The 72,089-nt window shown below is 39.8% G+C and overlaps 2 long non-coding RNA genes across 3 annotated transcripts; one reads left to right on the top strand and one right to left on the bottom strand.

The window, feature by feature from the left end:
- Positions 1-37,885: 37,885 nt before the first annotated feature.
- Positions 37,886-43,641, bottom strand: LOC145659025 (uncharacterized). 2 transcript variants are annotated; one of them, XR_014124996.1, is made up of 4 exons: positions 43,414-43,641; positions 40,918-41,043; positions 40,032-40,264; positions 37,886-38,704 (listed from the first exon to the last, which is right to left on the bottom strand). It is a non-coding gene; the product is annotated as an uncharacterized LOC145659025 (long non-coding RNA). The 2 variants fall into 2 exon arrangements; XR_014124995.1 differs by having other exon boundaries at positions 37,886-40,264.
- LOC118241597 (uncharacterized) lies at positions 41,293-49,098 on the top strand. Its single transcript, XR_004776226.2, has 3 exons — positions 41,293-41,538; positions 42,125-42,190; positions 49,010-49,098. It is a non-coding gene; the product is annotated as an uncharacterized LOC118241597 (long non-coding RNA).
- The last annotated feature ends 22,991 nt before the right edge of the window (positions 49,099-72,089 follow it).

Raw genomic sequence — 72,089 nt, 5'->3', positions numbered from 1 at the left:
AAAATCATGTACAGATTTGGAATGTCAGGCACTCTTTGAACTGCAGCTGCACTGACTGCTTGCAAGTCCCGTACAAACCCCCATTCATTTGGTTGTGGTGGTTTTCTAGCCTTCTTTACAGGGAAGATAGGTATATGCACCGGCGAGTCTGGGCAAGGGACAATTACTCCAGCTTTCACTAGTGAGTTAAACACGGATCTAATGCCTTTAATGGCCTCTGTCTTCAGTGGATACTGGCTTTGTATTGGCCTAAAATCAGATTTTGAGGTCATTACCACCGGGTCTGACCTTGTGTAAAGACCACCGGAGATGCATTATACAAGATAGAGAGGTCTTTTGGTGGGACCCAACCACTTCTTGTGTTTGAGCAATTCAGCACTCAATGGCCCACATCCTTCCAGTCCCTATCGGATGGCTTAGACAGAGAAATGTGGGGTTTGGAGCCCATTATAAAAAAATCAGCTTGACAACAGCCATGAGGAGGGATGTTTTTGATAGCTAAAAGAAGCCTTAATGGTACTACATCCCCAGGGCAGCAGTCAGTGCATCTACTAAGATGAACCTGTACAGCACAGTAATGGGCAGACCAGAATGTGGTTGTCAGACTCAATCGTTCTCTAATGTGGGAGTCTTTAAACCAACCTCTTTTATACTTCTCATCCCACCCCTCATGGATGTGTGCGGTGCAGTGCAGGTGGTCTGCAAGCATGTAATCGGTGTTGTTCGGTGATGTACGTTTGCGGGCGGTGGTAAGCATTATACATGACTCCATGAGGCTCCCCCCGTGGTGACTGTAATACCTCCTGGGGAAGAAGAAAGAGTAAGGTGCAATTTGCACATCAGGTCATGCCCCAATAAATTGACTGGACAATGTTGAGATGTTATAAAGGAGTGGGTAATGCACATCCCACTCTCAGTTTGACACTACAAACTTTCAGAAAATTGTTCTGTGGTCAAATGACCCGCAGCACCCACTGTCTGAATGTTTTATTAGTGAGACCTGGTGCTTTCTTCAACTCCCCCTGTTGTATGACTGAATGTCCTGCCCCTGAGCCTACTAAAATGTCAACACCTCCCCATCAATAGTTAATGGTATGCATGTTAATCGGTTCTAGGGTGTACAGGCATATTTTAACAAACCATAGGACTTTTCTGATGGTTTAACTACTTCATTATTATCAGCCTATACTTCTTTGGGTGTTTGGGGCTTGTCTTTCTGTTCTATATGTGTGCTTTGTGGTATGTTGTGTATCCTTACTAATGTGAGCTAACTGAGTTTGCTGGTGTTATGTGTTATATATTCTGTTATATATTCTGTGGTGGCTCTTGTCTCGGCTGTACAGGTGTGGCAGTGTCCAGGTCAGGCCCCTCTATAGCTTTAAACACTGAGAAGAGGGTGAGGTGCCTGCCTGTCACCTCTGTCTTTTTTGTGCCTCCATCTGCCAGGCCCCAAACGCCTTCCAGTCTGCTAAAAACACTGTTGTCTAACCCTTCTTTTTTCCCTTTGTTCTAATTTCACTTTGAGTTGTTCTATCTATCTAGTGCTCAGAATTCCCTTATTTGGGAACCCACAGTTCTCAACCCACACATCAAACTGTGCTTAAAGTTCTTCTCCATAATTGACCTTTATGAACTGAATATTTGGACTGGCAATCCAAATATATATGATATCATATATGATGGGGTGGGGTTGGATCCTGACTCTTAGCTGGTGGATCTGGACCCTTAACTGGTAGAGTTGGTTCATTGGCCTTTTTCTTTCATTTTTACTATGATTTTGTCCCATCTTCTATATATACGTATATGTATATACAGCAGCGAATATTTATTGTCAAAGTACAAAGGAATTTTTTTATATATATATATATATATATATATATATATATATATATATATATATAGCCTCACACAATACACTTTACTAAACAGCCAGTTGTAGTAAGGACGACCACCAGAAACAGAATATGTCTGTTATTATGCTCGTCACACTGTTCCATGTGCACTGGTGCGTCTTCACTAAACACAAACACTCGTCAGTATTTTTATGGCATTTACATTTATGGCATTTAGCTGATGCTTTTATCCAAAGCAACTTTAAATGATGACTGATTACAACTTGAGCAATTGAGGGTTAAGGGCCTTGCTCAGGGGCTCAACAGTGGCAACTTGAACCAGCAACCTTCCAAAGTTCAGAACCAGCATAAGGCTCCTAGTTTGCCGCCTCAACTAGGTGAACAACTGTGACCGTCATCACAGTACAATAAACACTCACTAACTATCTCCAATAGCCTTTTGAGATTATCTCATATAATCTCTCTGAATTATCTCTTCTAATTCCTTATTCATTGTCTCAGCTCTGACGAACATCTGCAACCACACACACCACTATACTCAATACTCAACATGCCAACTTGCGTTTTGTACTATTCAAAATGGAAGATAAATTATAATCATCACTTTGTTATTCTTTGTTGTGATTCGGAGGGCAACGACGGTCCACTCCTGAAGTAGAACCGCCTCCCTCAATGTAGAGGTCAGGGTTGAATCTCCTGTAATTCACGAGTGTCCTCTGGTTCTCGACGTCCACGAGAGGAAGCAGGACTTGTGTTGCCCAGCCAGAGACGCCAATTTGTCGTGGTAATGTCTAATAAAGAGTCAGAGTCGTCCTTATTTACATAGCAGAAGAGAAGAGGTGAAAACGTAGTAAAAGAGGTGAAAGCATCAGGAAAGCGATGAGAGCGCGCTCTGCCCGATGTGAGTGAGGCGTTCATTAAAAGATACAGAGAAGCCTGGATCTAACTGGTTTAGTCTTATCTACTGGCATGTAGCTTCACTAACAGTAACATTTTTGTTCTGTGTCAAGGAGAAACACCAGCAGACAGCTACAGGGTGCAATTTCAAGTTCTGAAAAGAAGTCTCTACTTACTGGCACATCTGAACACAATTCACAAACTAAGACAGTGCATGTTAAAATCAATCTCTACATATTTGACTCATTATATATGAATTTCTTCCACAAGTGGAAAACCTTCTTAATAAAGGCATTCCTAACAAGTTCCTACTCAAATATCCAGTTCCAACAAAGACTTACTCCATCAGGTATGAGGACCTGTTTTGAAGGGTAGAGTCCTTCCCATATAAAGTATCTTAGCATTTGACATCAGAGGGTTTTATATCATATCATGTGGTAATTTAACATCAAAAGGATTTGAATTTCATTCTGTAATTTAACAACAAAGTTTTAAAATTGTTTTATTTCAGTCATCCTGTAACTTAAGATCAGAGGGGTTGGACCCAAAGCTTTTGGTAATTTTACATTAAAGGGGTTATTCTTTGTTAAGGGGTTGTGATATCAAAGAGGTGATCTTTGACATAAATCTAAAATCAAACACAAGTTTCGTGGAAGACAACAGCTCAGTTAACACATTATAATTAATACATAATTAAATTACATAATTAAATATCCATATACAACTCTTTGCTTCTTCATGGAAAACCATGACCTCTTGCTCTGACGCTTAACGGGTTAACGAGGATGCGGGGACGAGGCACGTTAAACAGAACATACGTTTTAATCATAAGCACAACTCAACACACACAAACACACTACATGGGTCAAACACCGACAACCTTGACGATACGACATGAGACTTATATACACTCATGACAATTACACACAACAAGGATCAGGTGCACAACACAAGAGGGTGTAGCAATACGGACACACAGACACGCACGCACACACACACATTTGAGGGGGGAGGGGCCGTACCGTGACAGAGCCCCCCCTCGAAGGCGTGACTCCCGGCGCGTCAGCCTACCAGGCTGCGGCCCCGAGACCAACGCCAAAAGGCAACGTCGGAGGACCGGACAACCTGCCACGGGCCAGCGCAAGCAGGGTAGCGGGGGGAAGGACCGGGACCAAGACGATGACAGACACAGGGACGCACACACTAACGGGCACAGACACAACGGGGAACAAGGTGACCGGTACATTTAGCGTAATCGAGACAGACACGGGGGACAGGCACATGAACACCACACACATTCAATAGTCCGGGAAAGGGGGAAGGAACTCCAGCCAGTCCCCCAGTCATCCGCTGGGTCAAAGACTGAAAGTGTCCCTCGCCAGCCTAGGTAGCGGTGACTGTCCCGGTTCTGGTACTGGTGCCGCTGCCTTTTTGCCTGTACGAGGCTTCGGCGTAGGCGCATACGCTCTAGAGCTCCTTGCCTCAGGTGGGGGAGTGTCCATATTTGACAACAGTGCCTCTCTGCTAGCCACCCGTGTTAGCCAGCTCACACCTGGGCGGCATGCCCTGGGCGGTGCCTTGGGTGCTGGAGGCTCCTTGCTCTCTGAGCTTTTGGCGTCGCCGTGCGAAGGAAGATCCCTATGAGGGTACTCTTCTACCTCCATAGGAGCTTCCTCCTCACAAACGGAACCCCTTTCCGACTGCAGACAGAGGTTGTTGCACTCCTCTGTCTCTCCATACTCTGTGTCTGCCATATGATTGTCCAGGTAGGGATCGTAGGACCCAGCAGAGTCCATCTCCGAGTACTGGTCCTCCTGATCTGGCTGTTCTCCGCAGGACTCTGCACCGTCGGATCCCGGACCATACACAGGGCCTCCCCCAAATCGATCAGCGGGTTCCTCCCCTCCTGTAGCTCCATGAAGCGAGGCCAGGATGAGGGAAGGTCTGACTGCTGGAATGTAGGGGTCCACAGTGTCCGACTGCGAGGACTGGAAATCGTTATACCAGTCCCACTCGTCCACCAGGTTTCTGTATGACTCCCCTGCTTCCGCAACTGGAGTCAGGAGGGTGCCCAAGAACACGGGAGACTTTGCTGTACGTGCTGTGGGAGGGCGTTGACTTCCTTTCCTCCCCTTCTTCTTTCTTTAATAACCCTCATTATACATGCCCATTTACCATTTTTCCACATTCTTCAAAATAAAAACAATATAAAGCATTATTGGAAGTTTTATTTATTAAATCCCCATTTGTTTTTTGTTCCAAGGGCTCAAATGACCCTTGGACTGCCCTGATTAAATATGCCACTGGCATTAGTTTCAGGAGTCACCTGATCCTGGATCAGTCTTTGAGTGCATGCATGACCGAGGGCACCAATGAGGAAACCAACTTCCACTGACCATACTGATCACATTTTTACCATCCTTTTCCCACTTCTATTCCGCTTCCAATTCTTCTTCTGGTTCATCCTGCTTTTCCTATGCACCTTCATCTTCCTCCCTTGATTCTTCCTCATCATCATCTTCCTGCCTTGCATCCTCTTCCTCCTCAGACTCTTCCTCTTCCTCCTCCTCAGAGTCTTCCTCTTGCTATTCCTCCTCAGACTCTCCCATTGGCCATTCATCCTCAGACTCTTCCTCTGGCCATTCCTCCTCTTCCTCCGGCCATTCGTCCCCTTCCTCCTCTGACTCAGACAACAGGACCTTCCTCTTTCCTCTTATTGTTGACATTCTTATCCAGAGCAACTTACAAAAGTTCTTTGTACAGTATGTTAGAGTCCAAGATACTAATGAACCAGAATACTGCTGAAATGCACAGATCAATGCTGATGCATAGGAGTGCAAAATACATGAGCTCTATCTCAGACAAAGATAAGTGCAATAAACAAGTACAACAATGTTGTTAGTCAACAACAGTGTAATAAACAATACAATAAGTACTAGTTTCAGTTAGTCAACATAGGGTCAGTGGTCATTTAAATATTCTACAAATGGATGGGTCTTCAGTCTGCATCAAGTCTGCTGTCCAGACAGCAAGAGGAAGTTCGTTCCACCATTTGATGTGATGTCTTATCATTATGTTCACTCTTTATTATTTTTAATAAATCACCAATTGAATGCTTTTAGTGCATTAAAACTGTAACTGCGATTTCAACTGCTCTATCTGCTGAAGTTTCTGATATTAGTGGGTCACTGAATGCAATCACACTCGCTGACGCAATAACTGCTGCCTGGCGTTTGTTTGTGACGTCATAACACAGTCTATACATTTATACCGAGGATAATCATTTTAGCAAAGAGCATAAAAGGTACACTGAAACAAAACCAATAAATGGTAAGTTAAATGGTTTTGTATCTACAAAGGATTTACTTTAGGAAATGGCAAATAATTCAGTGTGTAGTAGTAGTAGTAGAATGAATCTACTGCGCTGTTTAATATAACGGATTACAGAAATAGTTTAAAATGCGTGAAAACAAGTGAACGTAGAATGACGTCGCTGAAAAGAAAGCGTGGGGTGGCTGAAAATACGCGAGTAACAGACTACATGAAAATGTTATGGGGGGGTTGTGAAAATGAGCGAACTTCACGGAGCTGTGTAAAAAATAATATCTAGTTATAATTTAAGGTTGACGAGGTTAAAGTAAGATAGTTAAGTACAGAGAGGCCCTCTACTGTCATAAGGTTTGAGTGGTTTAGTTTTGATGGCGCATTTCCTCCGGGTTCTCCAGTTTCCTCCACACAGTCCAAAGACGTGCGTATTAAGTTCGACTGGTGTGAGTGGGATAGAGTGGTACCCTGTTCAGTGTCAGTTCCTATCTGGCGCCCTGTGCTGCCTTTAAAGAATCCAGCTCCCCGCGACCCTGAATTGGATAAAGCGCCATAAAAGATGATTAAATGCATGAGTGGTTAACCGGAGCCTTTTCGTGTAACGGAGTAGAGACTGGCAAAAATAGAAATGCGGGATATCGTAGATGAACAGAGCCCGCCCTCCGTGTAGGCACATGCTAGGTGCGCCGTCCATTCTATTTTCCCAATTGAGGGAAAAATATTCAAAGTTTTGCTATTTTCACTAATACTATCACTTCTAAATATTACCAAAAACACTCACATTATAACTTCACAATCTAATAATAGGAGCCTTAATATTTTCTCACACTCGTTAGATTTGCTTGCCTGTGGGGGAGGGGTACCGCCCTCTGGTGTTCAGGGCAGAAAAGAGAACAGAATAAGGCGAAATACGGCAAAAGACAAAGGTAATTTAGTGTGATGAAGAAACACTTTATGAGCCCAGTAATACTTAACGTTAGATGCGCGGAACAAAGTTGCTAATTAGGGTACCTAGCTAGCTAGGCCAGGTGATTTTCGCTAATTTAATAAACAAATAGCTAGCTAGTTAGATAATATTCTCTAATTTGATAAATAACTAATTAGCTACCTAGCAAGCAAGCAAGAGTTGTCATTTACTCCCACCCTAAATCCATCAGGGAATGTTGGAAAGACTATTCAGGTTTTTGGGAAATTAACTACATAAAAGAAAAAGTGTATTTCTGAAAAATTAAGTGTGCTGCCTGCGCGAACCGTCCACTGTCTGCCTTACAAAACATTTTTATTGACATCTTAGTCTATATAGTTAGCTAGCAAATGCTAGCCCTTCTTATATTAGTAAGTTAAAAAGCCTTCCATTTCATCATTAATATAAGCCTCTGTCATTTTCATTTTCATTTCATTCATTGCATTTGATATGAACAACAAACAGCATTGCATCATGTAAGAGAAGTTCTTACCGAATACATGAATGAATGACACACCAGCTAAAATCTTGCCTAGGGCACCACATCAGTCAGGGCCCGCTCCTGATGAACAGATTTTGAAGTCACTGCAAGCAGTGACACCCCCAGAAATTGTTTATATGCATGACCAGATGGGGCCACTGAAAATCTTGAGGTGACACACCAAAACCAAAAGGCAGACCGACCTTGTACAGTGCCCTGCAGCATCAGGCAGGGGGAGAGGTCAGAGTACGATTCAGGGACGTCGGCTGACTTCCTGCATTTATTTACTTTCATTTATTTACTGAACTATTGTAAAAAATAGGGCTGTAATGCAATGTCTATAATGGTGGGAAGTTTAATGTTCTTGTATTTAAAAATTTAGAGCCATCTTAGAATCATCTTGAACTTCTTGTGGCTTTTGTCAGCCAACTGGTTAAATTTACCAATAAAACATTACTTTGAAATCTATAAAATGATCAATATGGAGGAGACATAGGTCATTCTAGCCAAGACTGTTTTTGCAAGTATACTGCTCTTTGCCAGGTTACTGGCTGCAGTGTTGGCCACAAAAACTGAAAATAGTGAAGATGGTACCAACTACACAAGACAGACCTGTAAATGTTATTATATATTAATACAAGAAAGGGTTAATAGAATTGTTTTAAATTATTCATATTCTTTTGTATGTGGAATGAGAGAAAAAGATGTCCAAAATAAGAGATAACACTTATTGCAGCATCACCGTACTGTACAAATACACAAGAGAAGATGTACATTAATATACATAGACATTCATATAGACATACATAAATAAGTGCAAATCAAGCCCCTGAGTAAATCACTGTATACTTGGATATATTTTTGAGACAAAGAAATAAGGGCAAACACTGGGCAATGGTCAGTAAAGTTAATAGAATGGTGAAATAGGTGGAGGGTTTAGTTGAAGGACAGAAAAGGAGAAGGTTATGTTTTAAGAGGAACACACTGGTGTAAATCCTTCTGTTTAAAAACAGTAGTAGTATTCTCAGTATCCTCAGTAGTATTCTTAATAAAAAACTGATTGATTTCAGGAGGGTTTAAAAACTTGACTTTTTAAGAGCAAGAAAGCAGCTTTTTTTTTTTACTGTTCTATACAATAGTGTTTTCTTCCGCCCTTTCTAGATGCCAAAGCACAAGGCAAACTGGTGGCACAGTCAGTAGACACCAGAGCCCCAGAGTCCCTGCTCCAACTGCTCCCTCTCAGCAGTACTACAGGGGCAAACTGGGAGAAAGTGTAAGTGTCCAAACCCTTTTATACTGTAACTCATTATTTGATGTATACTGTATCCACATTGGCTACTTTGTTATTGAAAAATATTGTGCATCACACATCTCAGTACAACCCAAATGTTTATTGCTTTTTGAGCTTTTGAGAATTGTTTCATCTGTTCAGTACTTGATTTAAAATATACCTTTTTTATTTCTTCTAACAGCTTTTTCAGAAATGTCCAGTATTTGACCTTTGGGACCCCAACATGCACTTGACAAACTGGAGCTATAACATTCTGCATGATTCATACCTGAAGGATTTCTTCAGCAGGCCAGACAGGAAAAGGCTACTCATTAAACAGGGCCTTATAACTCATGATGAGAACATACAGAAATTCAGACATTCTCTCAGTCCACACAAACACACACACACATACATAAAAGCAGTTTTAAAAGTAAAGCCTCTAAATCAGCTTTTTATTTCAGGTGCTGTGCTCTCGGAAGGAGTTCACCCAGCACATTAAATATGTCAAGAATATTCAGCAGAGAAGGGAAAAGCTCTTCGTTCAAAACCAGAATGTTTGGAAAAGCTGGAAAAATCTCCAAAAACAGGCAAGTGAGCTGTCACTTCTCAGTTTATATTCAGTTAAATTGCTTCATAATTTTAAAACAATATTCTAACATGAAAAATTAATGGTGAAATGTCTTATAGAAACTAAAGTTAAGAGAATGGTGAAATAGGTGCAGGACATAGTTGAAAGAAAGAAAAGGAGCAGGTTATGTTTTAAGAGGAACACATTGGTGCAAATCCTTCTATTTAAAAACAATCAAATAATTAAGGGTTAAATACTGACTTCCTCAGTAGCACGACAAAAACAAATTAATATTGATTTCAAGAGGGTTTAAAAACTTGACTTTTTAAGAGCAAGAACGCAGCCTTTTTTAACTGTTCTATACAGTAATGTTTTCTTCTGCCCTTTCTAGATGCCAAAGGACAAGGCAAACAGTGGTGGCAGAATGAGTAGACACCAGAGCCCCAGAGTCCCTGTTCCCACTGCTCCCTCTCAGCAATACTACAGGGGCAAACTGGGAGAAAGTGTAAGTGTCCAAACCCTTTTATACTGTAACTCATTATTTGATTTATACTGTATCTACATCGGCTCCTTTGTTATTGGCAAATATTTTGCATCACAGAAACGTCAGTACAGCCCAAATGTTTCTTGAGAACTGTTTCATCTGTGCAGTAGTTGATTTAAAATATACCTTTTTTATTTCTTCTAACAGCTTATTCAGAAATGTCCAGTATTTCAACTTTGGGACCTCAACATGCACATGACAGACTGGAGCTATAACATTCTGCATGCTTCACACCTGAAGAATTTCTTCAGCAGGTCAGACACAAAAAGGCTACTCATCAAACAGGGCTTTATAACTCATGATGAGAACGTACAGAAATTAAGACATTCTCTCAATACACACACACACACACACACACACACACACACACACACACACACACACACATAAAAGGAGTTCTAAAAGCAAAGCCTCTAAATCAACTTTTTATTTCAGGTAATGTACTTTCGGAAGGAGTTCACCCAGCACATGAATTATGTCAAGAATGTTCAGCAGATCTGGAAAGGTTCCTCTTGCAGGAGCAGAATGTTCAGGAGAGCTGGAAAAAACACCAAAAACAGGCAAGTGAGCTATCACTACTCAGTACATATTCAGTTAAATTGCTTCATAATTTAAAAACATATTCTAACTCGAAAAGTTAATGGTAAGATCTCTTTTAGAAACTGATTGAGAGAACATTAAATTCAGTGTGGCAGTGGTGACGTTTAAGCAGACCCAGATCATTTATTAACCCATACCAAAATGGATTTGCTCAGACACAGCAGGTGGGACAATAGCACCAATAAGAGGAGTCTGAGAAGGAGGAGGTGGCCAGAGAGCTGCTTCTAGAATGCCGAGACGAGCATTCTCTCTCTCTCTCTCTCTCTCTCTCTCTCTCTCTCTCCCTCTCTCTCCCTTTCTCTCTCTCTCTCTCTCTCTCTCTCTCTCTCTCTCTCTCTCTCTCTCTCTCTCTCTCTCTCTCTCTCTCTATATATATATATATATATATATATATATATATATATATATATATATATATATAAAAGGAATTAAAAAATTAAAGCCTCTCTTTATTTCAGGTGCTGTGCTGTCAGAAAGAGTTCACCCAATGCATCAATTATGTCAAGAATGTCACCACTGCCGAGACTCTTCTTCACAAGTCTAAATCACTGGGTCCCAAGTGTAAGTTTCTTGCATCGCTGCACAATCGTTCAAAGCACAGCATACATACAGGAGGAACAAAAAAGTGCCTATAAAGAAAGTTCAGACATTCTTGCGTAAATTGAGCTTTCCTTTAAGAACATGCAGTAGCCCATGATGTCTGCTCAATTTAAATATGTGACTATATTATGTGTAAATGTCATATATTGTATTTTTATTGCTTTTTGAAAAAAACTACTCTGTAGATGCAATAGAGGACAAGATAGCAGAGGACTCCTGCAACTCCTTCCAGTGCTCTCAAGGGAGTGAAGTTAGAGACGCCACCAGAGCTCCAGAGACCCCAGACACTCTGGGAGCAGCAGGGGCACCTGAAGTGGAAAACACCCCAGCTGGTAAATGACAGCCAAATACCACATCAGTAGACTTTGCATACATCTGATCCATGTACACTAATTCAAACATCCTTCGTTTATTTCAAATTTAAAGGTTCAAAATTCAAGAGGATCAAGAAAATCGGTGCCTTCTTCAGACAAGCTTTTCAGGCCGTAAGAAGGACCTGTGTCTGTGCCAAACGATCCAACAAGATTGCCCCTGCTGTTTAGCTTTGTCCAGCTCTCTTTTTGACCAGTTTATTTTTGTTTTTTTAATATTCCTTGGTGCTTTATATCATTTTATGTGTTTATTCATAATTTATTAGGTCACTTCAAACCAAATTTCACTTGCATACAGTCAGAATAGCTGAAGGTCTTTCAAGAAATTGCAGTTCTTTTTAATTTTTGTTACTTTTTATCCCAGACAAGACTTGTTGAGTGTACCAGTAGGTGTGTTATGCTTTACTGTACTGTTCACTGACGTGACTTAGTTGTATATATTAGAGTATTGAGATTTATTTTGGCAGATACTGAGCTCCACTCATTTAAAGTCGCACAGCACACCAAGCAGTGGATTTTTCCGTTTGCATTCTGAACGTGAATGCTCTTCTATTAGCCGTTAGCTGAGGGGGAGAAAATTAATTGGAAAGACAGGAAACATGATCACCACGAGAATACATCGAGCACAACGAGCTTCACAAACAACAGCAGATGAGAAGGGAGACCGAGAAAGAATGGAGAGAGTGCATGCACATGAATGAGTGAGCACCACGTATTGTACTCAGGTCCACATCCACCAGGTGGGAACTTCCACACTATTAACACTGAACTCGTGATGACATTAAGACTTAAAATAGTTCTTAAACACATAAACAAATAATTAAATGCAAAAAGTAGTTTGTTGTTAAATAAAGAGTAAGAAACTGCATCAGCCCTTCATGCCAGGAGGCCCTGATGAAGGCTGAGGAAGGTGACTGAGATGGGATGGCAGACTGGACAAATCACGATTTTTTCTCTGCTGTATCAGAGAATTTAGTTTGACGTTTAACGTTTTCATGGTGTTGTCTCCGTGAGCACTGTGCACACGCATGTGTATGTAAATGATAGGGGACTGAGGAAAACTAGAGAGAAGATGTGCAGCTGTATGTGTCCAAGAAGGAGAATGTAACCCTTTTGGGGCTGAGTACATTTAATTAACACTCTTATCCAGAACAACTTACAATTTCAATCATGTTACGGAGGCGGGCAAATGTAGTGTTAGGAGTCTTGCCCAAGGACTCTTACTGGTATAGCATAGAGCACTTGCCCAGTTCACCACACGAGGCAGCGTTATTTCAGTCCTGCTGTAATTTAAGATCAAAGGGTTTGGACCCAAAGCTTGTGGTAATTTGACATTAAAGGGGTTATTCTTTGTTAAGGGATTTTATATCAAAGAGGTGATCTTTGACATAAACCTAAAATCAAAACACAAGCCTGTTTCTTGGAAGACAACGGCTCAGTTACACATTATAATTAATACATAATTAAATATCAATACAGAACTGTTTGTTTCTTCATACAAAACTATGACCTACTGCATGTTTTAATAATTGTTGTTCAGAGGAAAGGAAGACTAATACGGAACTATTTCTTCCATTCTTCTCTCTGGGATGAAAAGCTTTTTGTGGGACTGCTAGAACCAAATGACAGATGACATCCTCATACAACTGTCACAGCTGATTTAAGTAAAACACCAGCATTTAAGAGTCAATCTCTTACACTTCAAAACCATTTAATGTTTTCCTTATTACATGGGGAAGCATCTGTGACAACACTTGCATTCACCTCTATAAAAATAAAGGACACAATGCAATTGCCTTCAGAATAACACACACACACACACACACACACACACACACACACACACACAGACAGACAGACAAACAGCAACTGGGAAAAACGGGACATTAATCCAGCTCTTTTCAGGTGCGGATAATCTGTAGAGCTATGCAGTGTTTTGTGTCAGAGTTGAACCAACAGGTGTACAGTGTAGGTATATTAAGTAGTTATATTAATAAAAACTATTACATGCAAAAATAATAGAGTGATACATCTTTACAGTTGTGCAAATTAGCACAGAGTTACAGAGAACTTGCTGTAATACAGTAAGGGAGGTGGTTTGGTTAGTTTAAGGTTAAAAGGTTTAAAGTGCAAAGCGTCAAACAGTCCAAAATACAAGTTACTATACTAATGCAATGGTGCAATGCAAATCCCACACTGGCTGGCATTTGGAAGGTTGAGAAAATTAAATTACAATCTTAGTAATGCATTTCTGCTGCCATTTTGCCACAGCACGTGTGTAGTAATGTGAGAACATGTTACTGCAAAGCAGAGTGGCACTTTCCCCTTTCACAGTTGAATTTTGACATCTTTCTAGTGTGGTGAACTTGACAGTTACATTTCAAATGCATTGAGAGCAAATGCATATCAGGTGAATAACATGTTAATCATCATTTTTAAACCACTCTTGCATAATCACGATACATATTAGGGTTAATATGTCCATGCAACAGATTTTATTGTAAATACAGCTACCCAAAACCTCTGGGTAAATGATATTTTCATATGTTAATATATCAAAGGGCAAATGTAAATGGAATTGTTTAATTAGAATTTTCATTTTGAGCCCAAAATTCAAACCTACCAACAGTTTGTCATTTTGTATGTTACTTTTTCTTTTTAACTTTGGCACTGAAATGCTCCCATATCACAAGGGTGTTTTATGCAAAGGCATCCAGGCTCTTGAATGACCCCCTCCCCCTCCAACACATGCCACTGATCCAGCAAAGTCCGGAAATCCAGATTCAAATCTACTTAATTTCTAGTTTACGAAATCCCCCCCCCCCCCCCCCCCATTTTTGAATTTTGTTTAAAAGATCAAGAACATTTCTAAGAACATTTAGGTTGCCAGTACAGCAAGCACATGAGGTGTATTAAATGACCAGAGGGTGAAAGGCGACATGAAGTCACGGTTTTGCTCAACACAATTATCTGATGAAATATTTTGCTGCCCTGTTTTGCCTTTAAGCATCAGACACAAATTCAATTTCTCAAAGAAAGAAATAAAGATAACAAACAAATAACCAAAACGAGAAATCCGTTCGAAAATTATTCACGTGTAGACCACTCTTTCCGTACTGGATAGAAACGCAGTCGTGTCTACTTTCCTCCGCGATCAAAGGCGGACGCTCAAAGCGAGTCAGACCTGCCACGTTTAAATGACCGCGCGACTTACTAGTCTACACGTGAGCAGAATGCGTGTTTACATGCTTTCCCTTCGAGTTATGAGAGATGCTTGGAAAAAACAATACTTACCGTAAACAAGGCGTCAGAAATTTAGGATGCATAAACGAAACTTTTACAGTGGTGGACTTTCAACACCAAACCCACACCACCGAATAAATGACCTGTAGTGGATATTCAACACCTACAGGTTTACAAAAGCTCACATGACCACAAAGATTCGCACGCATTGGAAATGTGAGCGGTGTTTATTGGTAAACCAATATGTTGATGACAATTATTTAACAGCTAAAACACTTAATAAACGTAAGTCTGTCAAAGCCTATGGGATATGTATGGAACATGAAAGACTCATAATTTGGAGAAAACTTGTTTTTTTTAATGAGATACCAGGGAACGTTCTCATGAGATAATGTAATAATTGTAAAATGTGTAGTATAAAGTATAACTTAGTATCGTGTAATAGACTTGTAATGAATGCACACACGTTGAATTGGATCCAGTTGCAGAAGTTTATTTTAGCAATCAAACTGATACGTTTAGTAAAACGGGTAAGCGTGGTCAGGTCGGTCCGAGGTCAATGCACAGGGTAGCGTTCAGGAGGTGTCCGAGGGGCAAGCAGGAGTCAGTAACCAGGAAAGAACACAGGATGAGGTACGCCACATGGGAACAATAATTTGCAACGTGTGCACGGGGAAGGGAAGCTTATAAAGGGGTTGGTAATGAGGGGAATGGGAATTAGGTGTGTGCTAGAATTCCGGTGAGTCAGACCGAGGGTGTGTGCGAGTGGGCATGGCTGTGCGGGGCTGATGGTTGTTCCTGGGGTTCATAACAATACTATCCTATATTTATGACCTAGTATATTGTAAATATAGGATATCAAGTCTTAATTGTGAGACACTTCATTATTATGAGACATTATATAATACTTACTGTCTTAAGAATATAATAAATTCTCTTTGACTTAATAAATGTTTTAATTTTATGACCGGTGAAACCCATTAATTTGAGTCATATGATGAAAATTGTAAATAACCAAACGATGAGTGTATAATCCATTCCTAACAAAACAAGGCATGGTCAACTTCATTCAGCACTAAATTAGGGTAGTATTTTGAATTAGTTTACAATGGTATTTTAAAGAGTAGAATATGAATTTCACATTTGCGTAATGTACTATGAAATGATATGGGGCTTTTTCATAATAAACGTTTGGTGGCAACAGTCACATCTCAGGACTGAATCAGCATCAACCGTGATTCTTCCTGTGGGTCACACATTTACTGTTGGACAAAATTGTTTATGTACATCCCAAAGCGAAAACAGTTAAAAATGACGTGAACATCGAAATGGAAAGAAAATCATGATCAGTGAGAAAAACAGTAACGCTGGCCTCTGAATCTGCCTGATAGATATATTTCTCACAATTTGGACATTCATCTCCTGAGATGTGTGTGTGTGGGTGGTAAATTTAACAGAACAGAATAGACAAAGTAATCACCTCACTTGTACATTAAGATCAAGGACGTTTTATTTAAAAGAGTAACTCATTCGACAATATAAGACGAATGCTAAACATCACATGCGCAGTGCGAAACTCTAACTGTACAGTTGCTGCCATCTCGCTTGACACAGTGAAGGCGTTCTTTCAAGGTGAACGGAGGTGTTTGCTGTGCCAAGGGCCTTTGGATTTGGACAAGTGTTCATTAAATGGATAAAGATCTTGTATAAGCAACCAGAAGTAGCAATACAAATGAGTGGGATGATTTCCTCTTCCTTTATTCTGGGTAGAGGGACATGTCAGTGATCAGAACTCTCACCAGATCTCTTCTCTTTGTTTAGCTGTTGAACCACGTCAGAAGCGATAAATAGGAAGTCTGGTTTCCCAGCAGTCCAGATCAGTGACATTGTGCTAAACTGATACATGCATATGACATCCTGTGCTTTGCATCAGACCCTGCAACAGCTGCCCAAGCCCTGCGTAACAGCATTAAGCAGTTTCCAAAGCTGTCGGGCTACAAAGTGAACAGGAACAAATCAGAGGTTTTATCTTTCACTGCATTCTGTCCCAAATCCCTCTTACAAGCCATAGCCTTTCAGTGGCTTCCAGAGAGCATCATGTATTTTGGCATTCACCTCCTACCTAAAATACATGACTTGCAGAAAAACTTTGACCCTTTGCTGAGGAAAATATCATGTTACGCAGACAGGTTGTCATCCTAATTTCTATTTCTATCGGGCAATATAAATGTCCGTAATTTGAACTGTATCCCTAAACCTAACTATCTCTTTCAATCTCTACTCATAAATATCTATATGAAACACCAAAAGCTACCAAAATGTCAACAGCATTAAGGACTTTTTGGGAGAAGGATTTAAACTTTTCATTTAACAAGAAAGAATTGGATCGTATTAGCATGAATCAAAGGAAGTTGTAAAGTGATATAAAAATTAGACTTATTCAACTTAAAATTCTAAATAGTTTCTATAGGACACCATCTCGATTACATAAGCTAAGCCTCGAAAATACAAAACAGTGCTGGAAATGTCGGAGTTCAAAGGAAACATTCCTTGCTATTGGCTATGAGGTCTTTGGGAACAAATAATTATGGAAATCACCATAATTATTGGAAATAATTATGGAAAAATTAAGTTTTCTCCCAGGTAATATGCTAGGAGATCCATCAATCATGTGGACATTCAGAGTTGATCCAGACTGCTGTAATGAGCTGTTTATCTGTTTATCTGTTTAATGGGCCAGGGATCTGTCATCTTTTATTTGGTGTTAACGTTCATCTGAGTGACCGTTCAGTCACGGTGTCACGTCCACAGACCGGAACGTTCCCTGTTTCCCGGGCAACCTAGTCACTTCTGGGTTTTCATCCGTCTCCATGGTTCCCTTTCTCCTCCCCTTTCACTCCAGCTGTTTATCGATTAGCCTTGATTAGTGTGTGTACTTAAACCCTGTCTCTTTTGCTTCTTGTTTGTCGGTCATTGTTTGTTATTCGTGGTCTCTCTTTGGCTCTGGTTAGCTCTCGTTTGTCCCTGCGCACATAACCTGTCTTCTTATGTTAGCCTGTCTGTTCTGTTTTGTTCGGTGATTGTTTGTTTATTATTAAACCTATTATTTATTTTACTTTATTGTCACGCTCTGTATGGAATCCCTCGTTAGTTCCATTTTACATAACATCCAGCATGTCGGCACTTCGCAAGTGTGTTCGCTCTGCACCCCTCCCGCGTTACACAGGGTCGGTAACCAATGTGTAAGGTGACCACCCACTTCAGGCAGATATAGAAAACTGATGTGTCATGTAGCAACACCCCTACTAAAAACTGACATCTCGCGCCTGTTTTTAGCATTCATGCAAATGACCATTCAGTCAGGGTGTTTTAATTAAACAATGTTATTGTTTAATATATATGCCACACATAACCTGGATATAATTATAAATGGAAGGTCTAGTGATAAATCAAATATTATTTGTAGTATGTGTTTATAATTCAATTACAGGGATATATAATTAATAATGAAATATTGTTACATCAGGAAATGTTATGAAAGTATGAAAGTATACAGTGTATGTATGTGTGTGTGTGTCTGGGTGTGGGTGTGTGTGTATATATATATATATATATATATATATATATATATATATATATATATATATATAATAGCTACCAAATTCTGCATGGTCATAGTTGGACTTTAGTTGGCTGAGTGCATTTTTCTTCAGATACACCAAACATCCACTTCTCCATGTGTACCTGTCTTATGGAATTTAAATGTGAATTTGCAGCCTGTAGAGTTTAGAGCAGACACTGTTCATCAGCCCCCGTTACACTGCTTGTCAGCAGTCAGTTTCTCACCACTTGCTGACTGGATGTTATTTTGGTGAAGGACTCTAATGCACAACTCATTTCTAAAACATTGGCTTTAAAGTCTTTATAATTTTTACCATGATTATTTTTTGTTGTTGTTGTTTAGATGGGATGCAATTTGAAGGCCAAATGTGTACTCCATGGATTGTCATTCAACTGAGGTGAAAGAGTGATTTTACTCATACTGTACTCCTGATCCTGGTCAGCCTAATTAATAATACCAGTGAACACCAGACCCATCTCCATGGGAACATGTTGCAAGTGTGAGGTGCTGGGATCTAAATTATTATTATTTTGTTACAGTTGTGCAAATGCAGGATCTCAACTATCCACTAGGGGGTGCTGTAACACCATCCACACCCTATGTCCGCGTGGTTTTCACCAGAGCAGTAAGGAGCAGACTAAAATCCAGAATGAATAGCAAGAGTACTACTGCTAAAGAGTCCAAGTTTCGTAATCATTCAGAGTAATTTATTCATAGTTGTAATTGTATCAATGTAAATTAAAATTGTGGTAAAAATGTTAAGCCAAAGTGAATTAACAATATTGCTCCATTTAAAATATGACCATTTTAATTAAATTTATTTGCATTTCGCTTTTTACAACAGTCATTGTCATTAAGCATCTTTACAGAAATCCAGGTCCAGACACCTAAAGAGGAAGCCACAGGCATCAGTGAGCAGAGGAAAACTCTCAGAGAATGAGGAAGCCGTCTTGAGAGGAACCAGGCTGAGATGGGTAACCCATCCTCCTCTGAGCCACACTGGGTCACACCAAGCACATGCTATATGACCTAATCGATCATATGCAGCCCACTTGGAGCTACATGTGAACTTAAAAAAGAACAAAGCACCTCTGGAGAGCTCAGAGTCTTCAGGGAAAACGGTAAACTGAGTGAGTTTAAAAGAGGGAGTTTTTCAGCAGCCTTTGTTACTGCAACATTGCACTGGTTCCCACCTCATTAAATAAGTTCTAATTTTCCATGCAGCTGATTCATTATTAAAATGTTTCTGAAACAATTGATTTTGGAATGCGTTGCCATGGAGATTGTGACAACATTTGGATGGACCTTTTAGGCATCTGACAATGCTATAATCGTTTATGAGGAAGGTTGAATATTTTGCTATGCAGGATGAGGTTTCTCGGACTGCCACACCAATCACATTACTGTAGAAACAATCCACTATTTAATGATCATTTTCCTGTACAATGTTAATGGTAGTCACAATGCTCTTCAAGACCTCTGGATCTTAACCAGAGAAAAGGTGGAAGTCTATCGTCAGGCTGTCAGTCCAAAACACAAGGGTGTGTTTAAACGTAAGAAATGGGAGACAGTAAGAGGAGAGAAGGGGGGGATTAGGGCTCAGAGAACCCAGAGAGAATGTTGTCACCTCCAGTCCTTGACCCTTGACCCAGTGAGAGGTGAACTGCGTGGCCCGTATCTGTGACCCATGCAGCCAGTACAGAAATACTGGACTGTCTCAGCATTCTCTAATCTATTCTCTTCTGGGCGTCAACATGCCAGTCAAACATGTCTACAAATGACAAGATCATCTTTTACTGGCCCAATACAATATGATAATAAATTAATCTTATTTCAGATATAAAAATACTATAAATTGAATTGAGATGTGTCCAGAATAAGGTACGGTGCTTTAGAAGTGACTTACGAAGGCAAAGAATCTACAGTCTGTTATTTCTATTCCTGGCCCTTCTCCTCTTCATTCATTCATTCATTCATTCATTCATTCACCCATCAAGTGTACTTGGTCTCTGTGTATACTGTTGGTCCTAAACATGCACGCCTGCTTGATGTTGTTCTGATATGTAACATTGTTAAGGTGTCTGGAGTATGTAGATGCCTGCTGTTAGCACCAGTACAGATACACCCTGTAGACCACCTGAGCTATTCTGCCCAATTAGCAGCAAAAAGGAGGTGACGTCAAATGACAAGAAGCCAGAGAAAAGGTGCAAGTCTTTCGTCAGGCTGTCAGTCCAAAACACAAGGGTGTGTTTAAATGTAAGAAACGGGAGACAGTAAGAGGAGAGAAGGGGGGGATTAGGGCTCAGAGAACCCAGAGAGAATGTTGTCACCTCCAGTCCTTGACCCTTGACCCAGTGAGACGTGTCAGTGTGTGGTTATAAAGGGACGTAGGTGATATGCTTTTACTTTGGAGAAAAGCAGTAGTTTGTTCTCACAGCTTTATTGCAGACCACTAACTGGAAAGTTCCACTGTGTCAACATGAAGCTTTGATATTCTACTTTAAATGACCCTCACTAGTGGCATTTTCAAGCAAATGTTAAAAAGGTTTATTGGTTTAACCAGCCAATTTATTTGTGTTAGAGGAATGGAGAATTGAAAGAGTTTGGACAACTTTACTGAAATCCCAATCAGAAACTTGTCAAGTTAATTTTTAATACTGCAACAAAATACCCTCTTTGAAATAATAATGAATCATCAATTGTGTAACTTTAAAATATTTCATTAGCTGTCCCCCAAATTCCGGTTCAAGTTCTCAGAACACACACATCTGAAGCAAGCTGTTATTAGATAAAATATTTTCAGAATGCACTTTCAAAAAGTAGTGGGGACAAAATCACCCATCAAAATGTACAATATACACACTTATTACACATCCTGTTAACCAGTTTAGTAGCTGTTTCAGCAATTCTGCAGCTAATATCTTCCATCTCTTTCTGTAGGCTTCTGACAATAACCAGTTATTACATTTACTAGCAATGGATTTATTAGTAATAATGTACCCCTGACATTGAGTTTATGTGTTTGTGGTATATCGTTTTACTAAAGGTCAGTATTAGTGTAGCATAATACTAATGCTTATTGTGATTCTTTTTCTCTTCTCTGGCTAGACCAACCCTCAAACCATACTTCACAACTTCACAAGTTGTGAAGTTTGCTTCACAACTTCAACACTGTGACTTTTTCAACATTTCCTGCAGTAACTTTAGTTAAGTTCCAATAATTGTCTATTTAATTAGATATAGCTAAACTATTAGTAACTGATTATTTCAGAGATTACTAACATATGAAGTAAAATACATTGCACGGCCTGTCAAATGCTTTAGAATAGCCCATTTTCCCCAGTTATCGACATTTAAGCAGCTCAAGTCTCGTGAATAACCTGAAAAGGTAAACAGTAAACTGCAAAAGGTTTTTAAAAAATGAACAATAATCTGTAAATTAATATAAAAAATCAGTAGTTAACAACCTTCAGCTGTTCTACATGAATGTATGTAAATTAAGCATTACAAGTTGATGTAAAGAATTTCCACAGTTGTTTAATTTAGACACCCTCAGACTAGGTTACTACATCCTTTAGGGCAGTGTTTGGACAGTACTGTACTGTACAATGTAGTATGTATGTTGCTATTGTAATAAAAATTGAATTAATAAAGGAAGACAGGCCATTATAATCCTTAAAAAGTATAGGGGTTTTTTTCTTTTAGGGAAATTGCAGACAGTTGGGTATAAGAAATAGCAAAGATATACACCATCAAAAGGCACTTGAAAACCAGAGGAAGCTTTGACAGGAAGAGGTCTGGCAGACCACAAAAATTTTCAAAAGAGTTTCAAAAGAGATGCAACAGTTAACATGTTCCTGTGTCTCACAGGACAACGCCTTCAAGCACAGCTTAACACTGGTTGAAGAAGGCAAGTTTTAGTTAAACCTGTGAAGAGGAGACTTCAGGCTGTAGGTTTGACAGGTTGAGTGAGAGTGAGAGACCCAGTTTTTGTATGTTGTCGAAAAGGCCAAATGCTGGATCCTCAGTGTGTATGACACCCACTGTCAAGCAGAGAGGAGAGAGTGTGATGATCTGGGGCTTGTTTGCTGGAGCAAAGGTCAGCACCGTGTACAGAGTGTCTGACATGCTGAAGCAGAAGGCCTCCCACAGCATCGTGCAGACACACGCAGTAGCCTCTGTTCTCTGGCTAGTGGTTCAGGGATTCATCACATTTTGTTAAACAGAACAATTCTATGATTCTATGATTCTTTTTCAAAATAATAGCTCAAGTAGCTTTGACGTTTTACAACTTTAAATTCAGAGTAAACAGAGACAATAAACTGCTAAACAAAAACAAAACAAAAACAGGGAAACCTTCCAACATCAAATTGAGGACCTTAACCACTGAGCTACCACCGACCTCAAGCCTTGAGTGTGCAAGTCACATCTTTTCTGGGGGACCTTAAAAACCTGCTGAGCCTTGCTAATCCCACCAGTGTTAAGTCATAACTCATTAAGATTGCAAATGTTTTGAATCATCATCCTCAATAATAATAAATCCATCTTTTGCAAATAGAAAATAATTCTAGAAATTGAGATGTGTCCAGAATGAGGTACAGGGCTTTACATGAATCCCAAGGGACTTACAAAGCATCTGCAGTCTGTCATTTCTGTTTCTCGCCCTTCTACTAATTAATTAATTAACTAATCAATTAGCCAATCAATCAATCAATCCATCAATCAACTGAACCTTGCATGATTTTGTACCAATAGGAAATGTAGTTAAGGTGTCAGCAGTATGTTGGTGCCTGCTGTTAGCACTAGAACATATACACCTTGTATTCTAGTCTTATTTGCATGCATGCTTGATTTTGTTATGATATAAAATGCTTTTAACGTGTGTGCAATAAGTAAACAGTTCCTGTTAGCTCTAGAACAGATACACGCTGTAGACCATCTGAGCAGTTTTAAAAACCAAAGGTTTAAAAAAAAATTAACAGTAAACTGAAAATGTAACTAAATTGTAAAAATAAATGTAAAGTAGTTAATGTTAATGTAAGAAGTCCTTTTCATTCAGTAGTTAAAAACCTACAGTTGTTCGGCAGAAATGTTTGTAAATTAAGCTTTGAAAGTTAATGGAAAGAATTCCTAAGGGTGAACCAGCTAACTTAGTTATCCTCTGTCTGTGTGAGAAAGCAGAGGTGATAAAGATTGGGTTACTACATCCTTTAGGGCAGTGTTCAGACAATTCTGTACTGCAGAATTCGGTATGTATGTTGCTATTATAATAGCAAGAAAAATGAAATTAACAAAGGAAGACAGACAATTATAACCATTTAAAGTATAGTTCTTTCATTTAGAGAAATTGCAAAGAAATTCCCCATCAAAAACACTTGAAAACCAGAGCAAACCTTGAGAGGAAGAGGTCTGGCAGACCACAACAGAAACAGAAAACATGTGAGATGGCTCACAGGATAACATCTTCAAGCACTTGTTAAAAGTTAGCAAGACTTCAGACTGTAGGTTTGACAGGTTAAGTGATGGTGAGAAAGCCATCACAAAGACAAGATATTGCAAAAGTTAGAAAAGACACTTGGTTATGCAGCACTACCAGTGGACTACTGAAGAATGAATGAACATCTTATGGACTGATGAATCAAAATGTGTAATCTTCGGTTCAGAATGCAGAGTTTTTTAATGTTGTCCAATAGGCCAAATGCTGGTTCCTCAATGTGTATGACACCCACTGACAAGCAGAGAGGAGAGAGTGTGATGAACTGGGGCTTGTTTGCTGGAGCAAAGGTCAGCACCGTGTACAGAGTGTCTGGCATGCTGAAGACTGCCAGACCAATCACATCACTGTAGAAATAATCCACTATTTAATGATCATTTTCCTGTACAATGTTAATGGTAGTCACAATGCTCTTCAAGACCTCTGGATCTTAACCAGAGAAAAGGTGGAAGTCTATCGTCAGGCTGTCAGTCCAAAACACAAGGGTGTGTTTAAACGTAAGAAATGGGAGACAGTAAGAGGAGAAAAGGGGGGGATTAGGGCTCAGAGAACCCAGAGAGAATGTTGTCACCTCCAGTCCTTGACCCTTGACCCAGTGAGAGGTGAACTGCGTGGCCCGTATCTGTGACCCATGCAGCCAGTACAGAAATACTGGACTGTCTCAGCATTCTCTAATCTATTCTCTTCTGGGCGTCAACATGCCAGTCAAACATGTCTACAAATGACAAGATCATCTTTTACTGGCCCAATACAATATGATAATAAATTAATCTTATTTCAGATATAAAAATACTATAAATTGAATTGAGATGTGTCCAGAATAAGGTACGGTGCTTTAGAAGTGACTTACGAAGGCAAAGAATCTACAGTCTGTTATTTCTATTCCTGGCCCTTCTCCTCTTCATTCATTCATTCATTCATTCATTCATTCATTCATTCACCCATCAAGTGTACTTGGTCTCTGTGTATACTGTTGGTCCTAAACATGCACGCCTGCTTGATGTTGTTCTGATATGTAACATTGTTAAGGTGTCTGGAGTATGTAGATGCCTGCTGTTAGCACCAGTACAGATACACCTTGTAGACCATCTGAGCTATTCTGCCCAATTAGCAGCAAAAGGGAGGTGACGTTAGTGTGTGGTTATAAAGGGACGTAGGTGATATGCGTACTGTGGAGAAAAGCAGTGAAGTTTGTTCTCACAGCTTTATTGCAGACCAATAACTGGAGAGGTGAGTAAAACTCTTCGGTGTCAACAACTTTGACATTCTACTTTATAAGACTCTTATTAGTGGCATTTTCAGCCATGAATGAACATGAGCAAGTTATATAAAATTTTTACATTTCTTTTTAATGTTTACTGGATTAACCAGACCATTTATTATAGTGTTGGAGGCATGATGATGTATTTTCAAACTTTGTTTTGCAATAGTTTGGAGAGGTTTACTAGAAACCCCAAACAAAAACTGCTTGTCAGGTCCATTTTTAGTACTGGAACAAAAAAAGGCTTTCCCTTTTATACAGTAACAAAGCATCAAAGGTGTAACTTGGCTGTAGGAAGTGCTGTGGAGAGGAATGTGGACTTGGTGAAACATTTCATTCAGCAGCACCCCAAATTCACATTCAAGTCCTCAGTACCAAGCTTCTGCATATACTAGTAACTAGTAAAAGTAGATTTACTGCTAATGGATTTATTAGTAGTATTATAACCTTGACATGGAGTTACTGTGTGTATAGTATAATGAGCATCATTTTAGTATGAGTCAGTATTACTGTAGGATTAATGCTTACTGTGAATCTTTTTCTCTTCTCTGGCTAGGCCCACACTCATTGCTTCACCACTTCAACATTTCCAACATTTCCAGCAGTACCATTAAGTATGTTCCAGTATTTCTTTCAATGATATCGATATAGCTAAATTATTAGTAGCTGATTATATTAGCGATTACTAACATATGAAGTAAAATACACTAGTGGGCAAACATTTTTGAACATGCCATTTTTCCAATTGTTATTGACATGTAAGCAGTTAAAGTCTCTGGAATAACCTAAGCAGTAAGATAAGCAGTAAACTGGGGTAAACCAGAGGTTTTTTAAAAAACAACAGTAAACTGAAAATTTATCTAAACTGTAAAATAAATGTAAAATTGATGTTAATGTAAAAAGTGAAGATAGAGAAGTTATTGCAAAAATTAGAAAAGACACTTGGTTGTGCAACACTACCAGTGGACTACTGAAGAATGAATGAACATCTTATGGACTGATGAATCAAAATGTGTAATCTTCAGTTCAGAATGCAGAGTTTTTGAATGTTGTCCAATAGGCTAAATGTTGGTTCCTCAGTGTGTATGACACCTGCTATCAAGCAGAGAAGAGAGAGTGTGATGATCTGGGGCTTGTTTGCTGGAGCAAAGGTCAGCACCATGTACAGAGTGTCTGGCATGCTGAAGCAGAAGGCCTCCCACAGCATCAGGCAGTCACATGCAGATCTCAGTTTCTAGAATTATTTTCTATCTGCAAAAGATGGATTTATTATTATTGCGGATGATAATTCGAAACTTTTGCTATCTTAATGAGTTATAACTTAACACTGGTGGGATTAGCAAGGAACACAGGCTTTCAAGGTCCCCCAGAAAAGATGTGACTCGCACATACAAGTGTTGAGGGCAGTAGTAGCTCAGTGGTTAAAGTGCTTGCTTTGTTGCTGGTTCAAGCCCCACCACTGCCAAATTATAACTGTTGGATCCCTGGACCAGACCCTGCACCCTCAATTATTCAAGTTGTACTCAGTAATAACTATAAATTGCTTTGGATTAAAATGTCTGCTAAATTCTGTAAATGTATGGGTTCAAGTTGGAGGTAGGAAGTCCAGTGTGCTATCTGTTGCACTGCAGAGGTTATAATTGATGACATTCATTTGTTATTGAATGTGAGCTTGAACGTCACATCCTAACAAGTGTTTCAATAATGTAACAGTACCAATGGATTTTGAGCTCAGGACTTCCTGTTTACCAGGCAGCTATTATGACCAGCTAAGCCACAGCACCCATTTGCTGAGGCTGAGTCATTGATGAGTGCTTTTACCTTCCACACCTCCAGCAAAGGCAAGTTTTCAGGTGAACCCAGTGCAGAAAAATTGTTGGACAAATGTACATTTTTCCAATTGTTATTGACATGTAAGCAGTTCAAGTCTTGTAAATAACCTAAGCAGCAAATCGGGCTAAACCAAAGGTTTTTTAAAAATTAACAGTAAACTGGAAATGGATCTAAACTGTAAAAATAAATGTAGTTATTGTTAATGTAAGAAGTCATTTTCAATCAGTAGTTAAAAATCTACAGTTGTTCTGCAGAAATGTATGTAAATTTAAACTTTGAAAGTTAATGCAAAGAATTCCTAAGGGTGAACCCCCTGACTTAGCTATCCTCTCTCTGTGTGAGAAAGCAGAAGTGATAAAGACTGGAATACTACATCCTTTAGGGCAGTGTTTGGACAATTCTGTACTGCAGCATTCGGTATGTCGCTATTGTAATAGCAAGAAAAATGAAATTAACAAAGGAAGACAGACAATTATAACCATTTAAAGTATAGGTCTTTCCTTTAGAGAAACTGAAAAGATATACACCATCAAAAGGCACTTGAAACCCACAACTTTGACAGGAAGAGGTCTGAAAAACAACAACAGAAACAGAAAACATGTTTCTGTGAGTCTACAGCTTGAATGATGGATGGCTCACAGGATGAGACCTTTAAACACTTGTTAAAAACTTAGCAAGTGCCATTTTCAGCTGTGAAGCTGTAGGTTTGACAGGTTAAGTGATGGTGAGTGTGTGTATGACACCTGCTGTCAAGCAGAGAAGAGAGAGGGTGATGATCTGGGGCTTGTCTGTTGGAGCAAAGGTCAGCACCGTGTACAGAGTGTCTGACATGCTGACACACACACACAGACCATCACAGATGTCCAGCCCAACGTTTTGGCAATCACTCACTAATTAAAAATGGCAGGGCATGCATCAGTGGGTCATCAGTGCTAAAGACGGTCACGATGAAAGACTCAGGACTTGAGCTACAGTAACGTGAACAAAAGCTCTGGTGCCTGCAGCAGTCTCTATTTAATTCTCAAAACGCAAAATGTTTCTGACACCAAGCATCTCTTTCACACAAAATAAGCTTTGGCCTGACTGACTTTTTAAAATATCCATCTACTGTTTTGCTTGCACTATTTCTAGTATGTAATTTGTACATGAAGTCTGGAATATTAAAACATAAGAATGCCTGTTTACTGTAGAAGAAAAGATGCTATGTGATTTCAGCTCCAGAAAAATAGACCCATATGGCATGAGTAAAACGAGTTATAGAGCAACAAAACTCTGTCAAGCCTACACAAGTATTCTTGGTTATTTGTCGCTACATGTGTGCCCTTATGTAAGTATATTGATTCTTCTACTCCCCTAAACCAAATATTGTATGTTCTGTGCTTATTGGACAGACTATCATGTTTCTCTTGAATGCATGAAGTAAGGATGCTATGAATTAAATCATATTTTCTGGATACTGCTAAAGAAACATCCAGCCTGGCTAAGTTGGATGTTATTACTGAGGAATAGTATATAAGGTATCTGTTAAGCAGATTGCAAAGGATAAAAAACTCATTTTAATCAGTTTAAGGACATTTATTCCAATACACAAAGAGAAGGAAAAGCTTCTTGCTGGGGGTTTTCTGGGAGGAGAATCTTAGATTTGTGGTCGTACAGCATCCAGCTCTTCGAGTCTACTCTGAAGCTTATTCTAATAAAATACCATAATGCCTGTTCCATTAACAAGTACAGGGAGCTGTTAATGTTATTTGTTGTTAATATCTTCCTATATTTTTCCCTCTTTCTCTCTCCAGAGCCGTTGTCATGGAGATACGTGGGTTTGCTGTAGGTTTGCTGTTGGCTTTGTCTGCCACCCTGTTGGTTGACACACAGACCACCGACGTGATGAGGCGCTACAAGCACTTTCTCAGACAGCATGTGATCGAGGACATGGAACTGAACCAGTGTGACCAAGTGATCAACAAGAGGAACATCAACAAATGCAACACCAACAACTGCAAAGAAATCAATACCTTCATCCTGGCCACAGATGAGCAGGTCAGGGCAGTTTGCAGTGATGGAGGCACACCTAAGGGTAGGAATCTGTACGAAAGCACCAAACGTTTTCCTTTAGTCATTTGCAAGTTAAAAAAGGGAGCCAGATGCCCCAAATGTGAGTATAATGGTAAAAAGAGCAGGCGAACCATTACAGTGGCTTGTGTCAAGGGCTGGCCTGTGCACTTTGAAGGCAGCAACATTGTTCTTGATTTATTCAAAGGAATTTTTGAAAGGGCTTTGATGATGCTATCTGGTTAAACATTAATGCAAATTCATTAAAGATATTGTAATGTTTGCCAGAACAGACGCTTTCCTCAAAACTAATGGCAAAATATGACATATACTGTGAACAATGTACATGAAACATAGATACTTAAAATGTAAACTAACACTTTATTCCATTGTATTACATGGCAGGGGTACATTTTCCACCTCCTGCCCCACCTGTTTATAACTAGAAAGCATATTGGCCCACAAGAAAACAACAATGTTTTAGGTAAAATTGTTTGCATCAACCACCTGCGGCTGCATTATCTCAAACTGATGAGGTTAAATTTGTCTTTAACTTGTCAAAATGTTTATAGTTTGAACATGATTAATCTTTTTCTTTTTTCTTTACTTATACTAAATAAAACATTTTTCACTTACATTTTCATGACTTAGTGCTTAAAATGCCTTTACCAGCCCACTACACTCTACCCCTGAGTATGGACCTGCTTCTCAGCCCACTGGTGGTCCATGGCCTGCAAGTTGAGGAACCCTGTTACAGTGTTGAACACTTATATTTTGTAATGGGAGGGCCTCATCCAAAGTAGAGGTGAACCCAGATCTCTTAGTGTGGCAGACCAGGGCAAATTAGGTGAGCCACCAACTGGTATCAGGACCAAAGAGCAGATCAGCTATGGAGCTCGAAAAACAAACAAAAGCAGAGTAAGGCAAAACACAGTAGACCCAACTATGGGCTTGCACCAGCTGGACCTGGGACCTGCAAGACCCCTGAAGGCCTGCAAGGTCATTAGGGGTTTAGGATGAGCAAAATGAGTTGTTTTTTCTATTTCCATTAATGGACATTTTACATTTTTATTATTTCAGGTTACATTGTATAAAAGTACTATTGGATTTGATTTTACTTCTGTGTTTTTCTTCTGTGTCACTGAGTGTGGCCCACAGTAAACTAATATTCACAGTCAGACACATGGAAGATGTGCCATGCACAACATATCACAGGGTACTATAGAATACTAGAGGAACGCATGCTTTTGAAATCACTTGTTATAGTCTGGGTAGTTACAGTATTTGATGTCACGGCCACACCGATGTCACGTGAGCAATCACTGTAAAAACTTCCTGCTATATCAAGAAGCTCAGTGTTTCATCATTGGCACATCGAGAAACATACAAAAACAAACAAAAACAATCAAAACAGGGACGGTGAACTACATCCCACTTCTGGTTACATATTGTAATATACAATGAAGACTGAAGAGAACAAGTCACACGTTCAAGAAAAGAACGTTTGAGGTAGGGCTCAGTGACAAGGACAGTCCCTCAAAAAAAATGACTGAGTTGATCATTATTAAAAAACTGTACCTTATAATTGCAATTAAAACTCTTTTTCTACCCAGATTATGTTTGTTTTTGGTCTGACGGGGAAATAATCCAAGTTTACTCTTTTTACATGATTATCTTTTGTATTTAATTTGTATTTAACATGTTGCGGTATCAGAGTACACATGCGTGAACATGAAAATCTGCTAAAAGAGACATGGAACTGGTTACTGAAGACATGGAGACATCGAACTGGACACTGGCAAGAACCTTTAATCACTGTTCTCTCTTAATCTCTCTCTGTTCCGGTCTCAACAGTTCTGTAAAAAGCTTCTCATGTACACATACATTTAAGAAATTAAAACATAAACAGAAAAATCGAAAAATCAAACCACACTTTTGCCTTGTGTGCTTTTTTTTACTTTAATCACATGTTTTTTGTATTGGACATTTTTAACAGGTTCTTTTACATTTTCTACCTTTAATAATGTTTAAAAAACTAGTCCCTGTTTGGTTAGAAATTCAGTACTGCTGAATCAATTGCATTCAATTAAGCTTCTCTCATTCTGAACTTGGATAAGTGTGACTTTGGAAAAGGGGAAGTCTCTTACTTAGGGAAGCTAGACACCAAGATACCGGTGACTCGGTCTTTTCTTCCACCCGACAACAAGCGTTGGACGCTTCCTTGGAATGGTGGGGTTTTACCACTGTTTGTAAGAATTTCTTGACTGTTGTAGCCCTCTAATCAGCTTGCTCCACAATAAGGAACATTTTGTATGTCCCCAACCGTGTCAGAATGATTTTGATGCTGTAAAGGCATTACTCTACCATACCCCCAGTTCTTGCTGCGCCTGATTACTCACATCCTTTTAAACGCAAAGTAGATAACAGCGGTATTGGGACTAGAGCAGTCAGTCCTCATTCAGGAGGACGCACACGGATCCTAACACCCTGATCGTTATTTTTCTAAAAGGTTTATTAAGCTCCTAACAGTGTCCAGCAGCATTGAAAAGGAAACACTTGCGCTGCAAAACTTGGAGGTCTACATTGCTGCAGTTCTCAGCTTCTCACAGTGTATAGCGATCATGATCCACTTGTCTTTCTTTAGCGTTTGGCCAACGCAAACCACCGGCTCATGCATTGGTTGCTCAGAATTCAAGGCTTCAGTCTTAATGTGCACAGTTTGCATAATGGACGGCTCACAGGATGACACCTTCAAACACTTGTTAAAAATGAACAATTCTCATTTTAAGTGTGATGATCTGGGGCTTGTTTGCTGGAGTAGAGTGTCTGGCATGGTCCATGCCATGTTTTTTTCCCTTTAATATTCCTTGGTGCTTTATTAGGTCACTTCAAACCAAATTTCACTTGCATACAGTCAGAATAGCTAAAGGTCTTTCAAGAAATTGCAGTTCTTTTTAATTTTTGTCACTTTTTATTCCAGACAAGACTTGTTGAGTGTTTGAGTAGGTGTGTTATGCTTTACTGTACTGTTCACTGACATGATTTAGTTGTATATATTAGAGTGTTGAGATTTATCTTAGCAGATACTGAGCTCCACTCATTTAAAGTCGCACAGCACACCAAGCAGTGGATTTTTCCATTTGCATTCTGAACGTAAATGCTCTTCTATTAGTCGTTAGCTGAGGGGGAGAAAATTAATTAGAAAGACAGGAAACATGATCACCATGAGAATACATCGAGCACAACGAGCTTCACAAACAACAGCAGATGAGAAGGGAGACCGAGAAAGAACGGAGAGAGTGCATGCACATGAATGAGTGAGCACCACATATTGTACTCAGGTCCACATCCACCAGGTGGGGAACTTCCACACTATTAACACTGAACTCGTGATGACATTAAGACTTAAAATAGTTCTTAAACACATAAACAAATAATTAAATGCAAAAAGTAGTTTGTTGTTAAATAAAGAGTAAGAAACTGCATCAGCCTTTCATGCCAGGAGGCCCTGATGAAGGCTGAGGAAGGTGACTGAGATGGGATGGCAGACTGGACAAATCACGATTTTTTCTCTGCTGTATCAGAGAATTTAGTTTGACGTTTAACATTTTCATGGTGTTGTCTCCGTGAGCACTGTGCACACGCATATGTATGTAAATGATAGGGGACTGAGGAAAACTAGAGAGAAGATGTACAGCTGTATGTGTCCAAGAAGGAGAATGTAACCCTTTTGGGGCTGAGTACATTTAATTAACACTCTTATCCAGAACAACTTACAATTTCAATCATGTTATGGAGGCGGGCAAGTGTAGTGTTAGGAGTCTTGCCCAAGGACTCTTACTGGTATAGCATAGAGCACTTGCCCAGTTCACCACACGAGGCAGCGTTATTTCAGTCCTGCTGTAATCCAGATTCAAATCTACTTATTTTCTAGTTTACAATTCCCCCCCCCATTTTTGAATTTTGTTTAAAAGATCAAGAGCATTTCTAAGAACATTTAGGTTGCCAGTACAGCAAGCACATGAAGTGTGTTAAATGACCAGAGGGTGAAAGGCGACATGAAGTCACGGTTTTGCTCAACACAATTATCTGATGAAATATTTTGCTGCCCTGTTTTGCCTTTAAGCATCAGACACAAATTCAATTTCTCAAAGAAAGAAATAAAGATAACAAACAAATAACCAAAGCGAGAAATCCGTTCGAAAATAATTCACGTGTAGACCACTCTTTCCGTACTGGATAGAAACGCAGTCGTGTCTACTTTCCTCCGCGATCAAAGGCGGACGCTCAAAGCGAGTCAGACCTGCCACGTTTAAATGACCGCGCGACTTACTAGTCTACACGTGAGCAGAATGCGTGTTTACATGCTTTCCCTTCGAGTTATGAGAGATGCTTGGAAAAAACAATACTTACCGTAAACAAGGCGTCAGAAATTTAGGATGCATAAACGAAACTTTTACAGTGGTGGACTTTCAACACCAAACCCACACCACCGAATAAATGACCTGTAGTGGATATTCAACACCTACAGGTTTACAAAAGCTCACATGACCACAAAGATTCGCACACATTGGAAATGTGAGCGGTGTTTATTGGTAAACCAATATGTTGATGACAATTATTTAACAGCTAAAACACTTAATAAACGTAAGTCTGTCAAAGCCTATGGGATATGTATGGAACATGAAAGACTCATAATTTGGAGAAAACTTGTTTTTTTTAATGAGATACCAGGGAACGTTCTCATGAGATAATGTAATAATTGTAAAATGTGTAATATAAAGTATAACTTAGTATCGTGTAATATACTTGTAATGAATGCACACACGTTGAATTGGATCCAGTTGCAGAAGTTTATTTTAGCAATCAAACTGATACGTTTAGTAAAACGGGTAAGCGTGGTCAGGTCGGTCCGAGGTCAATGCACAGGGTAGCGTTCAGGAGGTGTCCGAGGGGCAAGCAGGAGTCAGTAACCAGGAAAGCACACAGGATGAGGTACGCCACATGGGAACAATAATTTGCAGCGTGTGCACGGGGAAAGGAAGCTTATAAAGGGGTTGGTAATGAGGGGAATGGGAATTAGGTGTGTGCTAGAATTCCGGTGAGTCAGACCGAGGGTGTGTGCGAGTGGGCATGGCTGTGCGGGGCTGATGGTTGTTCCTGGGGTTCATAACAATACTATCCTATATTTATGACCTAGTATATTGTAAATATAGGATATCAAGTCTTAATTATGAAACACTTCATTATTATGAGACATTATATAATACTTACTGTCTTAAGAATATAATAAACTTTCTCTTTGTCTTAATAAATGTTTTAATTTTATGACCGGTGAAACCCATTAATTTGAGTCATATGATGAAAATTGTAAATAACCAAACGATGAGTGTGTAATCCATTCCTAACAAAACAAGGCATGGTCAACTTCATTCAGCACTAAATTAGGGTAGTATTTTGAATTAGTTTACAATGGTATTTTAAAGAGTAGAATATGAATTTCACATTTGCGTAATGTACTATGAAATGATATGGGGCTTTTTCATAATAAACGTTTGGTGGCAACAGTCACATCTCAGGACTGAATCAGCATCAACCGTGATTCTTCCTGTGGGTCACACATTTACTGTTGGACAAAATTGTTTTTGTACATCCCAAAGCGAAAACAGTTAAAAATGACGTGAACATCGAAAGGGAAAGAAAATCATGATCAGTGAGAAAAACAGTAACGCTGGCCTCTGAATCTGCCTGATAGATATATTTCTCACAATTTGGACATTCATCTCCTGAGATGTGTGTGTGTGGGTAGTAAATTTAACAGAACAGAATAGACAAAGTAACCACCTCACTTGTACATTAAGATCAAGGACGCTTTATTTAAAAGAGTAACTCATTCGACAATATAATCATCCTCATCAATGAATCTTCTGTGCTCTCTCTCTCCTCTAGACCCGCTAAGTCCTCCACACCTGCCCCGTGGCTAACAGAAACACTTCGCTACCACAGAAGAGAACTAAGGACTGCAGAGAGGAGGTGGAGGAAATCTCATATAGATTCAGATCTTAGCTCATACAAGTATCTCCTTTTCAAGTTCTCAATGGAAGTGACATCTGCAAAGTCATCCTACTACAGAGAGAAATTCGAATCATCATTATCTGATCCACGTAAGCTCTTCACTATTTTTTCTTCTCTCCTGAATCCTCCCTATCCCCCTCCTTCCTCATCTCTTACTCCGGAAGTTTTATCACCTTCTTTGAGGAGAAGGTTGCAGCAATCCACCAGTCCTTTTCCTCTGTTCCCACTCCTCCAACTAATGTGCATTCCCCAACATCCAACTCTCTGACTTCTTTTTCTTCTCTCTCCACAGATAAAATTCTTCAACTCCTGACTTCCAGCAATCCCACTACATGTCTGCTGGATCCGATTCCTTCTGCTCTGTTCCAGACAATCGCAAGAGGTCTGCTTCCTTTCATCTTTGCCATCATCAACAACTCCTTATCTTCTGGATACGCGCCTACTGCATTCAAAACCGCCAGGGTGGTACCAATTCTCAAGAAGGCCACACTTGACAGCTCCAGCGTTACCAACTACAGACCGGTATCACTTCTCTCTTTCCTCTCAAAAGCCCTTGAACGAGCAGTTTATCATCAATTTTCTCACCCAGAACCAGCTGCATGATCCCAATCAGTCTGGCTACAAACCGCCACATTCTGCAGAAATGGCCCTCATAGCGGTGACTGAGAAACTTCATGCCGCTAAAGCTGCCAAACAGTTATCTGTTTTGATTCTTCTAGACCTCTCAGCAGCCTTTGACACAGTGAACCACAACATTCTTCCCTCTGTTCTTTCCAGGCTTTGTGTGATTGGCTCTGCTTGGAGATGGTTTCAGTCCTATCTGGATGGATGGTCCTATCAGGTGACATGGAGAGGATCCACATCCAAACCATGTAGACTCTCCACTGGTGTTCCACAAGGCTCAGTATTGGGCTTCTCTCTCCCCTTCTCTTCTCTTTGTATACTCGTTCTCTTGGTGATGTAATATTTTCTCATGGTTTCTCCTACCACTGCTATGCCGATGACACTCAATTATTTCTTTCTTTTCCACCCTCTGACACGGAGGTCTCCAGACGTATCTCGGCATGCTTGACTGACATCGCGGCATGGATGACAGCCAACCACTTGAAGCTCAATCCCAGTAAAACTGAGCTTCTGTTCATCCCAGGTACTCCTAACCCTTACCATGACCTCACTGTTTCCTTTGAGAACTCCCTGGTATCACCATCCGAAGCTGCCCGTAGCCTGGGCGTAACTTTGGACAACCAGTTGTCATTCCCAACTAATGTTTCTAATCTAACCCAGTCTTGCAGATTCCTCCTTTGTAACATACGAAGGATTCGACCCTTTCTTTCATGGGAAGCTACCCAGGTGCTTGTGCAGTCTCTTGTGATCTCAAAGCTAGACTACTGCAACTCGCTACTTGCTGGTCTTCCTCTAAGAGCCATTAAACCTCTACAACTTGTCCAGAATGCAGCAGCACGACTGGTCTTCAATCTACCAAAGTTCGCACGTTAGTCCACTGCTGCGCTCCCTTCATTGGCTCCCTGTAGCTGCATGCATCAGATTTAAAACCTTGATGCTTGCCTACAAATCCAAAAATGGACCAGCCCCTTCATACATGTGGTCAATGGTCAAAGCCCGATCTGTACCTCGAGTACTTCGAACCTCAAGTGCAGCTCGGCTTGAAATACCTTGCTTCAGGTCTCATAGACGAGAAGCATCGAGACTATTTTCTGTCCTGGCTCCAAGATGGTGGAATGAACTCCCGGTTGCTGTCTGGACAGCAGAGTCCCTTGTAGTCTTCAAACGCAGACTGAAGTCCCATCTATTTGCAGAATATTTAAAGGACAACTGACACTTTAATATTTAAAGTACAGCTGACCTTATTGACTGGCTAATTTAGTACTTATTGTAGGGCATTATTTATGCTTTTTAACAAACTCTAGCACTTATTGTTTATAGCACTTATCACTGTTTAAGATAGACCTTATGTATTTTGCACTTCTAGGTATCAGCATTCATCCCTGTATTATACAGTATTCTAGTTCATTGGTATGTTTAATTCTAACCTACTATACTGTACTTGGATATATTCTATGAGTAAATGACAAAGCGCTTTTGTAAGTCACTCTGGATAAGAATGTCTGCTAAATACCGTAAATGTAAATGTAATGTAAATGTAAATGATGAAGAGTTAAAGAATAGTTAACACATTCTGTATGGTGACACTTGAGCTTTAGACTCTAATGCACAGCTGGTTTCTAAAACATTGGCTTTAAAGTCTTTATAATTTTTACCATGATTATTTTTGTTGTTATTTAGATGGGATGCACTATGAAGTGTGTACTGAACTCTATGGATTATGTCAATCAACTGAGGTGAAAGAGTGATTTTACTTATACTGTAGTGCTGATCCTGGTCAGCCTAATGAATAATACCAGTGAACACCAGACCCATCTCCATGGGAACATGTTGCAAGTGTGGGGTGCTGGGATATAAATTATTGTTATTTTGTTACGATTGTGTAAATGCAGTATCTCTACCATCCACTAGGGGGTGTAACACCAGCCACACACTTAGTCCCCGTGGTTTTCACCAGACCAGTAAGGAGCAGACTAAAATCCAGAATGAATAGCAAGAGTACTACTGCTGAAGAGTCCAAGTTTCATAATCATTCAGAGTAATTTATTCATAGTTGTAATTGCATCAATGTAAATTAAAATTGTGATAAAAATGTTAAGCCAAGGTGAATTAACAATATTGCTCCATTTAAAATATGACCATTTTAATTAAATTTATTTGCATTTCGCTTTTTACAACAGTCATTGTCATTAAGCATCTTTACAGAAATCCAGGTCCAGACACCTAAATTGGAAGCCAGAGACATCAGTGAGCAGAGGAAAACTCTCAGAATGAGGAAGACATCTTGAGAGGAACCAGGCTAAGATGGGTAACCCATCCTCCTCTGGGCCACACTGAGCACATCCTATATGACCTAAGCGACCATATGCAGCCTACTTAGAGCTACACTTGAAGTTAAAAAAGAACAAAGCACCTCTGGAGAGCTCAGAGTCTTCAGGGAAAATGGTAAACTGAGAGTTTAAAAGAAGAAGTTCTTCACTTCTTCAGCAGCGCTCCTCATTAAATAAGTTCTCATTTTCCATGCAGCTGATTCATTATTAAAATTTTTCTAAAACAACTGATTTTGGAATTGTAATGGTGTGGCCTGAGTTCCGAAGGGCATGGAGCAGGACGCACAGAGACGCGGGGGTGCACGTCTGCCCCGGTTCAGGTCATGCTACCCTCTCCAATGGTCCTCCTCTCGCCTGCCGCTCTAGGAGTGTCCCAGAGGTGGTTTGCCCCTCCAGACTCACTGGCGAGTCTGCTGAAGGGAAGGGACTCAGGCTTCAGCTCTGCCCATCGGAAATCTTGATGACTCCACCCAACCGCCCTCTTTCTGCTTGTTGTGTTGTTGTGGTGTGTTATATTTGTGTTACATAACACAAAACGGCACTCACATATAACATGAAGGAAGAACATGAATACATTAACAATGACAAGATGAACATGGTAAGCACTGTGTGCAGAGTGTCTGGCATGCTGAAGCAGAAGGCCTCCCACAGCATCAGGCAGTCACATGCAGATCTCAGTTTCTAGAATTATTTTCTATCTGCAAAAGATGGATTTATTATTATTGCGGATGATAATTCGAAACTTTTGCTATCTTAATGAGTTATAACTTAACACTGGTGGGATTAGCAAGGAACACAGGCTTTCAAGGTCCCCCAGAAAAGATGCGACTCGCACATACAAGTGTTGAGGGCAGTAGTAGCTCAGTGGTTAAAGTGCTTGCTTTGTTGCTGGTTCAAGCCCCACCACTGCCAAATTATGACTGTTGGACCCCTGAACCAGACCCTGCTCAGGACTTCCTGTTTACCAGGCAGGTACCAGCTAAGCCACAGCACCCATTTGCTGAGGCTGAATCATTGATGAGTGCTTTTACCTTCCACACCTCCAGCAAAGGCAAGTTTTCAGGTGAACCCAGTGCAGAAAAATTCATTTGGATGTTGGACAAATGTACATTTTTCCAATTGTTATTGACATGTAAGCAGTTCAAGTCTTGTGAATAACCTAAGCAGCAAATCGGGCTAAACCAAAGGTTTTTTAAAAATTAACAGTAAACTGGAAATGGATCTAAACTGTAAAAATAAATGTAAAGTTAATGTAAGAAGTCATTTTCGATCAGTAGTTAAAAACCTACAGTTGTTCTGCAGAAATGTATGTAAATTAAGCTTTGAAAGTTAATGCAAAGAATTCCTAAGGGTGAACCCCCTGACTTAGCTATCCTCTCTCTGTGTGAGAAAGCAGAGGTGATAAAGACTGGGTTACTACATCCTTTAGGGCAGTGTTTGGACAATACTGTACTGCAGCATTCGGTATTTATGTTGCTATTGTAATAGCAAGAAAAATGAAATTGACAAAGGAAGGCAGACAATTATAACCCTTTAAAGTATAGGTCTTTCCTTTAGAGAAACTGAAAAGACATACACCATCAAAAGACACTTGAAAACCACAGTGAGGAAGAGGTCTGACAGAAACAGAAACAGAAAACATGTTTCTGTGAGTCCATAGCTTGAATGATGGCTGGCTCACAGGATGAGACCTTCAAACACTTGTTAAAAACTTAGTAAGTGTCATTTTCAGCTGTGAAGCTGTAGGTCTGACAGGTTAAGTGATGGTGAGAAAGCCATCAGTGTGTATGACACCTGCTGTCAAGCAGAGAAGAGAGAGTGTGATGATCTGGGGCTTGTTTGCTGGAGCAAAGGTCAGCACCGTGTACAGAGTGTCTGGCATGTGGAAGCAGAAGGCCTACCACAGCATCGTGCAGTCACACGCAGTAGACTCTGTTCTCTGGATAGTGGTTCAGGGATTCATCACATTTTGTTAAACAAAACATTTCTATGATTCTATCTCAAATAGCTTTGTTTGTCCCCCACCAAGAAATTCCTGGGGGTGTTCCCCTCCACCTTCGGAGTGGACACGGGCTTCAGTCACGGTCCTCTCCCCAATCTCCTGGTATCCAGGCGGCAGGGCGGGGGTGCCTACGCACCTCCCGCTATGAAGTCTGTCTTTAGCCAAGGGAGCTGGCATCCTGTGGTGGTTGGGCATTCTGTAATGGTGTGGCCCGAGTGCCGAAGGGTGTGGAGAAGCACGCACAGACTTCCTCGACCTGGACGAACATTTATTTACATAACACAAAACGGCACTCACATATAACACGAAGGAAGAACACGAATACATTAACAACGACGAGATGAACATGTACAATAACGACACCAACATTTATCTCAACCCGCTATATTAACAATGACCAACACACTGCACTCAATGACAAGGGTTTATACACATAAAGACAAACAAGGTGCAGGTGTGTGCAGGTGTTGTTACAAACAACAACTCTCCCACTGCACGTGGCGGGCCAAACCATGTGACCCGCAGGAGGTGAGCATTCCGTGACAGGAAAGTGTTGCCATGGAAATTGTGACAACATTTGGATGGACCTTTTAGGCATCTGACAATGCTATAATCGTTTATAAGGAAGGTTGAATATTTTGCTATGCAGGATGAGGTTTCTCAGACTGCCACACCAATCACATCACTGTAGAAACAATCCACTTTTTAATGATCATTTTCCTGTATAATGTTAACGGTAGTCAGTATGCTCTTCAAGACCTCTGGATCTTAGCCAGAGAAAAGGTGCAAGTCTGTCGTCAGGCTGTCAGTCGAAAACACAAGGGTGTGTTTAAACAAAAGAAACGGGAGACAGTAAGAGGAGAGAAGGGGGAGATTAGGGCTCAGAGAACCCAGAGAGAATGTTGTCACCTCCAGTCCTTGGCTTTTCGTGAACTGCGTGGTCCATCTCTGTTACCCATGCAGCCAGTACAGGAATACTGGACTGTCTCAGCACTCTCTAATCTATTCTCTTCTGGGCACGCCAGTCAAACCTGTCTGCAAATGACAAGATCATCTTTTACTGGCCCAATACAATATGATAATAAATTAATCTTATTTCAGATATAAAAATACTATAAATTGAATTGAGATGTTTCCAGAATGAGGTATGGTGCTATAGAAGTGACTTACAAAGGCAAAGAATCTACAGTCTGTTATTTCTATTCCTGGCCCTTCTCCTATTCATTCATTCAGTCATTCACCCATCAAGTGTACTTGGTCTCTGTGTATACTGTTGGTCCTAAACATGCATGCCTGCTTGATGTTGTTCTGATATGTAACATTGTTAAGGTGTCTATAGTATATAGGTGCCTGCTGTTAGCACCAGAACAGATACACCTTGTAGACCATCTGAGTTATTCTGCCCTATTAGCAGCAAAAAGGAGGTGACGTTAGTGTGTGGTTATAAAGGGACGTAGGTGATATGCGTACTGTGGAGAAAAGCAGTGAAGTTTGTTCTCACAGCTTTACTGCAGACCACTAACTGGAGAGGTGAGTAAAACTCCTCAGTGTCAACAACCTTGACATTCTACTTTATACGACTCTTATTAGTGGAATTTTCAACCATGAATGAACATGAGCAAGTTATATACATTTTTTTATTTTTTTTTAATGTTTACTGGATTAACCAGACCATTTATTATAGTGTTGGAGGCATGATGATGTATTTTCAAACTTTGTTTTGCAATAGTTTGGAGAGGTTTACTAGAAACCCCAAACAAAAACTGCTTGTCAGGTCCATTTTTAGTACTGAAACAAAAAAAGGCTTTCCCTTTTATACAGTAACAAAGCATCAAAGGTGTAACTTGGCTGTGGGAAGTGCTGTGGAGAGGAATGTGGACTTGGTGAAACATTTCATTCAGCAGCACCCAAAATTCACATTCAAGTCCTCAGTACCAAGCTTCTGCATATACTAGTAACTAGTAAAAGTAGATTTACTGCTAATGGATTTATTAGTAGTATTATAACCTTGACATGGAGTTACTGTGTGTATAGTATAATGAGCATCATTTTAGTATGAGTCAGTATTACTGTAGGATTAATGCTTACTGTGAATCTTTTTCTCTTCTCTGGCTAGGCCCACACTCATTGCTTCACCACTTCAACATTGTGATTTTTCCAACATTTCCAGCAGTACCATTAAGTATGTTCCAGTATTTCTTTCAATGATATCGATATAGCTAAATTATTAGTAGCCGATTATATTAGCGATTACTAACATATGAAGTAAAATACACTAGTGGTCAAACATTTTCGAACATGCCATTTTTCCACTTGTTATTGACATGTAAGCAGTTAAAGTCTCTGGAATAACCTATGCAGTAAGGTAAGCAGTAAACTGGGGTAAACCAAATGTTTTTTAAAAAATAACAGTAAACTGAAAATGTATCTAAACTGAAAAAATAAATGTAAAATTAATGTTAATGTAAAAAGTGAAGATAGAGAAGTTATTGCAAAAATTAGACAAGGCACTTGGATATGCAGCACTACCAGTGGACTACTGAAGAATGAATGAACATCTTATGGACTGATGAATCAAAATTTGGAATTTTTGATTCAGAATGCAAAGTTTTTGAATCTTGTCGAATAGGCCAAATGCGGGTTCCTCAGTGTGTATGACACCCACTGACAAGCAGAGAGCAGACAGTGTGATGATCTGGGGCTTGTTTGCTGGAGCAAAGGTCAGCACCGTGTACAGAGTGTCTGGCATGCTGAAGCAGAAGGCCTCCCACAGCATCATGCAGTCACAGGCAGTAGCCTTTGTTCTTTGGTTAGTGGTTCAGGGATTCATCAGATTTTGTTAAACAGAACAATTCTATGATTCTATGATTCTTTTTCAAAATAATAGCTCAAATAGCTTTGATGTTTTAGGACTTTAAATTCAGAGTAAACAGAGACAATAAACTGCTAAAGAAAAACAAAACAAAAACAGGGAAAATTAGGGTGTTCGTAAACCTTTGATAGGTTTCTGGAGAAAGGGTTTACAGTACTACAGCACTGCTGTTCTGTAGTTTACCATACCAAATACCCATAACAATACAAATAGATGAAGATGAACTATTCCTGATTGGTTGACACATCTGGCCTGTGTTAAAATGTGATTTATTTGCTTATAGAGCCGAGCACAGTCACAGGGTTGTTGTTTTTTTCTCAAAAGAACTATTTTAGCAATCAAGATACCCCACAGAAAACTACAGTAGGGAACTCCATTTCCCAGAGCAGCTGAGTGACCTGTCACAAATCAATTACAGCCAATCAGGAAACCTTAAGCAGATCATCTATGTTCAAAATAGTCTACTACATTGTTACAATGTAGGCAGTAGAGCTGTAGATACAATTTGCTTGATCTGTAGGATTAATGCTTACCGTGAATCTATTTCTCTTCTCTGGCGAGGCCCACACTCATGGCTTCACGACTTAAACAATGTGATTTTTCCAACGCTTCCAGCAGTACAATTAAGTATGTTTCTGTATTCCTTAAAATGTTTTCAATATAGCTCAATTATTAGTAGCTGATTATATTAGCGATTACTAACATATGAAGTAAAATACACTAGTGGTCAAACATTTTTGAACACGCCATTTTTCCAGTTGTTATTGACATGTAAGCAGTTAAAGTCTCGTCGTCACGGAACGCTCGCCTCCCGCGAGGCACGTGGTTTGGCCAGCCACGTGCAGTGGGAGGACCTTCGTTAGTGGCCACGCCTGCGCACACCTGCGCCTCGTTCCATCTGTGCGTATGTAAACCCACGTCAGGGTGTGCAGCGTCCTTGGTCATTGTCGACGCGACGTGTTGTTGATGGTGGTGTTAAACGTTATGCTCGTCGTCGTTGTTAGATGTGTATGTGTTTATCGTGTTCGTTTAATGTTAATCGTTTCATGTTCTTTGATTGTAAACACATGTAAGTGCTATTGTCTTTAAATGTTAATAAATGTTTGTCCCCGTCGTTGGACCCTGTGCGTCCTGCCCCTCGCCCTACGGCACTTGGGCCACCTCGCGTTACACTCGTGAATAACCTAAGCAGTAAACTGGGGTAAACCAAAAGTTTTTTAAAAATTTACAGTAAACTGCAAATGTATCTAAATTGTAAAAATACATTTAATGTTAATGTAAGAAGTCCTTTTCAGTCAGCAGTTAACAACCTACAGTTCTGCAGAAATGTATGTAAATTAAGCTTTGAAAGTTACCTCCAGCAAAGGCAAGTTTTCAGGTGAACCCAGTGCAGAAAAATTCATTTGGATGTTGGACAAATGTACATTTTTCCAATTGTTATTGACATGTAAGCAGTTCAAGTCTTGTGAATAACCTAAGCAGCAAATCGGGCTAAACCAAAGGTTTTTTAAAAATTAACAGTAAACTGGAAATGGATCTAAACTGTAAAAATAAATGTAAAGTTAATGTTAATGTAAGAAGTCATTTTCGATCAGTAGTTAAAAACCTACAGTTGTTCTGCAGAAATGTATGTAAATTAAGCTTTGAAAGTTAATGCAAAGAATTCCTAAGGGTGAACCCCCTGACTTAGCTATCCTCTCTCTGTGTGAGAAAGCGGAGGTGATAAAGACTGGGTTACTACATCCTTTAGGGCAGTGTTTGGACAATACTGTACTGCAGAATTTGGTATGTATGTTGCTATTGTAATAGCAAGAAAAATGAAATTGACAAAGGAAGACAGACAATTATAACCCTTTAAAGTATAGGTCTTTCCTTTAGAGAAACTGAATAGACACACACCATCAAAAGACATTTGAAAACCATAGTAAACTTTGAGAGGAAGAGATCTGACAGACCACAACAGAAACAGAAAACATGTTTCTGTGAGTTCACAGCTTGCATGATGGATGGCTCACAGGATGAGACCTTCAAACACTTGTTAAAAACTTAGCAAGTGTCATTTTCAGCTGTGAGGCTGTAGGTCTGACAGGTTAAGTGATGGTGAGAAAGCCATCAGTGTGTATGACACCTGCTGTCAAGCAAAGAAGAAAGAGTGTGATGATCTGGGGCTTGTTTGCTGGAGCAAAGGTCAGCACCATGTAAAGAGTGTCTGGCATGCTGAACCAGAAGACCTACCACAGCATCATGCACTCACATGCAGTAGACTCTGTTCTCTGGATAGTGGTTCAGGAATTCATCACATTTTGTTAAACAGAACAATTCTATGATTCTATTTCATCTCAAATAGCTTTGTTGTTTTACACTTTAAATTCAGAATAAACAGAGACAATAAACTGCATAAATGTAAATAAAAACAGGAAACATTTGAGTGATTGAAAACTTTATGAGGTCATCATGGGGTCCAGGAGCTGCACAACGGTAGGAAAGCCTTGTGGTCAACACCTTGAGCAGGATCCCCATGACCGTTCCCCAGGAATCCCCTGATCCATCATTACTATGGAAAACTAATCCACCAGGTTCTCTGCTTGCTTCACATTTGACTTTTGATACAATCTTTGAGGCAGAAAACACCAAACTCTAGTTTTCTCTTCCTTCATCCTCCTTACTAGTCATGAATTCATTTCTAAAATGCTGATTTGATGTGGCTGAAAAATGTCTCAATTTGCATGTCATTCCACAAATATAATTCCAGTTCAACAAATTCAATTCAGATTCAAATTAGGCCTTTACCTGCAAAAACCACTGTGTATGGATTCCCAGAGAGTACTTATTCTGATCAAGGAGTGAGTTTTGAAAGCTAGCTGGTTGGTGAACTCCTCTGAGAATTGAGAATAAGAAAATCCCAAACAACCCTTTACCACCTTATGGGGAACGGCAGTGCTGAATGTTTCAACAGGACCCTTGGTAATATGATCCGAGCTCTTAGCTGCAACAAGATGCCTTGACTGGCCTAGATTGCAGACACTTACTTTCATGTACAACCATACTATACATGAGATGACAGGGTACGCCCCTCTTTATGATATCTCTTTAGGATATCTCTTTTGTATACTTTTGTGACATCTTTAAAACAAGCCAGATGTATGCGGATAGCCGAGATTCCTTTTTTTGCTTTGCCTCACAATTTCAGCTTCCTGCGAGTCAGTTGCACAGCTTTGATGTTGCACTTTTTGACCCTCCTGCTTCCCGTACTCTGGGATACAAGTATTGCCAGGGTGAAAATCTACAGCTGATAACATATATTACAGTAGTGAGAGTTAATGTTTGTATGCAAAGAATAAACAGAGAGAGAAAGAGAGAGAGAGAGAGAGAGAGAGAGAGAAAGAGAGAGAGAGTCATCTCATTGTCCTTCATGTCCCCCATGTCCTTACTCTGACACACACACAGACCATCACAGATGTCCAGCCCAACGTTTTGGCAATCACTCACTAATTAAAAATGGCAGGGCATGCATCAGTGGATCATCAGTGCCAAAGACGGTCACGATGAAAGACTCAGGACTTGAGCTACAGTAACATGAACAAAAGCTCTGGTACCTGCAGCAGTCTCTATTTGCACCTGGCAAAAATTCTAAAAAACGTGAAATGTTTCTGACACCAAGCATCTCTTTCACACAAAATAAGCTTTGGCCTGACTGACTTTTTAAAATATCCTTCTGCTGTTTTGCTTGCACTATTTCTAGTACGTAATTTGTACATGAAGTCTGGATTATTAAAACATAAGAATGCCTGTTTACTGTAGAAGAAAAGACGCTATGTGAAAATAGACCTATATGGCATGAGTAAAACGAATTATAAAGCAACAAAACTCTGCCAAGCCTACACAAGTATTCTTGGTTATGTGTCTCTACATGTGTATTATTTAATGATTCTTCTACCCCCCTAAACCAAATATGGTATGTTCTGTGCTTATTGGACAGACTATCATGTTTCTCTTGAATGCATGAATTAAGGATGCTACGAATGAAATAATATTTTCCTGATACTGCTAAAGGAACATCCATCCTGGCTAAGTTGGATGTTATTACTGAGGAATAGTATATAAGGTATCTGTTAAGCAGATTGCAAAGGATAAAAAGCTCATTTTAATCAGTTTAAGGACATTTTTTCCAATACACAAAGAGAAGGAAAAGCTTCTTGCTGGGGGATTTCTGGGAGGAGAATCTTAGATTTGTGGTCGTACAGCATCCAGCTCTTCGAGTCTACTCTGAAGCTTATTCTAATAAAATACCATAATGCCTGTTCCATTAACAAGTACAGCGAGCTGTTAATGTTATTTGTTGTTAATATCTTCCAATATTTTTCCCTCTTTCTCTCTCCAGAGCCGTTGTCATGGAGATACATGGGTTTGCTCTAGGTTTGCTGTTGGCTTTGTCTGCCACCCTGTCGGTCGACGCCCAGCCCGCCAACGTGAAGAGGCGCTACAAGCACTTTCTCAGACAGCATGTGATCGAGGACATGGAAATGCACCAGTGTGACCAAGTGATCAAAGAGAGGCACATCACATCACGCAACATCAATAAATGCAAAGAAATCAACACCTTCATCTTGGCCTCAAAGGAACAAGTTACCGCAGTTTGCAAGGACACAAATAAGCATCGGAAACTTTACAAAAGCACCAAACGTTTTGATTTAGTCATTTGCAAGTTGAAAAGTGGAGTCAAATGCCCCCCATGTGTGTATAATGGTAAAAACAGCAGCAAAACCATTATAGTGGCTTGTAAGAGGGGCTGGCCTGTGCACTTTCAATGCAGCAACATTGTTCTGGATTTATTCAAAGGACTTTTTCAAAGGGCTTTGATGATGCTATCTGGTTATAATGCCAATTCAGTAAAGATATTGTAATGTTTGCCAGAAAAGGCACTTTCCTCAAAACTAATGGCAAAATATGACACATACTGTGAACAATGTACATGTAACACAGATGTTTAAAAGGTAAACTAAGATTTTATTCCATTGTATTACAGGGCAGGGGTACATTTTCCACCTCCTGCCCCACCTGTTTATAACCAGAAAGCATATTGGCCCACAAGAAAACAACAATTTTTTAGGTAAAATTGTTTGCATCAGCCACCTGCGGCTGCATTATCTCAAACTGATTAATTTGCCTTTGACTTGCCATAATGTTTATAGTTTGAACATGATTGATCTCTTTTTTTTAATTTTGTTTTTACTTATACTAACTAAATATTTTTTCACTTACATTTTCATGACTTAGTGCTTAAAATGCCTTTACCAGCCCACTACACACTACCACCTCCCCCTGAGTATAAACCTGCTTCTCAGCCCACTGGTGCTCCATGGCCTGCAGGTTGAGAAACCCTGTTACAGTGTTGAACACTTATATTTTGTAATGGGAGTGCCTCACCCAAAGTAGAGGTGAACCCAGATCTCTGAGTGTGGCAGACCAGGGCAAATTAGATGAGGAACCAACTGGTATCAGGACCAAAGAGCAGATCAGCTATGGAGCTCGAAAAACAAACAAAAGCAGAGTAAGGCAAAACACAGTAGACCCAACTATGGGCTTGCACCAGCTGGACCTGGGACCTGCAAGACCCCTGAAGGCCTGCAAGGTCATTAGGGGTTTAGGATGAGCAAAATGAATTGTTTTTTCTATTTACATTAAAGTAAATTTTACATTTTTATTATTACAGGTTACATTGTATAAAAGTACTATTGGATTTGATTTTACTTCTGTGTTTTTCTTCTGTGTCACTGAGTGTGGGCCACGGTAGCCTCCGTTCTCTGCCTAGTGTTTCAGGGATTCTTCACATTTTGTTAAACAGAACAATTCTATGATTCTTTTTAATCTCAAAAAGCTTTATTGTTCTACACTTTAAATTCAGAGTAAACAGAGACAATAAACTGCTAAAATATAAATAAAAACAAGGAAAATGAGGGAGTTTGTAAACTTTTGACAGGTTTATGGAGAAAGGGTTTACAGTACTACAGCACTGCTGTTCTGTAGTTTACCATACCAAATACCCATAACAATACAAATAGATGAAGATGAACTATTCACAAGTCTTATTGCTGACATGGTGCTGCTGGTATCAGCTTCTCTCTCCAGATTCATCACCATGGAGATGCGTTGGTCAGCTCTGACCCTGCTGCTGGTTCTGTGTGCCATCCCATACACTGATGCTCAGACGGAAGAAGAATTCATCAGAAAGCATATTAGACCTCATAATCTGCTGAAAAAGAGCTGTAATGAAAGCATGAAAGAAATCAACGGCAGAGGAAATTGCAAACCGATCAATACCTTCATACTGGATAAGATTAACAATGTGAGGCAAGTGTGCAGGAATGGCAGATATTTGGGCAGACGTCTGTGGTATAATAATTATTATAAATATTATGAAAGCAACCAGAACTTTAATATAGTTGGTTGCACCTTAATCAGAAATTCAGAACCACCCATATGTGGTTGCATGCATAGAAATGGAAGCGAGCACATTTTTGTAGCATGTGACCAAAACAACAGACCAGTGCATTATGGACAGCCACGAACTCATAAAAATGAAAATCATGCATATTGATTCTATACCATGAGTGGTTTTTCATTAAATGATTAATTTACTTAAGCTGTAAAAAATAACAACATGGAATCAAAAGGTTTAGCTTCATATATAAATGCCCACTTGATTAAACATGTTCTTCAATAAACACAAATGAGTTGTTCAAATCTAATATTATAAAAGTTTCAGAGCAACTACTTTCTGTTGTGTCCATTCATTTGCTCTTGGTTTTAAAAATTAAATATGGGAGCATTGTGAGGTCCAGGAGCTGAACAACGGTAGGAAAGCCTTGTGGTAAAGACCTGGAGCAGGATCTCCATGACCGTTACCCAGGAATCCCCTGATCCATCATTACTATGGAAAACTAATCCACCAGGTTCTGTGCTTGTTTCACATGTGGCTTTTGATGCAATGTTTGAGGCAGAAAACACCAAACTTTAGTTGTCTCTTCCTTCATCTTCCTTTACTTGTCATGCATTCATTTCTAAAATGCTGATCTGATATGGCTGAAAATGCCTCAATTTGTACCTCATTCCACAAATACAATTCCAATTCCATAAATACAATTCCAGGTCCACAAATACAATTCAAATTCAAATCAAGTTTGTCTTGGAGTATCAGAGAACCTAAGTGGGAGGACACCTCAGTAGATATATAAATAAAATAATATAGCACTTAATTTAAATACAAATAGAAAGTTCTTATTTTAAAACCTTTATCCTATTTTAATTAATTAATTAATTTGTTAATTTTTTCTGTGTTCCATGTTTATGCAAAATACAATAATTGACATCCAATGAGGGACCATCTACTTGTAGAGAAGTATCCGGATTGGTTGATGCATCTGGACTGTATTAAAATGTGATTTTTTTTGGTTATAGAACCGAGGACAGTCACAGAGTTGTTTTTTTTCCCTCAAAATAACCTAGTTTAGCAATCAAGATGCAAAAATAGTTTAGCTTTCAGGATCTCTTCGACCCCACAGAAAACTACAGCAGCCACCTCCATTTCCCAGAGCACCCGAGTGACCTGTCACCAATTACCATCTGCCAATCAGGAAACCTTAAGCAGATCATCGACTGTGTGCAAAATAGTCTACTACATTGTTATAACCCCATCTAGGTAATAGAGCTGTAACAGTGATAATGAAGAACACAGATAACTAAATGTTGAATGACCAGGCCAAAAGACCAGAAATAAGGGGACAACCATGTGTATTGTATAACTTACCACACATAAACATACATACAGCTGGGGTAAACTTCATAAGTGGTCTGTCACCAACATATTTGAAATTGCAAAATAATTGTGAGTTGTTTATGTGTGTGTAGATACAATTTGCTTGATTTGTTTGTGCATAAATGTGTTGCTTAACACCAATGTACACCAGGGTTCTGAATGCTCCTTCAAGGCAAAGGCAATATGAGTATATATTGGACAAAATTCATCATCCAGGTTAGCATTTGTATGAGATGTGTGAAAGTTGACTTACCTGGCATTCGAGTGCTGTCTCAGCCTTTTCTCTGATTTACTGCTATGGCTACATGCTGTGGCATTTGCCCAACATCCAAATGAATTTTTGTGCACTGGGTTCACCTTGAATTTTGCCTTTGCTGGAAGTGTGGAAGGTAAAAGTACTCATCAAAGACTCAGCCTCAGCAAAATGCGTGCCATGTCTTAGCTGGTCATAGTATCTGCCTGGTAAACAGGAAGTCCTGAGCAAGGGTACAAAACTGAATGGTACCTTTACATTATTGAAACACTGTTAGGATGTGATGTTCAAGCTCACAATAATAAATGAATGTCATCAATTATAACCTCTGCAGTGCAATAGATAGCACATTGAACTTCTGGCCTCTGACTTGAACCCATACATATATGGCATTTAGCAGACACTTTAATCCAAAGCAATTTATAATTTGAGTAATTGAGGGTTAAGGGTCTGGTTCAGGGGTCCAACAGTGGCAATTTGTCAGTGTTGGGACTTGGACCAGCAACCTTCCAACATCAAATTGAGCACCTTAACCACTGAGCTACCACTGACCTCAAACCTTGAGTGTGCAAGTCACATCTTTTCTGGGGGACCTTGAAAACCTGCTGAGTCTTGCCAATCCCACTAGTGTTAAGTAATAACTCATTAAGATTGCAATTGTTTTGAATCATCATCCTCAATAATAATAAATCCATCTTTTGCAGATAGAAAATAATTCTAGAAATTGAGATGTGTCCAGAATGAGGTACAGGGCTTTACATGAATCCCAAGGGACTTACAAAGCATCTGCAGTCTGTCATTTCTGTTTCTGGCCCTTCTACTAATTAAGGAATTAACTAACAAATTAATTAATTAACTAATTAGCCAATCAATCAATCAATCAATCAATCAACTGAACCTTGCATGTTATAAACATGCACGCATGCTTGATTTTGTACCAATAGGAAATGTAGTTAAGGTGTCAGCAGTATGATGGTGCCTGCTGTTAGCACTAGAACATACACACCTTGTATTCTAGTCTTATTTGCATGCATGCTTGATTTTGTTATGATATAAAATGCTGTTAACGTGTGTGCAATAAGTAAACAGTTCCTGTTCACTCTAGAACAGATACACGCTGTAGACCATCTGAGCAGTTTTAAAAACCAAAGGTTTCTAAAAAAATTAACAGTAAACTGGAAATGTATCTAAATTGTAAAAATAAATGTAAAGTAGTTAATGTTAATGTAAGAAGTCCTTTTCAGTTAGTAGTTAACAACCTACAGTTGTTCAGCAGAAATGTATGTAAATTAAGCTTTGAAAGTTAACGGAAAGAATTCCTAAGGGTGAAACAGCTAACTTAGTTATCCTCTGTCTGTGTGAGAAAGCAGAGGTGATAAAGACTGGGTTACTACATCCTTTAGGGCAGTGTTCAGACAATTCTGTACAGCAGAATTCAGTATGTATGTCGCTATTATAATAGCAAGAAAAATGAAATTAACAAAGGAAGACAGACAATTATAACCATTTAAAGTATAGTTTTGCCTTTAAAGAAATAGCAAAGAAATTCGCCATCAAAAGACACTTGAAAACCAGAGCAAACTTTGAGAGGAAGAGGTCTGGCAGACCACAACAGAAACAGAAAACATGTTTCTGTGAGTCCACAGCTTGCATGATGGATGGCCCACAGGATGACACCTTCAAGCACTTGTTAAAAGTTAGCAAGACTTCAGGCTGTAGGTTTGATAGGTTACGTGATGGTGAGAAAGCCATCACAAAGACAAGATATTGCAAAAGTTAGAAAAGACACTTGGTTATGCAGCACTACCAGTGGACTACTGAAAAATGAAAGAACGTCTTATGGACTGATGAATCAAAATGTGTAATCTTTGGTTCAGAATGCAGAGTTTTTGAATGTTGTCCAATAGGCTAAATGCTGGTTCCTCAGTGTGTGACACCCACTGTCAAGCAGAGAGGAGACAGTGTGATGATCTGGGGCTTGTTTGCTGGAGCAAGGGTCAGCACCATGTACAGAGTGTCTGACATAATGAAGCAGAAGGCCTATCATAGCATCGTGCAGTCACATGCAGTAGCCTTTGTTCTCTGGATAGTGGTTCAGGGATTCATCACATTTTGTTAAACAGAACAATTCTTTGACTCTATGATTCTTTTTCAAAATAATAGCTCAAATAGCTTTGACGTTTTACAACTTTAAATTCAGAGTAAACAGAAACAATAAACTGCTAAACAAAAACAAAACAAAAACAGGGAAAATTAGGGTGTTCGTAAACCTTTGACAGGTTTATGGAGAAAGGGTTTACAGTACTACAGCACTGCTGTTCTGTAGTTTACCATACCAAATACCCATAACAATACAAATAGATGAAGCTGAACTGTTCACTAGTGTTATTACTGGCAGGGTGCTGCTGGTATCAGCTTCTCTCTCCAGATTCATCGCCATGGAGATGCGATGGTCAGCTCTGACCCTGCTGCTGGTTCTGTGTGTCATTCCATACACTGATGCTCAGACGGAAGAAGAATTCATCAAAAAGCATATTAGACCTGATATGCTGTCGCAACTCAACTGTACTAAAACCATGGAAGAAATCAACGACAGAGGAAAATGCAAAAAGAGCAATACCTTCATACTGGATGAGATTAGCAATGTGAGGAAAGTGTGCAGAAATGGCACACATTCTAATTGTTGTTATAATTGCTATGAAAGCAACCGGTGCTTTAGTATAGTTGAATGCAAATGAAAAAAAAAAAATCAGAAGCACCCAAATGTATTTATAGAAATACATATGTTCCAGAAACTAAGATTATTGTGGCATGTGAATACAACAAACCAGTGCATTATGAATCTCCACCAACTCATAAAAAGCCAATAGTGGTTTGTAAATAAAAGATTAATTTACTTGATTTACCTAAGCTGTAAAAAACACGGAATCAAAAAGTTTAGCTTCATATATAAATGTCCACTTGATTAAATGTGTTCTTCATGAAACAAATGAGTCGTTAAAATCTAATATTAAAAAAGTTTCTGAGCAACTACTTTCTGGTGTGTCCATTCATTTGCTCTTGGAATTACCAATTAAATGTGGGAACATTATGAGGTCCAGGAGTTGAACAACGGTAGGAAAGCCTTGTGGCCAACACCTGGAGCAGGATCTCCATGACCGTTCCCCAGGAATCCCCTGATCCATCAGTACTCTGTAAAACTAAACCACCAGGTTCTGTTCTTGCTTCACATGTGGCTTTCGATACAATGTTAGAGGCAGAAAACACCAGACTCTAGTTTTCTCTTCCTTCATCCTCCTTTAGTAGTTTTGCATTCATTTCTAAAATACTGATCTGATACAGTTGAAAATGCCTCAAATTGCACTTCATTCCACAACAACAATTCACGAATGGCCACCCTCCTGGCATCCCTGTTGTCATGGTTTTCCTGTCGTCTGTTTTCCGGTACTCCCTGGTTCCGCTCCTTAGTTTCGTTTTCTGTGCCCCTCATCTGTTCCTTCATTCCAGTCTGTGTTTTGGTTCTCCCATTTCCTATGTTCACCTGAGTCTGTTTAGTGACTAGTTCTCCTGGTTATTTTAGCCCTGTATTTTTGAAGATAGAGAAGTTATTGCAAAAATTAGAAAAGACACTTGGTTATGCAACACTACCAGTGGACTACTGAAGAATGAATGAATGGCTGATTGACTGATGAATCAAAATGTGTAATCTTCAGTTCAGAATGCAGAGTTTTTGAATGTTGTCCAATAGGCTAAATGTTGGTTCCTCAGTGTGTATGACACCTGCTGTCAAGCAGAGAAGAGAGAGTGTGATGATCTGGGGCTTGTTTGCTGGAGCAAAGTTCAGCACCATGTACAGAGTGTCTGGCATGCTGAAGCAGAAGGCCTCCCACAGCATCAGGCAGTCACATGCAGATCTCAGTTTCTAGAATTAGTTTCTATCTGCAAAAGATGGATTTATTATTACTGCGGATGATAATTCGAAACTTTTGCTATCTTAATGAGTTATAACTTAACACTGGTGGGATTAGCAAGGAACACAGGCTTTCAAGGTCCCCCAGAAAAGATGCAACTCGCACAGTAGGGCAGTAGTAGCTCAGTGGTTAAAGTGCTTGCTTTGTTGCTGGTTCAAGCCCCACCACTGCCAAATTATAACTGTTGGATCCCTGGACCAGACCCTGTGCCCTCCATTATTCAAGTTGTACTCAGTAATAACTGTAAATTGCTTTGGATTAAAGTGTCTGCTAAATTCTGTAAATGTATGGGTTCAAGTTGGAGGCAGGAAGTCCAATGTGCTATCCATTGCACTGCAGAGGTTATAATTGATGACATTCATTTGTTATTGTGAGCTTGAACGTCACATCCTAACAACTGTTTCAATAACGCAAAGGTGCCACTGGATTTTGAGCTCAGGACTTCCTGTTTACCAGGCAGGTACTATGAAAAGCTAAGCCACAGCACCCATTTGCTGAGGCTGAATCATTGATGAGTGATTTTACCTTCCACACTTCCAGCAAAGGCAAGTTTTCAGGTGAACCAAGTGCAGAAAAATTCATTTGGATGTTGGGCAAATGTACATTTTTCCAATTGTTATGGACATGTAAGCAGTTCAAGTCTTGTGAATAACCCAAGCAGCAAATCGGGCTAAACCAAAGGTTTTTTAAAAATTAACAGTAAACTGGAAATGGATCTAAATTGTAAAAATAAATGTAAAGTTAATGTTAATGTAAGAAGTCCTTTTCAATCAGTAGTTAAAAACCTACAGTTGTTCTGCAGAAATGTATGTAAATTAAGATTTGAAAGTTAATGCAAAGAATTCCTAAGGGTGAACCCCATGACTTAGCTATTCTCTCTTTGTGTGAGAAAGCAGAGGTGATAAAGCCTGGGTTACTACATCCTTTAGGGCAGTGTTTGGACAATACTGTACTGCAGAATTTGGTATGTATGTTGCTATTGTAATAGCAAGAAAAATGAAATTGACAAAAGAAGGCAGACAATTATAACCCTTTAAAGTATAGGTCTTTCCTTTAGAGAAACTGAATAGACACACACCATCAAAAGACATTTGAAAACCATAGTAAACTTTGAGAGGAAGAGGTCTGACAGACCACAACAGAAACAGAAAACATGTTTCTGTGAGTTCACAGCTTGCATGATGGATGGCTCACAGGATGAGACCTACAAACACTTGTTAAAAACTTAGCAAGTGTCATTTTCAGCTGTGATGCTGTAGGTCTGACAGGTTAAGTGATGGTGAGAAAGCCATCAGTGTGTATGACACCTGCTGTCAAGCAGAGAAGAAAGAGTGTGATGATCTGGGGCTTGTTTGCTGGAGCAAAGGTCAGCACCGTGTAAAGAGTGTCTGGCATGCTGAATCAGAAGGCCTACCACAGCATCGTGCAGTCACATGCAGTAGACTCTGTTCTCTGGATAGTGGTTCAGGGATTCATCACATTTTGTTAAACAGAACAATTCTATGATTCTATTTCATCTCAAATAGCTTTATTGTTTTACACTTTAAATTCAGAATAAACAGAGACAATAAACTGCATAAATATAAATAAAAACAGGAAACATTTGAGTGATTGAAAACTTTATGAGGTCATCATGGTGTCCAGGAGCTGAACAACGGTAGGAAAGCCTTGTGGTCAACACCTGGAGCAGGATCTCCATGACTGTTCCCCAGGAATCCCCTGATCCATCATTACTATGGAAAACTAATCCACCAGGTTCTCTGCTTGCTTCACACTTGACTTTTGATACAATGTTTGAGGCAGAAAACACCAAACTTTAGTTGTCTCTTCCTTCATCCTCCTTACTAGTCATGCATTCATTTCTAAAATGCTGATTTGATGTGTTTGAAAAATGCCTCAATTTGCACGTCATTCCACAAATATAATTCCAGTTCAACAAATTCAATTCAAATTCAAATTAGGCCTTTACCTGCAAAAACCACTGTCAGGGTACGCCCCTCTTTATGATATCTCTTTAGGATATCTCTTTTGTATACTTTTGTGACATCTTTAAAACAAGCCAGATGCATGCGGATAGCCGGGATTTATTCGTAGCAGAATAATCAACAATTGCAAAGTGAAACAGGTGAGGGTAGTAGCCAGATATATACACACCAGGGAATTGCTCAGTACTCATGATAGAACAGCGATAATACTTCACAGAGAGTGAACGGAACTGGAGAGACTAAAGATGCGATACAGGTGACACTAGTAAACTGGTGATGAGGATCTGGTGAGGTTGTGCCGAGGAAGACAGGAATTGTAGTCACGGATTGAGGGCGGTTGCGTGACAACTTTGGGATTTTATAAAATTATTATGGCAGTTGTCTGTCTGTCGAATGAGCGATGTGGGATCTATGCAGTTGGCTTGAGACTCTAGAACTGCTCTCTTGCCACTTCATCCACATGGAACACTTTTGATACTTGGAAGTCTGTTTTAGGACCTCCTATTTTGGTAGATATTGTGTAACGCACATATGTGCCTTTGATATTGTGCACATAATTTGTCTTGTGCACATCATTTTGGCAGAATTAAATGGGGGTGGGTGCAACAGAGTTGAAATTAACTTTACTGAAATTAATTATATTTACTTAAACCAAAACTCTAATAATATGCATGTGGTTTTGATAGTTATTTCTTTTTTTTTTAATAAAAGTTCATTTTTGTTCATTCCTTTTTTTGCTTTGCCTCACAATTTCAGCTTCCTGCGAGTCAGTTACACAGCTTTGATGTTGCACTTTTTGACCCTCCTGCTTGCCGTACTCTGGGATACAAGTATTGCTAAGGTGAAAATCTACAGCTGATAACACATATTACAGTAGTGAGAGTTAAAGTTTGTATGCAAAGAATAAACAGAGAGAGAGAGAGAGAGAGAGAGAGAGAGAGAGAGAGAGAGAGAGAGAGAGAGAGAGAGAGAGTCATCTCCATGTCCTTCATGTCCCCCATGTCCTTACTCTGACACACACACACAGACCATCACAGATGTCCAGCCCAACGTTTTGGCAATCACTCACTAATTAAAAATGGCAGGGCATGCATCAGTGGGTCATCAGTGCCAAAGACGGTCACGATGAAAGACTCAGGACTTGAGCTACAGTAACGTGAACAAAAGCTCTGGTGCCTGCAGCAGTCTCTATTTAATTCTCAAAACGCAAAATGTTTCTGCCACCAAGCATCTCTTTCACACAAAATAAGCTTTGGCCTGACTGACTTTTTAAAATATCCGTCTACTGTTTTGCTTGCACTATTTCTAGTATGTCATTTGTACATGAAGTCTGGATTATTAAAACATAAGTATACCTGTTTACTGTAGAAGAAAAGATGCTATGTGATTTCAGCTCCAGAAAAATAGACCGATATGGCATGAGTAAAACGAGTTATAGAGCAACAAAACTCTGTCAAGCCTACACAAGTATTCTTGGTTATGTGTCTCTACATGTGTATTATTTAATGATTCTTCTACCCCCCTAAACCAAATATGGTATGTTCTGTGCTTATTGGACAGACTATCATGTTTCTCTTGAATGCATGAAGTAAGGATGCTACGAATTAAATCATATTTTCCGGATACTGCTAAAGAAACATCCAGCCTGGCTAAGTTGGATGTTATTACTGAGGAATAGTATATAAGGTATCTGTTAAGCAGATTGCAAAGGATAAAAAGCTCATTTAAATCAGTTTAAGGACATTTATTCCAATACACAAAGAGAAGGAAAAGCTTCTTGCTGGGGGATTTCTGGGAGGAGAATCTTAGATTTGTGGTCGTACAGCATCCAGCTCTTCGAGTCTACTCTGAAGCTTATTCTAATAAAATGCCATAATGCCTGTTCCATTAACAAGTACAGGGAGCTGTTAATGTTATTTGTTGTTAATATCTTCCTATATTTTTCCCTCTTTCTCTCTCCAGAGCCGTTGTCATGGAGATACGTGGGTTTGCTGTAGGTTTGCTGTTGGCTTTGTCTGCCACCCTGTTGGTTGACACACAGCCCACCGACGTGATGAGGCGCTACAAGCACTTTCTCAGACAGCATGTGATCGAGGACATGGAACTGAACCAGTGTGACCAAGTGATCAACAAGAGGAACATCAAGAAATGCAACACCAATAATGCAAAGAAATCAACACCTTCATCTTCGCCTCAAATAAGCAGGTCAGGTAAGTTTACAAGGACGAAGGCAGAAATATATGTTTGAATTTTCATTAAAGCAAGAAAACTTGCTTTATATATAGTCTTTATATATAACAGCTTTATTGCTCTACACTGTAAATTCAGAGTACACAGAGACAATAAACTGCATAAATCTAAATAAAAAGACGAAACATTTGAGTGTTTGAAAACTTTTGACTCGTAATGTAGGTTTGTGGTCAAAAAGCATATCAACTGCATTTTTAATAATTCCAAAAGATATATAAATGTCAATTTTTTTGTTTTGTTAAGTAATAATTTTAGAAATTCAGATGTATTCAGAATGAGGTACAGTGCTTTATATGAATCCTAAGGGATTTACAAAGCATCTGCAGTCTGTCATTTCTGTTTCTGACCCTTCTCTTAAGTAACAAATTAATTAATTAGACAATCAATCAGTCAAGTATCAAGTGAACCTGATCTATGTGTATACGTTTTGTCATAAACATGCATGCATGCTTGATTTTGTAGCAGTATGAAACATCTAACAGAAAAAAAGAAAATCACATCAATGATAAGAATTCAGTCTGATTCAACTTATCATGTCATAAACAATACATTGAAGAAGGCTAAGGCTATTTTATGTGAGGGGCAGTGCATCTGTGTAATGGCAAGCTAAAAAGACTGAAATACACTACATTTATGCATTTGAAAATAGAATTTTTCCATTTTCCAGAGTAGTTGGACGTTTTTCATCAGGGATGTCAGCAAAAGGTGGATTGGAGTCTTCTGTTGGAAGGGGTGGCCAGTCTGGAATGTCCTCTGGATCGATCTTGATTAGCTGGTAACCATCTCCCACCATATAGGAGGAGCAATGTAACAACCAGTAGGAGCAATGTAACAACCAGCACTGCAGGCAGTACCGTGGTGACTAGCCTGAGGATGCTGTGAAAGCCTGTTTCTCCAGTGTCTCCGAGTGTTTAAATATTCTGCTTCATATGCTCAAGAAATGAAGTAAGGTTGTTGTGATTGTCTGGAATAAAGAAACAACATGATGTCTTGAGGAGTTTTCAAACACCATCCTTCTCAGCAAGAAGAATGTCTAACGTAAGCCTGTGATGTATTATTGCTCAATTCATCATTCAGCAGTGTTAGGGCCAATTCTGTCTCATTTGCTAGGTTTAATACCTGCCATGCTAGTGCATTCTTTTTATTAAGCAGTGCCACGGTTCCACCACCAGGCAACAAGGACAACTCTGTCACAGCACATGGCCCTGTCCAAGGATCCCAAAGGTGGTGACCCTGATACCGTGCAGGCATTTCACTCGTAAGAGACCTCTTAGTTCTGTGTGTCGTGCCAACCCCCTGGGGGCGTTTTCAGTAATTAGGCAGTGAGACAGCACAACAGCAACAGGACAACAGCATCCATACCAGGTTTTAGGTAGTTCTAAGTAAGCATGTTGTCCACATGCCCACATAAATCTACTGGTTGGAGTGGAGATCCACTACCACTAAATCCACTAGATCCACTACAGAAAACCATCTGCTATCAGCAGGGACCTGACCTAAAATCATGTACAGATTTGGAATGTCAGGCACTCTTTGAACTGCAGCTGCACTGACTGCTTGCAAGTCCCGTACAAACCCCCATTCATTTGGTTGTGGTGGTTTTCTAGCCTTCTTTACAGGGAAGATAGGTATATGCACCGGCGAGTCTGGGCAAGGGACAACTCCAGCTTTCACTAGTGAGTTAAACACGGATCTAATGCCTTTAATGGCCTCTGTCTTCAGTGGATACTGGCTTTGTATTGGCCTAAAATCAGATTTTGAGGTCATTACCACCGGGTCTGACCTTGTGTAAAGACCACCGGAGATGCATTATACAAGATAGAGAGGTCTTTTGGTGGGACCCAACCACTTCTTGTGTTTGAGCAATTCAGCACTCAATGGCCCACATCCTTCCAGTCCCTATCGGATGGCTTAGACAGAGAAATGTGGGGTTTGGAGCCCATTATAAAAAAATCAGCTTGACAACAGCCATGAGGAGGGATGTTTTTGATAGCTAAAAGAAGCCTTAATGGTACTACATCCCCAGGGCAGCAGTCAGTGCATCTACTAAGATGAACCTGTACAGCACAGTAATGGGCAGACCAGAATGTGGTTGTCAGACTCAATCGTTCTCTAATGTGGGAGTCTTTAAACCAACCTCTTTTATACTTCTCATCCCACCCCTCATGGATGTGTGCGGTGCAGTGCAGGTGGTCTGCAAGCATGTAATCGGTGTTGTTCGGTGATGTACGGTTGCGGGCGGTGGTAAGCATTATACATGACTCCATGAGGCTCCCCCCGTGGTGACTGTAATACCTCCTGGGGAAGAAGAAAGAGTAAGGTGCAATTTGCACATCAGGTCATGCCCCAATAAATTGACTGGACAACGTTGAGATGTTATAAAGGAGTGGGTAATGCACATCCCACTCTCAGTTTGACACTACAAACTTTCAGAAAATTGTTCTGTGGTCAAATGACCCGTAGCACCCACTGTCTGAATGTTTTATTAGTGAGACCTGGTGCTTTCTTCAACTCCCCCTGTTGTATGACTGAATATCCTGCCCCTGAGCCTACTAAAATGTCAACACCTCCCCATCAATAGTTAATGGTATGCATGTTAATCGGTTCTAGGGTGTACAGGCATATTTTAACAAACCATAGGACTTTTCTGATGGTTTAACTACTTCATTATTATCAGCCTATACTTCTTTGGGTGTTTGGGGCTTGTCTTTCTGTTCTATATGTGTGCTTTGTGGTATGTTGTGTATCCTTGCTAATGTGAGCTAACTGAGTTTGCTGGTGTTATGTGTTATATATTCTGTTATATATTCTGTGGTGGCTCTTGTCTCGGCTGTACAGGTGTGGCAGTGTCCAGGTCAGGCCCCTCTATAGCTTTAAACACTGAGAAGAGGGTGAGGTGCCTGCCTGTCACCTCTGTCTTTTTTGTGCCTCCATCTGCCAGGCCCCAAACGCCTTCCAGTCTGCTAAAAACACTGTTGTCTAACCCTCCTTTTTTCCCTTTGTTCTAATTTTACTTTGAGTTGTTCTATCTATCTAGTGCTCAGAATTCCCTTATTTGGGAACCCACAGTTCTCAACCCACACATCAAACTGTGCTTAAAGTTCTTCTCCATAATTGACCTTTATGAACTGAATATTTGGACTGGCAATCCAAATATATATGATATCATATATGATGGGGTGGGGTTGGATCCTGACTCTTAGCTGGTGGATCTGGACCCTTAACTGGTAGAGTTGGTTCATTGGCCTTTTTCTTTAATTTTTACTATGATTTTGTCCCATCTTCTATATATACACGTATATGTATATACAGCAGCGAATATTTATTGTCAAAGTACAAAGGAATTTTTTTTTTATTTATATATATATATATATATATATATATATATATATATATATATATATATATATATATATATATATATATATATATATATAGCCTCACACAATACACTTTACTAAACAGCCAGTTGTAGTAAGGACGACCACCAGAAACAGAATATGTCTGTTATTATGCTCGTCACACTGTTCCATGTGCACTGGTGCGTCTTCACTAAACACAAACACTCGTCAGTATTTTTATGGCATTTACATTTATGGCATTTAGCTGATGCTTTTATCCAAAGCAACTTTAAATGATGACTGATTACAACTTGAGCAATTGAGGGTTAAGGGCCTTGCTCAGGGGCTCAACAGTGGCAACTTGAACCAGCAACCTTCCAAAGTTCAGAACCAGCATAAGGCTCCTAGTTTGCCGCCTCAACTAGGTGAACAACTGTGACCATCATCACAGTACAATAAACACTCACTAACTATCTCCAATAGCCTTTTGAGATTATCTCATATAATCTCTCTGAATTATCTCTTCTAATTCCATATTCATTGTCTCAGCTCTGACGAACATCTGCAACCACACACACCACTATACTCAATACTCAACATGCCAACTTGCGTTTTGTACTATTCAAAATGGAAGATAAATTATAATCATCACTTTGTTATTCTTTGTTGTGATTCGGAGGGCAACGACGGTCCACTCCTGAAGTAGAACCGCCTCCCTCAATGTAGAGGTCAGGGTTGAATCTCCTGTAATTCACGAGTGTCCTCTGGTTCTCGACGTCCACGAGAGGAAGCAGGACTTGTGTTGCCCAGCCAGAGACGCCAATTTGTCGTGGTAATGTCTAATAAAGAGTCAGAGTCGTCCTTATTTACATAGCAGAAGAGAAGAGGTGAAAACGTAGTAAAAGAGGTGAAAGCATCAGGAAAGCGATGAGAGCGCGCTCTGCCCGATGTGAGTGAGGCGTTCATTAAAAGATACAGAGAAGCCTGGCTCTAACTGGTTTAGTCTTATCTACTGGCATGTAGCTTCACTAACAGTAACATTTTTGTTCTGTGTCAAGGAGAAACACCAGCAGACAGCTACAGGGTGCAATTTCAAGTTCTGAAAAGAAGTCTCTACTTACTGGCACATCTGAACACAATTCACAAACTAAGACAGTGCATGTTAAAATCAATCTCTACATATTTGACTCATTATATATGAATTTCTTCCACAAGTGGAAAACCTTCTTAATAAAGGCATTCCTAACAAGTTCCTACTCAAATATCCAGTTCCAACAAAGACTTACTCCATCAGGTATGAGGACCTGTTTTGAAGGGTAGAGTCCTTCCCATATAAAGTATCTTAGCATTTGACATCAGAGGGTTTTATATCAAATCATGTGGTAATTTAACATCAAAAGGATTTTGAATTTCATTCTGTAATTTAACAACAAAGTTTTAAAATTGTTTTATTTCAGTCATCCTGTAACTTAAGATCAGAGGGGTTGGACCCAAAGCTTTTAGTAATTTTACATTAAAGGGGTTATTCTTTGTTAAGGGGTTGTGACATCAAAGAGGTGATCTTTGACATAAATCTAAAATCAAACACAAGCCTGTTTCGTGGAAGACAACAGCTCAGTTAACACATTATAATTAATACATAATTAAATTACATAATTAAATATCCATACACAACTCTTTGCTTCTTCATGGAAAACCATGACCTCTTGCTCTGACGCTTAACGGGTTAACGAGGATGCGGGGACGAGGCACGTTAAACAGAACATACGTTTTAATCATAAGCACAACTCAACACACACAAACACACTACATGGGTCAAACACCGACAACCTTGACGATACGACATGAGACTTATATACACTCATGACAATTACACACAACAAGGATCAGGTGCACAACACAAGAGGGTGTAGCAATACGGACACACAGACACGCACGCACACGCACATTCACGCACACGCACACATTTGAGGGGGGAGGGGCCGTACCGTGACAGAGCCCCCCCTCGAAGGCGCGACTCCCGGCGCGTCAGCCTACCAGGCTGCGGCCCCGAGACCAACGCCAAAAGGCGAGACAGACACGGGGACGCACACACTAACGGGCACAGACACAACGGGGAACAAGGTGACCGGTACATTTAGCGTAATCGAGACAGACACGGGGGACAGGCACATGAACACCACACACATTCAATAGTCCGGGAAAGGGGGAAGGAACTCCAGCCAGTCCCCCAGTCATCCGCTGGGTCAAAGACTGAAAGTGTCCCTCGCCAGCCTAGGTAGCGGTGACTGTCCCGGTTCTGGTACTGGTGCCGCTGCCTTTTTGTCTGTACGAGGCTTCGGCGTAGGCGCATACGCTCTAGAGCTCCTTGCCTCAGGTGGGGGAGTGTCCATATTTGACAACAGTGCCTCTCTGCTAGCCACCCGTGTTAGCCAGCTCACACCTGGGTGGCATGCCCTGGGCAGTGCCTTGGGTGCTGGAGGCTCCTTGCTCTCTGAGCTTTTGGCGTCGCCGTGCGAAGGAAGATCCCTATGAGGGTACTCTTCTACCTCCATAGGAGCTTCCTCCTCACAAACGGAACCCCTTTCCGACTGCAGACAGAGGTTGTTGCACTCCTCTGTCTCTCCATACTCTGTGTCTGCCATATGATTGTCCAGGTAGGGATCGTAGGACCCAGCAGAGTCCATCTCCGAGTACTGGTCCTCCTGATCCGGCTGTTCTCCGCAGGACTCTGCACCGTCGGATCCCGGACCATACACAGGGCCTCCCCCAAATCGATCAGCGGGTTCCTCCCCTCCTGTAGCTCCATGAAGCGAGGCCAGGATGAGGGAAGGTCTGACTGCTGGAATGTAGGGGTCCACAGTGTCCGACTGCGAGGACTGGAAATCGTTATACCAGTCCCACTCGTCCACCAGGTTTCTGTATGACTCCCCTGCTTCCGCAACTGGAGTCAGGAGGGTGCCCAAGAACACGGGAGACTTTGCTGTACGTGCTGTGGGAGGGCGTTGACTTCCTTTCCTCCCCTTCTTCTTTCTTTAATAACCCTCATTATACATGCCCATTTACCATTTTTCCACATTCTTCAAAATAAAAACAATATAAAGCATTATTGGAAGTTTTATTTATTAAATCCCCATTTGTTTTTTGTTCCAAGGGCTCAAATGACCCTTGGACTGCCCTGATTAAATATGCCACTGGCATTAGTTTCAGGAGTCACCTGATCCTGGATCAGTCTTTGAGTGCATGCATGACCGAGGGCACCAATGAGGAAACCAACTTCCACTGACCATACTGATCACATTTTTACCATCCTTTTCCCACTTCTATTCCGCTTCCAATTCTTCTTCTGGTTCATCCTGCTTTTCCTATGCACCTTCATCTTCCTCCCTTGATTCTTCCTCATCATCATCTTCCTGCCTTGCATCCTCTTCCTCCTCACTCTTCCTCTTCCTCCTCCTCAGAGTCTTCCTCTTGCTATTCCTCCTCAGACTCTCCCATTGGCCATTCATCCTCAGACTCTTCCTCTGGCCATTCCTCCTCTTCCTCCGGCCATTCGTCCCCTTCCTCCTCTGACTCAGACAACAGGACCTTCCTCTTTCCTCTTATTGTTGACATTCTTATCCAGAGCAACTTACAAAAGTGCTTTGTCATTTACTCTTAGAATACATCCTAGCCAGTACAGTATGTTAGAGTCCAAGATACTAATGAACCAGAATACTGCTGAAATGCACGGATCAATGCTGATGTATAGGAGTGCAAAATACATGAGCTCTATCTCAGACAAAGATAAGTGCAATAAACAAGTACAACAATGTTGTTAGTCAACAACAGTGTAATAAACAATACAATAAGTACTAGTTTCAGTTAGTCAACATAGGGTCAGTGGTCATTTAAATATTCTACAAATGGATGGGTCTTCAGTCTGCATCAAGTCTGCTGTCCAGACAGCAAGAGGAAGTTCGTTCCACCATTTGATGTGATGTCTTATCATTATGTTCACTCTTTAGTATTTTTAATAAATCACCAATTGAATGCTTTTAGTGCATTAAAACTGTAACTGCAATTTAAACTGGTCTATCTGCTGAAGTTTCTGATACTAGTGGGTCACTGAATGCAATCACACTCGCTGACGCAATAACTGCTGCCTGGCGTTTGTTTGTGACGTCATAACACAGTCTATACATTTATACCGAGGATAATCATTTTAGCAAAGAGCATAAAAGGTACACTGAAACAAAACCAATAAATGGTAAGTTAAATGGTTTTGTATCTACAAAGGATTTACTTTAGGAAATGGCAAATAATTCAGTGTGTAGTAGTAGTAGTAGAATGAATCTACTGCGCTGTTTAATATAACGGATTACAGAAATAGTTTAAAATGCGTGAAAACAAGTGAACGTAGAATGACGTCGCTGAAAAGAAAGCGTGGGGTGGCTGAAAATACGCGAGTAACATAGACTACATGAAAATGTTATGGGGGGGTTGTGAAAATGAGCGAACTTCACGGAGCTGTGTAAAAAATAATATCTAGTTATAATTTAAGGTTGACGAGGTTAAAGTAAGATAGTTAAGTACAGAGAGGCCCTCTACTGTCATAAGGTTTGAGTGGTTTAGTTTTGATGGCGCATTTCCTCCGGGTTCTCCAGTTTCCTTCACACAGTCCAAAGACGTGCGTATTAAGTTCGACTGGTGTGAGTGGGATAGAGTGGTACCCTGTTCAGTGTCGGTTCCTATCTGGCGCCCTGTGCTGCCTTTAAAGAATCCAGCTCCCCGCGACCCTGAATTGGATAAAGCGCCATAAAAGATGATTAAATGCATGAGTGGTTAACCGGAGCCTTTTCGTGTAACGGAGTAGAGACTGGCAAAAATAGAAATGCGGGATATCGTAGATGAACAGAGCCCGCCCTCCGTGTAGGCACATGCTAGGTGCGCCGTCCATTCTATTTTCCCAATTGAGGGGAAAATATTCAAAGTTTTGCTATTTTCACTAATACTATCACTTCTAAATATTACCAAAAACACTCACATTATAACTTCACAATCTAATAATAGGAGCCTTAATATTTTCTCACACTCGTTAAAGATTTGCTTGCCTGTGGGGGAGGGGTACCGCCCTCTGGTGTTCAGGGCAGAAAAGAGAACAGAATAAGGCGAAATACGGCAAAAGACAAAGGTAATTTAGTGTGATGAAGAAACACTTTATGAGCCCAGTAATACTTAACGTTAGATGCGCGGAACAAAGTTGCTAATTAGGGTACCTAGCTAGCTAGGCCAGGTGATTTTCGCTAATTTAATAAACAAATAGCTAGCTAGTTAGATAATATTCTCTAATTTGATAAATAACTAATTAGCTACCTAGCAAGCAAGCAAGAGTTGTCATTTACTCCCACCCTAAATCCATCAGGGAAAGTTGGAAAGACTATTCAGGTTTTTGGGAAATTAACTACATAAAAGAAAAAGTGTATTTCTGAAAAATTAAGTGTGCTGCCTGCGCGAACCGTCCACTGTCTGCCTTACAAAACATTTTTATTGACATCTTAGTCTATATAGTTAGCTAGCAAATGCTAGCCATTCTTATATTAGTAAGTTAAAATGCCTTCCATTTCATCATTAATATAAGCCTCTGTCATTTTCATTTTAATTTCATTCATTGCATTTGATATGAACAACAAACAGCATTGCATCATGTAAGAGAAGGTCTTACCGAATACATGAATGAATGACACACCAGCCAAAATCTTGCCTAGGGCACCACATCAGTCAGGGCCCGCTCCTGATGAACAGATTTTGAAGTCACTGCAAGCAGTGACACCCCCAGAAATTGTTTATATGCATGACCAGATGGGGCCACTGAAAATCTTGAGGTGACACACCAAAACCAAAAGGCAGACCGACCTTGTACAGTGCCCTGCAGCATCAGGCAGCGGGAGAGGTCGGAGTACGATTCAGGGACGTCGGCTGACTTCCTGCATTTATTTACTTTCATTTATTTACTGAACTATTGTAAAAAATAGGGCTGTAATGCAATGTCTATAATGGTGGGAAGTTTAATGTTCTTGTATTTAAAAATTTAGAGCCATCTTAGAATCATCTTGAACTTCTTGTGGCTTTTGTCAGCCAACTGGTTAAATTTACCAATAAAACATTACTTTGAAATCTATAAAATGATCAATATGGAGGAGACATAGGTCATTCTAGCCAAGACTGTTTTTGCAAGTATACTGCTCTTTGCCAGGTTACTGGCTGCAGTGTTGGCCACAAAAACTGAAAATAGTGAAGATGGTACCAACTACACAAGACAGACCTGTAAATGTTATTATATATTAATACAAGAAAGGGTTAATAGAATTGTTTTAAATTATTCATATTCCTTTGTATGTGGAATGAGAGAAAAAGATGTCCAAAATAAGAGATAACACTTATTGCAGCATCACCGTACTGTACAAATACACAAGAGAAGATGTACATTAATATACATAGACATTCATATAGACATACATAAATAAGTGCAAATCAAGCCCCTGAGTAAATCACTGTATACTTGGATATATTTTTGAGACAAAGAAATAAGGGCAAACACTGGGCAGTGGTCAGTAAAGTTAATAGAATGGTGAAATAGGTGGAGGGTTTAGTTGAAGGACAGAAAAGGAGAAAGTTATGTTTTAAGAGGAACACACTGGTGTAAATCCTTCTGTTTAAAAACAGTAGTAGTATTCTCAGTATCCTCAGTAGTATTCTCAATAAAAAACTGATTGATTTCAGGAGGGTTTAAAAACCTGACTTTTTAAGAGCAAGAAAGCAGCTTTTTTTTTTTTACTGTTCTATACAATAGTGTTTTCTTCCGCCCTTTCTAGATGCCAAAGCACAAGGCAAACTGGTGGCAAAGTCAGTAGACACCAGAGCCCCAGAGTCCCTGCTCCAACTGCTCCCTCTCAGCAGTACTACAGGGGCAAACTGGGAGAAAGTGTAAGTGTCCAAACCCTTTTATACTGTAACTCATTATTTGATGTATACTGTATCCACATTGGCTACTTTGTTATTGAAAAATATTGTGCATCACACATCTCAGTACAACCCGAATGTTTATTGCTTTTTGAGCTTTTGAGAATTGTTTCATCTGTGCAGTAGTTGATTTAAAATATACCTTTTTTATTTCTTCTAACAGCTTTTTCAGAAATGTCCAGTATTTGACCTTTGGGACCCCAACATGCACTTGACAAACTGGAGCTATAACATTCTGCATGATTCATACCTGAAGGATTTCTTCAGCAGGCCAGACAGGAAAAGGCTACTCATTAAACAGGGCCTTATAACTCATGATGAGAACATACAGAAATTCAGACATTCTCTCAGTCCACACAAACACACACACACATAAAAGCAGTTTTAAAAGTAAAGCCTCTAAATCAGCTTTTTATTTCAGGTGCTGTGCTCTCGGAAGGAGTTCACCCAGCACATTAAATATGTCAAGAATATTCAGCAGAGAAGGGAAAAGCTCTTCGTTCAAAACCAGAATGTTTGGAAAAGCTGGAAAAATCTCCAAAAACAGGCAAGTGAGCTGTCACTTCTCAGTTTATATTCAATTAAATTGCTTCATAGTTTTAAAACAATATTCTAACATGAAAAATTAATGGTGAAATGTCTTATAGAAACTAAAGTTAAGAGAATGGTGAAATAGGTGCAGGACATAGTTGAAAGAAAGAAAAGGAGCAGGTTATGTTTTAAGAGGAACACATTGGTGCAAATCCTTCTATTTAAAAACAATCAAATAATTAAGGGTTAAATACTGACTTCCTCAGTAGCACAACAAAAACAAATTAATATTGATTTCAAGAGGGTTTAAAAACTTGACTTTTTAAGAGCAAGAACGCAGCCTTTTTTAACTGTTCTATACAGTAATGTTTTCTTCTGCCCTTTCTAGATGCCAAAGGACAAGGCAAACAGTGGTGGCAGAATGAGTAGACACCAGAGCCCCAGAGTCCCTGTTCCCACTGCTCCCTCTCAGCAATACTACAGGGGCAAACTGGGAGAAAGTGTAAGTGTCCAAACCCTTTTATACTGTAACTCATTATTTGATTTATACTGTATCTACATCGGCTCCTTTGTTATTGGCAAATATTTTGCATCACAGAAACGTCAGTACAGCCCAAATGTTTCTTGAGAACTGTTTCATCTGTGCAGTAGTTGATTTAAAATATACTTTTTTTATTTCTTCTAACAGCTTATTCAGAAATGTCCAGTATTTCAACTTTGGGACCTCAACATGCACATGACAGACTGGAGCTATAACATTCTGCATGCTTCACACCTGAAGAATTTCTTCAGCAGGTCAGACACAAAAAGGCTACTCATTAAACAGGGCTTTATAACTCATGATGAGAACGTACAGAAATTAAGACATTCTCTCAATACACACACACACACACACACACATAAAAGGAGTTCTAAAAGCAAAGCCTCTAAATCAAGTTTTTATTTCAGGTACTGTACTCTCGGAAGGAGTTCACCCAACACATGAATTATGTCAAGAATGTTCAGCAGATCTGGGAAAGGTTCCTCTTGCAGGAGCAGAATGTTCAGGAGAGCTGGAAAAAACACCAAAAACAGGCAAGTGAGCTATCACTACTCAGTATATATTCTGTTAAATTGCTTCATAATTTAAAAACATATTCTAACTCGAAAAGTTAATGGTAAGATCTCTTTTAGAAACTGATTGAGAGAACATTAAATTCAGTGTGGCAGTGGTGACGTTTAAGCAGACCCAGATCATTTATTAACCCATACCAAAATGTATTTGCTCAGACACAGCAGGTGGGACAATAGCACCAATAAGAGGAGTCTGAGAAGGAGGAGGTGGCCAGAGAGCTGCTTCTAGGTTGCCAAGACGAGCATTCTCTCTCTCTCTCTCTCTCTCTCTCTCTCTCTCTCTCTCTCTCTCTCTCTCTCTCTCTCTCTGTATATATATATATAAAAGGCATTTAAAAATTTAAGCCTCTCTTTATTTCAGGTGCTGTGCTGTCAGAAAGAGTTCACCCAATGCATCAATTATGTCAAGAATGTCACCACTGTCGAGACTCTTCTTCACAAGTCTAAATCACTGGGTCCCAAGTGTAAGTTTCTTGCATCGCTGCACAATCGTTCAAAGCACAGCATACATACAGGAGGAACAAAAAAGTGCCTATAAAGAAAGTTCAGACATTCTTGCGTAAATTGAGCTTTCCTTTAAGAACATGCAGTAGCCCATGATGTCTGCTCAATTTAAATATGTGACTATACTTTATTATGTGTAAATGTCATATATTGTATTTTTATTGCTTTTTGAAAAAAACTACTCTGTAGATGCAATAGAGGACAAGATAGCAGAGGACTCCTGCAACTCCTTCCAGTGCTCTCAAGAGAGTGAAGTTAGAGACGCCACCAGAGCTCCAGAGACCCCGGACACTCTGGGAGCAGCAGGGGCACCTGAAGTGGAAAACACCCCAGCTGGTAAATGACAGCCAAATACCACATCAGTAGACTCTGCATACATCTGATCCATGTACACTAATTTAAACATCCTTCTTTTATTTCAAATTTAAAGGTTCAAAATTCAA

This window comes from Electrophorus electricus, chromosome 8 (assembly GCF_041902795.1).
Source record: "Electrophorus electricus isolate QZ-2024a chromosome 8, ASM4190279v1, whole genome shotgun sequence".
NCBI classification, from domain to species: domain Eukaryota; kingdom Metazoa; phylum Chordata; class Actinopteri; order Gymnotiformes; family Gymnotidae; genus Electrophorus; species Electrophorus electricus.
The sequence above is the reverse complement of the archived record's forward strand: the minus strand, read 5'-3'. Positions and strand labels throughout refer to the sequence as shown.